We start from the raw sequence: 69,387 nt of genomic DNA, 5'->3' as shown, positions 1-69,387 counted from the left end.
TTAACTTTTGTAATTGATTATTTGGATGGTTTTGTTGATTCAAGCGATATTAATATTATAAATAATTAGTAAACAACTGGACTGGGATTCGAACTTGGGTGGAGCATACTGTTGTAGCCAACTCACGTCTAGGCCTGCGGTTATTTTAATGGTTAGGCTAAATGGGCTTGTTTTTGTTGCAGTTCTGGCACATCCGGAGGGGAAAGAAAACTGATGCCAACAATTGAAGAGGAGCTAGAGAGGAGGTCTTTACTTTACAGTCTGCTGATGCCTGTGATGAGCCAGTATGTCCCCGGACTGGACAAGGGCAAAGGAATGTACTTTTTGTTCATAAAATCCGAGGCCAAAACCCCCGGCGGACTTGTGGCCAGGCCGGTCCTAACAAGCTACTACAAAAGCTCACATTTCAAACAAAGACCCTATGACCCTTACACTAACTACACCAGCCCCAATGAGACCATCCTCTGCCCGGACTCCTACCAAAGCATGTACTCCCAACTCCTCTGCGGTCTCTGCCAGAACAAGGAAGTCCTCCGAGTCGGTGCTGTTTTCGCCTCTGGCTTCATCCGGGCCATCAGGTTTCTTGAGAAGCACTGGACTATATTGTGCAAGGACATAGCCTCCGGGACTCTTAACCCCCAGATTACAGACCCGTCAGTCCGCGAGGCAGTGATGAAGATCCTTAAGCCTGATCCGAAGCTTGCAAGTTTCATTGAGGGTGAGTGCCGGAAGGACTCTTGGCATGGGATTATTACCAGGCTTTGGCCAAACACAAAGTATGTGGATGTGATTGTGACCGGGACTATGTCCCAGTATATTCCGACACTGGACTATTACAGCAACGGACTGCCTCTGGTTTGCACTATGTATGCCTCTTCGGAGTGCTACTTTGGTGTTAATCTAAACCCTCTGTGCAAACCCAGTGAAGTGTCCTACACTCTTATTCCCACCATGGGATACTTTGAGTTCCTCCCAGTCCAGAGGAACAATGGGATTAATACTAATCCCGTCTCTGTCCGCAAATCACTCAATGAGAAGGAGCAGCAAGAACTAGTTGATCTTGCAGATGTGAAGCTTGGACAAGAATATGAGCTTGTTGTCACAACATATGCTGGTAAGTGGTAACTTTATTTTTTTTATTTAAATTTTTTGTGTTTTAAGTGGTTTAATTCATGAAATTACAAATTTTGTTATTTTTGGTGCTGAAGATTGACATGGGACTGTTTAATCCGCAGGACTGTACCGCTACAGAGTGGGGGATGTGCTAAGAGTGGCCTCATTCAAGAACAAGGCACCGCAGTTCAACTTCATATGCAGGAAAAATGTTGTCCTGAGCATTGACTCGGACAAGACTGATGAGGTGGAGCTCCAAAACGCAGTGAAAAATGCCGTGAACCATTTGGTCCCGTTCGATGCCACCGTGACGGAATATACTAGCTATGCGGACACAACAACAATCCCGGGACACTATGTGCTCTTTTGGGAACTTAGCCTCAATGGGACAACTCCAATCCCACCCTCGGTCTTTGAGGACTGTTGCCTCACCGTCGAAGAGTCCCTGAACAGCGTCTACCGGCAAGGCCGGGCCTCCGACAAGTCCATCGGACCACTCGAGATCAAGGTTGTCGAGACGGGGACGTTTGACAAGCTCATGGACTATGCCATTAGCTTGGGAGCTTCCATTAACCAATACAAGACCCCTAGGTGTGTGAAATTTGCACCCATTGTGGAGCTCTTGACCACAAGGGTGGTCTCAAACTACTATAGCCCCAAGTGCCCCAAGTGGGTCCCAGGCCACAAGCAATGGTGCAACATTGATTAGGAAGGGATTAAAAAATGAAATGGAAGGGGAATGGAGTAGCTTTTGGCCCACTGATTTTAGAAGAAGCTGCTTTCACGGAGGTTCACAAGAAGTGCTTTTGTAATCATCTTAGGGAAAGAGTAGTAACTACTACCATTTTAATTAATTAGGTTAACCTTATGTTTTTTATTTTCATCTCTCTCATTTTATTTTTTTTTGGAAGTTTTTAGAGTACTGCTTTTTTTTTTTGGAAGTTTATAGCTCCTTTTTCTACCATGTACAAAAAACTGTTCCAGTTTCAAGGAAACTCTTTTTCTTTATTGTTTAATTAGCTGTATTTATTTATTTATGGAAAAGAGTTATTTTTATTTACTTGAATTAATAAGTTTCATGGCCACTTAGATTGTAGTACTAAGTAGCCATGAAACTTTTTTTTTTCATTAAGAAAAAAAGTTTTTCGGTAACTTAGTACCACGGTCTAATGGTATTCTTCTTTACTTATAAGTGAGAGATCTTAAGTTTGCTTCTCGTCAAAGGTGAATTTGAACCACATTATTGTTAATCTATTATGAGGTTAAGTCCAACCGGATAATATTATTTGTTAAAAAAAAAAAAAAAATTCATGGGAATTTGATTCCTAGATCCTGCCAGGATTCCTGTCCACTGAAGTCTCATGTGCTTTATAACGGCACTCGGTAAGTCTCAGAATTCCAAGTCCTTTCTTTTTCACTCAAGAAAAAGGGTCACAAACTTTTCCCATATTATATGTAGTGATTTTTTTTTTGTTAGTATTATATGTAGTAATTGAGTTACTAATATAAAAACAATGAGAAAGATAACACTTTTCTAAAGATAAAGTATCATATTCCTCCCAGTGACTTGTTCCAGGAGCTAGTCAAAGTGACCAAATAATGCGACTTAAGGAAAAAGGTTATGACCCAGATGGAGTATTGTAATCACATGAAGACAATATTGTTTAACCAAGTTGGCTACAGTATTGTACTTCACCATGTGTACTTAAATGTAATGAAACTATATAATTTTTAAACTTAGATTTAGATGAATTTAGTGTACTATTCAATCATTTGTCTAAAAAAAAATAATGTAGAATTTATCCAAGAAAATTAGGCATATGAAGATATATAGAATTGGATAAAGATAAACTAATTCCTTTCTTTGCTAGACAAGGTGACCAAGCAAATGTCGTGGAATTTAATTCAAGAAATTATGTATATAGAAGGAATTAAATTCAAGAAACTATGAGGGCTGTATATGGTCATATTGCAAAGTTTGGATTTATATATAGATTAGTGAAAACCAAAATTTAATGTATGAGACAAAATTGCATGCAATAGCACCAATACTTTGGCATTATTTATTTTGTATTTGAGTATTTTTTTGGATTGGGGCATTGATAATTATCCAGAAATTTGGCGCAAACCGTCAAAGACTCAAGGGACAAAGAAGTGCTTGGTGCTTTGATTTGGAAGGGAAAGGACAGATAAGGTTGAAGCAGAAGTTGTTCCCTGTTTGGCCATTGTCTTTGATAGGAGAAAACAAAAGCAGTTTTTGATATTTTTGAATTGAAGGAAAAGCCAAAACGCATTTTCAGAGAGTCCATTAGGCAGACAAAATCATAATAACCATAGCAGACAAACCCAGAAAAAGATGGAGACAAATTTAGAGACAGAAATTCAGGTCTCAAATAAAAGGAGAAAGGCCATTTTCAGAAGCAGTAGTTATGGTACGAGTACTGTTTGCTTGTGAGAAGACAAGATAATTCATACAGCACCAGCTACTGTATTCATATGCCCTTGTCTTCACCATGTTGAATCAAAGCAGTAGTCAAGCACTAAAAATAACAAGACTGTCCACTCCTTTGTTCGCCACCCAACTAAATGCTACTACAGCGGAGGAGAAGGATATGACACTGATTAACAAGTGAGTCTGTTGCCACGTACATGGCTGTTATAGAACAAATATTTGATATTTTTTATGACTTTCTTTGGAACAAAAGATAATCGTTCATTGGCTGGAACAAAAGATAATCGAACTCTTAACCTAACAAATTAAGTTCTGACCTAGTTTTCTCTCTCAACGACATACATGCATTCTTCAAATAATATAAACAATTTTATCACTGAGCCTGAGGAATTCGAACCTTTCTATATTGTTGTTGAGAATAAAAGTTCCACTAGAATAAGAGCAAGATCGCAGAATTATGGATTATGACTTAATTAATTATACCATGTGAGAGCTTATTTATATTTTACAAACTATAGTATTGGACATAAGAACATTGATTCCATTTTCTTTTTTTCGATAAACAACAAGAACACAGCATAGTGTCATTCGTAAAATAATTTTTTTTAGTTACTATTATTAAGGGGGAGATGGGAGGGTTCAAAAGTATTACATTAATTTTGAAAAGTGAAAGTTTTGAATCTGGAATGCATACGTAGAAACCTAATACCCTATCCTCATTACACATATATCCATCCTATATTCTAAAAAAACCAGGATGGTCAAGGATGTTTACCTAAGCACCTTGTTAGAGAATAATTCCATATCCAAGTTCTTATCTTATGCATGTGGTTCAATATCCTAATGAATAAGATGTTGGGTTTCTATTCATGCGTTTTGAGTTTGAAACTCTCATGTCTCTTTAAATTATTGTAATAGTTTCCCTCTCATTCCCCTTAATCATAATAATAATCTCTATTAATTAATGAAACCCTCTTTATCAACCAAAAGAGGGTGAAAAAACTACTTAATCTTCTATCACACAAAAAAAATTGATGGGCAATAATGTAATTTCACATGTCCAAATTTTACTGTTTTTTATTTAAACCTTACCTGTGACATCCCACATCAACCAGGGGTGTGATCCTTATATGTATATTCTCATCCCTACCTAGCACGAGGCCTTTTGGGAGCTCACAGGCTTCAGGTTCCATGGGAACTCCGAAGTTAAGCGAAAAGGGGGCTTGAGCAATCCCATGATGGGTGACCCACTGGGAAGTTGCTCGTGAGTTCCTCCGAAGTTAAGCGAGAAGAGGGCTAAAGCAATCCCATGATGGGTGACCCACTGGGAAGTTGCTCGTGAGTTCCCAAAAACAAAACCGTGAGGGAATGGTAAGCCCAAAGCGGACAATATCGTGCTAAGGTGGTGGAGCGGACCCGGGAAGTAATCCGTCCCAGGCCGGGATGTGACATTACCTACAAGTGATATTAAAATACCTCTAATATAAAAAATAAAATAAAAAAATAAAAAAAAATAAAAAAACTAAAAACAAAAACCTCCCACTCCCCCCACGTTCTCTCTCCCTCTCCCTCTCTCCCTCTCTCCTTCTCATTTTCTAAAAAAATGTGTTCATACACACAAAATGTGTAGACAAATGCTAGTAATAATAATAACAACAATAATTTAAAAAAAATTGGAAAACGTAAAATTTATCCCCAATACCAACTTCAACTTACACACATAAGATAAAACAATCTTACACATGCGATAAATTACAAAAATAGGATAACAACAAATCAATATATCCTATCTATCTTAATGAGAACTTCTAATTCGAGTGACAATCTATCCTATCCCACTATGCAATGCTACATTATGTGGGTTTTTTCTATGGTGGTTGATAGTTGGGTTCTTTCTTTAATGATTTAAAGAAAGAGTAAGTTGTAGTCATGATCCCTCAACTAAAAATTCATTATCATTGGTCCTTTAACTCATTAAAATGTATCGCTATTCTTTTGATAGAGCAAAGTTAGGCTGAATGGCTTACTTCCTGGAGCAAATATAGCCTAAAAGATTTGGCGTCTCCAACTATTCTTCTGATAACGGCATGTAAACTATCCTCGCAAAAAGTTCTTCAAATTTTCTTGCCCATCACATATTTCTTTATTTACGACAATTAAATTAAATAAAGTAAACAAAGATAATGCATATAATTCCCAAATAAGTTTCGTCCTCGCGATTATTGCAGTCGTTGAAATATTTTCGCATGCGGCAAATCGGCGAGGAAGGCTGATTTCCAGGTACCGATTATCTTATACAGTTATATTTACCCTAATGTGGGTCCCGCAGTCCATGCAGTCACGACAAGGGAGGAGCATAGAATACTTTGCTCCCCTTCAACACGAAGGGGGACCGTGTTGGAGATCTGGCCACGTGGCTGTGAGCATGGTTGACCTGACTTACTGGTTGCTTCTGTTGCTCTAAAAGAGAAGGGACCCCACCTTGTTGGGCCAATGAGAGTAAAGAGATCCACGTGGGAAAGTCGTTCCGAGTTTTCATCTGGTCGGCCACAACCTAAACTGTGCAAATTCTCGGCGTAAATGGAATCCGGTGGTGGCAGTGCCATTGGAGGAAGGTGGCCTAGCTTTGGTTTGGTGCGGCCACGTGGCAGAACACGGACACTTTGCATTGATTGGTGGTACCATAACTTTTAATTTGGAAATTCATTTTAGGTGGTATTGACTAATCTCCCAACTCTTGTTATCGAATTATTCAAATTAAGTGTAATGATTAAGAAGTTATGGGTTGAATTTTTTTCATTTTGGTTCAACGGTTGAGATCCGTAATGTTTCTTTAGCTCCTCTTATATGCAAAGTAACACATGTGATCGAGTAGACAAATTCATTTTCATGAGTCACGCTAATTCAAATTAGTTTCAATAGAATAGTAATTGAGTTCCGAGATAAAGTAGGAGTAGCCGAAATTGAAGGAAATATGAGAGAAAATCGTTATGGTGATTTGGACAGGTGAAACGAAGGCCTACTGACGCTCCGGTTAGAAGATGCAATTACATGACAAAGGTTCAGGGCCGAAGGAGTAGAGGAAAACCTAGAAGAACTTTGGAAGAAACTATAAGAAAAGACTTAGAGTACTTGGATCTAACGGAAGATGCATCATAGAACCAAGCACAATGATGTTCTATGATTCATATAGCCGACCTTATTTAGTAGGAGAAAGTTTTGTTGTTGTTGTTGTTGTTGTTGTTGTATAGCAATTGAGTAGATCAACCGTAAAATAGGCAGTATTGCCTACCACACCATGCGGAGGCATTTCAGACCGACATTTCTTTTCTAATAAAATATTTCATATGCCAAAAGGTAACAAAACTCAAAAAATAAAACTACAAAATAAACAACTCCATATGAGGACGTGGTATCGCCGTTGCAAGCTGAGTTAATTGCTGCAAGAAGGGCTGTCATGTTTGTAGAGGAGTTGCAAGCTACTGAAGTCGAGCTTGAAGGAGATTTTGCCCTTACAATAGCTACTAAGCAACAACAAGGTGATGATACCTCTAATTTGGAGCCAATAAATGATAATATTCACTTATTCCTTCAAGTTTTCTCTTAATTTAAACTTATTCATGTTAGACGAGAAACAAATTAAGCAGCACATAGGCTTGCAAGAGTAGTAATCGGAGAGCAACATGAGGTGACTTTTCAAGGAATCACCGGATATAATAGCAGACATCTTGATTTAAGATAGTTGTATTAAGTGATTACATCTTTTCTCTTTTATTTTGTAATATTGACCTTTTTTTTCCTTGATTCCGGTTTGAAAGTTTAGGCAAGGGTTTTTTTTTTTTTTTTTTTTTTTTTTTCAAAAAATTCACTTCTTTTTATGTTTTATCCTCTTGTACATATTTTATCAACATATTAATATATATATATATATATAAAAACTATATATTATAGAGGAAAAAATAGTAAAAATATAAATTACCCACTTGATTTGCCTAACCTATTGGGAAAAAAAAAAAAAAAATCATGAGATACAATTGAGTAGACATGTCCCGTCAACTTTTGTAGTACAATTTTGCCTACTTTAATTACCTCTAACAATAGAGATCCTCTTGTGCAGTAAATCATAGGGGATTTCACAACAAAAACTGTTTTGATTATTTAATATTTAGCACATAATATTTGTTAAAAAAATATTTAGCAAAGAATTAAAAAGTTACAACTTGCATCTAATAGACTCTCAAATTCCTCAAAAATAAATAAATAAATAAATAAAGACTCTCCTATCGTCTGAAGAAAAAAAATTCTTGTATTTTCTTCAAAGATATACAAGGAAAAACCAAACTCCAAGATATGTCGATTAGGTTAGCATTCAAGGCAATGTGCCTGCTCTTTACACCCAAGTTCGATTGTTCTTATCCTCTGAGTTATATAGGTGGTTTTATCGCAAACCATCAACCGTGCACTTGAGAAATTTCTAGGCTTTCGAAACAAAAATAATGCAAGCACAAGTACGTACATCATTACTAGCAGAAGGGGAACACCCAGCTATCAATTAGTATTGACGATCAAGGCCACATTACTGGAGCAATTACAGAACAACGACATGTGAGGGTGACTACAAGAGAGATGAATGAGAGAGAGGTGAGAGTCGAATATTGATAGAGAAATTAGACCATGCCTTTTGTTTTGCGACAATTTATCAAACAATGATGGACCAAAGGATGATTGAAGATCAAGAAGAGAGAAATTTAAATTATCGGTTTATTAACTCATAAGTGTTGCAGTCCTATTAGATTAGGAATGTGATTGTGTAAATCCTAGTATATCTAGGGATATCTCTTATATTCCTATTAGGAGTAGATTACCTATTAAGAGTTGTAATCCTAAAGGGTAAGGAGTTAACCTTCCCTACTACTATAAATAAAGGCACAATGGAGTGGAATAGAACACACCCACAATTACACATCTCTCTCCTTCTCTCTCTATGCCGCACCCTCTCTCTCTTTTTGGCATTTATAATTGTTCAGTAAATTATGCCTACAACACGTTATCAGCACGCTCTTGATACTGCGCTAAAGAAAGTTTGATTTTCAATCAAGGGAGTATTACGTTTTAATTATTCTTTTTATGATTAATTTAGTATTTTGAATTGATCTACATGCTATTAATTCAATTTAATTTTTATGTGTTGAACGTGATACAACGCATTGGAGATGCAATTCCGCGCCAACGAGCAAGAGATACGCTAACACGCAACGGCTTTCACGCAGCTCAATCCCTTGCTTTGTTCTAATTTGACCCGGAGTAAGACGAGTGTGTTTGCCCTTCCAGTATGTTTGGTTGCATCTTTGTTGGAGTTCGCTGGTCAGGGCAAGTAGATGGGTCTGAGGCGTTTGAACTTCCTCAAATCCTATTCAATCTGATTAGATATGTCACCAAGGAGGATCTTCTACAAATTCAAAGGCTTTTATTGTTTTTTGTCAATCAAGTACCCTTAAGATAAAGTAAGATATTTGAAATGACCTTGAAGCATAAAAACATTCCCTATGATGCATGAACCCCCCCCCCCCCCATGTTTATATTTTCCTTCCGATATTTATATTGTATATGTTTATATATTTGTTAATCTATATATATATATATATATATATATATATATATATATATATATATATTGTTTCATGCATTACACATATATGCTATGTGGAATTTTGAGTCAAAATATAGAAATAAATTAGAAGTAATTAGGGTTTTTCAAACCCAAGAAATTTCGAAAAAGAAAAAACAAGGTTACGAGAATTTTTTGGCTAAGGCCACAGCCTGGGTTTTTTACTGTTGCTGGATCCGCATACTTGGGTTCCATACGATTGGGCCTACAACTTCAATCCATACCTCGACCCATCTCCGCAGAAGCTAGCCTTGCTAAGCTTCTTGGCCCAAAACTTGAAGCCAACATGCTGGGCTTCATCCATGCCGAGCCGCACCAAGCCAGTAGCTTGTGCCAGTGTCACGGATTGGGTTTGTGAAAGTTGCTAGGCCTACAATCATTCAAGCAACATACCAGCACGTGTTGGGCTCTTCCCATCCCCTTGGCCCAATCTGCAACAAGCTTATAGCTTGCACTGCAGCGAACTGAGCTGCTTTGCAGCCATTTCCCCAAGGCCTAACAGGCCTGCAGCCCTGTCCCATGTACTGCAGCCAACCTAAATATGTTGGGCTGCATCCCTTTTTTGACCCGATGCCATATTTTGGCATCCCCCGCTTCTTAACCATACCCAAATATTTTTGGGACGTTTTTGGTTAATGCTAATTAAATTATAATTCACTTGTCACTTGGCCCGCCGCCATCTAAAGTGAATATGACCCGAAGTCATTATTTTTGCTTCTACGATTGACCCCGAATGGTCCTGATCTATTGAATTAATTAAAAGTGATATGCAGTCCATTAATCTGATAATTAATCTAAAATTATTAGCCTGAAGCCCACTTTTGGACATTAACGATTCAATAATTTATTTTTATAGTTTGAACCGTTGACATACTTTCGTAGTCCCGAAGCACTCACACTTGAGTCCCTGAAGTAACTCAAATCCACTACACTTATTGTATATTGCATTATGTGTTTCTTGCAGGAACCTCTCTTTTATGAACTAAACGTTCATAAACTAAATTGAACCTGTAGTTTTAAATTTAGTGCCTTTGAAACCTGAAGTTTTCACAAAACAATACACCCATGAAAACCCGAATTTTTCATGAAAACCATGTCTTAGAATCCGAATGTTCTAACTTTGATGCTTATGGATGATTCATTCCTATAACACCAATCACAATCTTGTTCCCTCCAATTCAGTGGATTGTCGAACCATCACAAGTTCGATTTTTCTGATTTGGATGTTTTCTAATAGAAACCACTTTATGTGGGGTACAAGACGTGAATCTCCACTTGACTATCAAGAAGCTGAGAAACGATTGAAGCCAACAATGGCATGGAAGAGTTGAATAAGCCTCCGTCATGATCTTCATTCGAAGACTTATGCCCGAAGCATTACCAACGGAAGTACCTCATGAACGACGATTCCATGGCTCTTTGGCTCGCTCCTACAGATTGTCTAATCATGAAAGACATTGCCTAGAGCACACCATGATTATGTCTATGAATGAGTACAATTCTGAAGTTTATAAATCAGATCGAATTTTGATTGCAGAATACTTTTCTCGTTCTTCCATGTTTCTAACTCGCCCCTAAAGCAGTAGTGTAGAAAACGGAAGTTTACCAAATTCTTGGATCTTATAACTACTACAAACATAGGGTAGAATTAGGGCCTGCCAAAGTATGGCATCATGCCCGAAGCATGATCCTTGGTACCTAAGACCTAAAACTTCAAGAATAAAGGATAATATTCTGGAACCTCAACCCTGCAAAATTTACTTCCGTATCGATGGAATAGATCATTGGTTATGCACCTGTTCGTGCCCCTACCAATGTTGTTGAGGAGTACCATTCTAGTAGTCAATATGTGAGACTAATTTTTCTCCACCAAACATTGTTGGAAGAGTAAAATTTTGACATGGATGGCCTTGTTGGCTGAATCCCCTTAGTAAACCATTTACTTTGTGAACATTTTTCCATGTTCTTGGATTCAAGCTTGGTGTATGTTTTATTTATGGATAATCTTATTGATATTATCCTCGAATATGAGTTAATTGAATCATGTTTCTTAATACATGTGACCAATTCAATTAAACACGTGATTAGGTAGGAATGTGGGAAAGTTAGTTGTCTGGATTAATGCGTACTACGCACACTAACTTTACACCTAAATCACATCTCTAACAATGACTTCAAGTCTATCCAACCTGATTAAGAGCATTGACACGCTCCTCGTTGTATGAATGGTACTGAATTACCATTTAAGGGTCCTTAAATTCTCCATGATATTGAATTTTGAAGGATTTTTGAGATGACAATTATCATAAATGAAACCACTGAAGAAAATAGAGTGAAATATCTTTGCACCACCTCCAAAAATGAGCCTGAAGCTTTGATTTAGGGCCAATGGGTTGTCTTCCAATTGGAAATACACCACATGTAGCCGACCTGGAGCCTAGTGATTAAGCAGTTTACTTGTTTTGGCACGACTTTTTGGGACACTTAGGTCGAACAATGATGATACAACACATCTCCTTATCTAAGGTAAGGATATTATGCCTACAAGCACACTTTGCCAAGCATGCTTATTAAGGAAATTGATTTTCTATATCATTCCTCACAAAGATACGACACGACTCTCTTTTCACAATAGATTCAAGGGAATATATGTGAACTAATCCAACCAAAATGCGGACCATATAAATACTTATGGTTTTGGTTGATGAATCGACAAACTCACATGTTTGTCCACACACATTGCTGCTAAACCTCATGGCCGATTAAGGGTTCACCACCCTACCTATCCCTTAAGGTCTGGGAGACTGGATAATGCCGGAGAGTTTATTTCAACGGTTTTCGATAAAGTATTGCATGTATTTTGGGTTTATAATTAAACGTTGAATTCCTACGTTCACGCCAAAGAGCCTCGCCTAGTGATCATAAAGCACAATTTAAATGATCGCCTGAATTTTGGTAAACGTACCAAGTTTTCGGTTTCTGCCTAGGGCTATGCAATCTTTGTACGCAGTTATATTGGTCCGCCTTGAGGCCCATTGCCACCCAACCTATATGACGTTACAGTTGGTTACTGGGTACGAACCTGACGATTTTCGTATTTACGCATTTGGGTGAGCATTCCATGTGCCAAGTTGTGCCACCACAACGTACCACCATGGGTCCTCAAAGAAGGATGTGTATCTTTTGTCGATCATGATTCTCCTTCACACTAGCTATCTTAGAGCCCTTGCATGCGATCTCTTTACCGCTCATTTGCAGGTTGTCACTTTAATAAGACAGTCTTCCCGCTGTTAGGGGGAGATAAGAACGTCAGCGTTCCTATAGAATGGCGCTAATTTGCATGGACATTGTCCACTATGTCTCATCTTGATCCTATACCGCACAAGTGTGATAAGCAAGTGCGATGAATTATAGTTTTCAGAATGTTGCCCCAGACACATTCCTCTGATCTAGTTAAAGTGACAAGATCATATACTAGTTGCAAACATGCCTGCAAGGATAGACATACTCAACGGACGTCGAGTCAACATGGAGGGTGTGCCGCCCCTGTTAAACGATTTGTATGCCCCTGTTGGACGGTCCGGTACATCGACGGATAGCCAATCAATCTGTCTTGGCCTGGAGCACAACAAATCATTTTGTTCATAGGATTCACTTCCCTGGAAGAGGAAGACATGGCACAACAATGAATCTAAACTCAATTGATGTCTCAAATCATTTCCATCTCATGAGATTAATCCGGATTTCTCCCGAGACTTAAAGTTCTTAGTCCAGTATACTTTGGATGAGCTAAATGGAATTGAAATGAGATTATCATCGATGATGTTTTCACTTATATGGTAGCTACCGACATAAATGAAAAGCGACGATATCGAACCGTGTTCCGTTGATTAAGTGGCAACATAGAACTGATTGAACAACTGAAATTACAATCCAGGTCAAATTTCTTACCAAAGTGTGTATTAGACCTGCTGTTCCTACACTGCCCAAGGTAACCTTGTTGTGTTACAAGTGGAAAAAGAAGTGTTATAAGATGAATGAAATAGTGCGATATGATGTACGCCTTACGGCGCAAGGTTTCTCTCAAAAGGTCATGTGATTGATAGCAACATCTAAAATGTGGTTGGTGTTTTCTCCATGGGGATATAGATATGGAGATTTACATGTAAGTTCCTAAAGAATTACATGGATTGGTTCAAATAGTTCTAAAACCATGGAACACCCTCTTAACTCGTTTTGAGGCGTTCACTTACAATTCGACTGATGTGGTATACTCGTCTAAGTGATTATTTGATCAGTCAGGGATATGAATTATGCCTTTGCGTGTTAAACTATGAAGTCTTATTCCAAATTGCTAGAGTTACAATTTATGTCGTTGACACGAATATCACTAAGACTCTGGAAGAGCTTGAGAAAACTACCTCGCACCTGAATATGGAATTTGAGATGAAAGATCTTGGGAAACTCGTTTATACCTTGACCTGAAGTTGAAGCATTGTTCTAACAGTATTTTGGTCTACCAATCGAACTACACCTTGAATGTGTTACTTTTGAGTATACCTTTGATCGTCCATACGTTATATGCAAATGAGACCCTTGAAGAGGTTATGGAATCCGAAATTCCATATCTAAGTTCAACTTTGCGCTTCGTTGTACTTAGCTCATTGTATTTAGACAGGACATCTCCTTCACTGTTGATCTTAGTAAAGATGCAGCACAGCACCTATACGCAACCACTGAATTGATATTAAAGATGTACCCTGAAGGTATTACATGGGCAATCCCAACGCATCTCGAGCGAATCCAACCCCTCTGATCCTTGAAATGATGCTTGTCTTGTTTGTTATGCTAACGCTGGTTACTTATCGAACCCGCACAAGGTAAAATCCCCAAATGGTTATGTCTTTACTGTTAGGGATGTCGCAATATCTTGGATGTCCACGATATAACCTTAGTTGCGAAATCTTCGAAACATTCCAAGACTCACCTCACTTCACTACGCCACAGGTGAGATATGGTTAAGAGTTCTTGTTGAGCATATTCGAAGTACTTGTTGTGTTTTCATCCATTGTTGAGTGCCAACGACGATCCATGAAGACTATATCGCATGTATCAACCCGACGAAGCCATGATACATCAACGAAGTCAACGCTAAGACATATTGCGTCTATATCTACATCAGCAAAGCATCAGGAGATTGAAGTCATGAAAGCCGATCCTAGACAACCTTGTCGACCTCTACATGACGTCACTGCCGAAGTCAACCTCCCAGAAGCTTGTCCGAGGAATTGGTATGCCTAACTATCATATGCAATGCTTGTGTTCTCATTTGGAAGTTATGTCAAACTCAGGGGGTGTATCCAGAAGTATACTCACTTGATCTTAATGTACTCTTTTTCCCTACGATTAGAAGCATTTTTCCCACTGGGTTTTTTGCTACCTAACTAGGTTTTAACGAGTCACCCATCCTAGGCTGATCATACCCTTGTGAACTCTTCTACTTGCGTCCAAAAGATGTATAGCTTTGACTTAATGCAACTTCTCACTTTTCTCCTTAGTCTATGGGTTTTTCTCTCATCTTGGGTTTTACCATAACAAGGTTTTGTGAGTTTTACTTTTTTATGCATTCTTCCGTTTATTTAAGACTCGTATTCGCTCATTGTGCCAACGACTTCATCAACTGTACTTATTTCATCAATGAAGACCTGATGCGCCATTTACTTGAGTATCTATACACTCAAGGGGGAGTGTTGCAATCCTATTAGATTAGGAATGTGATTGTGTAAATCCTAGTATATATAAGGATATCTCTTATATTCCTATTAAGAGTAGATTACCTATTAAAAGTTGTAATCCTAAAGGGTAAGGAATTAACCTTCCCTACTACTATAAATAAATGCACAATGGGGTAGAATAGAACACACTCACAGTTACACATATCTCTTCTTCTCTCTCTATGCCGCACCCTCTCTCTCTTTCCAGCCTCCATAATTATTCAGTAAATTATGTCTACAACAATAAGATTATTTATCGAAAATGCGAGAAGATAAAATTTGTCATGTTTATTATATGTTTAGAATAAACTTTTTTGTTTTTTGTATTTACGCGACTGTATATAAATGTGTAAAATAAAATGAGTAAATACGGCATGAAACATAAACCTAACTATATTAATTGAAAATATAAACCTAAGTGTGTCTGACGTAGACGACCCATTTAAAGACAAATTTAAATGAAAGATTTTTGTTCACATTAACAATATTCAATTTCCAAGTGGCAAAATTTGTTTTTAGGGTAAATGATTTGCGTATGCCTGCAGAACACTCATCCATCCATATCAACCACATGCTGCACTCTGCCATTTTTATAAGAATTAGCTCACTCACCGTCATTGTGGGATTCAGAATACGTACTTCGAAGGGTTCCAATGTTAAAAGTCTAATTTTTTTTTTTTTATATAGAAATAGAGCATGAAGCGCGTGAAAGAAAATTTCAGTTTATTCGCTAAGATATTTTGTCGAATACTTGGTGGTCTTGTTGTTATCAACCAAACCAAGTTGCGCACATATCAAAAGATATTGACATCTGTCGAAGCAATTTGATGGGGGCTATTGGGAGAATTTGTCGAGTATTGTCGAAGTAACATAAGAGAGTCATTTTGTCAGATACTTAGTGTGCACAAACAGGATCATAACAAACATTCGTAGAGCCTCGGAAGATTTTCACATGTATATTTCTCGGAGGATCACCTTGATCCCAATATGCACCCGCTACTATTCACAATGGCATCTTCACATCACACAATCTCTCAAGAACAGAACTAGCAATTATTACAAAATTAAGATTTTATTTTCAACGATTCTAATGTGTGAGTGACAGATTGGTATTATCTAAGAGATACATGAATGGAGTTAACTATTTTTTTCTTAATATTGAGGTTTAATTTCTATTAAGTGGGGTAAGCTTCCTGAAAACTTGCATTAAGCTAGAGTCAAACCCTAACCTAGGGTGCTCTCGTTATCTCCTTCTAGCTTGCTGCCATTGAAGTAGGAAAAGGATCTCGAGATCGTGCAGTTCATCGTATATCGTGTAATTAGTTTTTGTTAGGTACTATTTATATTTAATTTTAAATTTTAAATTTTGAAATGATTTCTGATAGTACAATATACAATGAACGGTCACGATTACGGGATCTCTAAGATCCTCAGGAAAAAGATCCTCGCCAGATCATTTTCTTAAGGATCTTAAGGATCCCATGATTGTGAAAGAAGCATATCTGACTCAAAATTCAGACCTAGAATTTTGAACGAAAATTAAATAATCATATTTAGTACATAAAGCAAAAAATTTCAAATCATAAGGACCCTCCAAATAGCAAAACGAGTGTGTAGCAACAAAACACCACACGAAAAGCATTATTATATTTTAAATGATTGGCCAAATGAGGCAAACGGCCAATTAATTTAACTTGATTTAATTAAAAGATCCGAAGAAATGGCCCAAATTTCACGTGAAATGTCACCGTCGCGTCCGATTGAGGATGGCGACTGCCGAACATTGGCCGTTGTAGTTGTGGCATGTCACCTCACACGTAGGCTGTGGGCCCTTGCGTAAGCCTTCGACTTTCCCCACCCCTCCACCACCCGCACGTGAGACATATCTGATTTATTTTCTTGCCAGGCTCACACCATGGGTCGGGTCGGGCCCAGAACTTTGGTCATCCACAATCTTCTTGTTACTTGTTGCTGTTACTTTTAAAGTTGCAAGGGAAGAAAGAAAGAACATTGTTCTTCTTCTCCTCTTCTCTTCTCTTTTCTTCTCTTCTCTTCTACTAGGGTTTTGAATCTTGATCTTTTGTACTTGCTTTTCGTATATAATTGGTTAGTAATAGTTGGGAATTGTCAATTGTGGGATTTAATTGTTTCGTTTATGTATTTATCGATCTTTCACGTATGCGTGAACGACTGACGCTAGCATTTCTCTCAAATAAACAATGTGACTTGAACCGAACTAAAACAACTGAAACGTTGACAAATGACAGAACATGATGCAACCTCAATGCTACCTACCTCCTACAAACGCGCATTGGTTTTGATTGGTTAATACCCAATTAATTATTTTTAATTAATTTCAACTATTTGGACTTTGGTTATCATTTTTATGAGAGGAACCTGATGGTTATCTTTTTTATATTCAAACTTCAAATACCATGTGTCAAAAATGTAGAGAGAAAAAAGAAAGAAAACATGTCGTATGTTCAAAGATGGCGTCCTCAGACTGTAACAACTTAAATGAATAAACCCTAATTAAACTAGTCCATCAGTAAACCCTAAACCCAGGAAAGTCTGCATTTTGTAAAAACCTTTAAGAGCGTATTGTTCTATTGTCATACGTGTATTGTTTAACAAATGTTTTACGTAAATTTTTTAGATTGTGAATCTGAGCCACAATGAATTATATTTAAATCAACAATTTACTTAACTAATTATAAATAAAGATTATTTCCATCGTAGTTTAGCAACAAAATATTTCCAATCTTTAAGAACAATTGCTACACATATAAAATAAAAAGGAAAACTGAAATTATATGGGAGATTTACTAGTTTGTATCTCTTATTACTAGAAGCAGTTCAACCCATTGATAAACTGAAATTATATGGGAGATTTACTAGTTTGTATCTCTTATTACTAGAAGCAATTCAACCCACCATCGACCATTTTTCTAGAATTAGTTTAATCAGTTCTCATCCATTTTTACATAATCACTTCAATCAATTCTCGTCCATTTTTGCAAAATCAGTTCAACCCATCTTCGACTATTTTTGCAGAACCAGTTCAATCAATTCTCGACTATTTTTGCAGAATCAGTTTAATTAATCCTCGACCATTTTTGCAGAATGAGTTCAACCCATCCTCAACCATCTTTGGAAAATCAGTTCAATCAGTTCTCATCCTTTTTTGCAGAATCAGTTTAACCTGTCTTTGACCATTTTTGCAGAATCAGTTCAACCCGTCCTCGACCATTTTTACAAAATCAGTTCAATCAGTCCTCATCCAGTTCGACCCGTCCTCACTCATTTTTATAGAATCAGTTCGACCCGTCTTCAATTATTTTTGCATAATCAGTTCAAACCGTCCTCGACCATTTTTGCAAAATCAGCTCAATCAGTCCTCCACCATTTTTATAGAATCAGTTCAACTCGTCCTCGATCATTTTTGCAGAATTAGTTCAACCCGTCTTCGACCATTTTTACAAAATCAATTCAACTCGTCTTCCAGATATTCAGAGGGGCAAGGATGATTGTCCATGTCAAATTTGCATCAGGTATATAATTAGACACAATTAATTCAACACATGCAGCTGCATACTGATGATTAATTAATGTTAATTGATTGAGATAATTGATATATATATATATATATATAAGTGTTATTGGCACTCTAAAATTCTCATTCTACACTCATCACAAGTGCATTTTGCTTTCTAAATATATAAAGTTTGGAGTGTAGAATGTAGAATGTGAATTTTGGTGTGCCAATAACAATTCCCTATATATATAGGAATCATTTAATAAGAAGAATTCCCATTTTTCTAAAAAAAATGGGGACACCCTCTTGACTGTTGAATTTAATTTTAATGAAATTGTGTGGTTGAGATTGTGTAGCATGTGATTTAATCTCAACCACACAATTTCATTAAAGCCAATCCAACGGTTAAGATGATGTCTCCATTTTTTTTTTTTTAAATGGGAATCCCTCTCTTTAAAGGGTCTGTGCGTGTGCGTGTGTGTGTATATATATAATTGATTAGATAAAGAAGTGGGGGTGATTGAAGGTGGACTTTTGGATTTTGGACTTGGCTTATACCATGTTCGGTTTGAAATCACATAGAAATTTGGAGTTACTGGGGATTCGGAAAGCTGCTGCTGCTGCATCGTCAAAACCACAGTCGATCATGAAGTCAAGGAAGAGACGACCGAGGCTCCCAACGCTACCTCACTCGTCTCTATTGAGCCATTCGTTACCATTGCACAAGCATCAGGGGTGGGAGGGCTTAAGGTTCCAATGGGGTTTTAGTACAGATGGAAAGGAATACGGCTGGTAGGCTGATTAAAAAGTAGGTAAGAATCTGAACGATTGTAATTTTTCCAAATTATATCTTATTAAGCAAAAAAATCCATAAGAACATCTCTAATGGGAGATGTAAAGTAAAATGTCTTGAATGGGCATTTTGTATTTTTTCTTCGCCGGAAAAACTCTCTAATGGCGAAATATAAACTATTTAACTTCGACAAATGATGTAAATAAAAATTAAATTTATAATATTTTTTACATCTTTTCGTGATGGGTCCCGTTAATCCTAAAGAGAAAGTTAAATGAAATGTCAAATTTACATTCCTCGCATTAGATAGAACTTTCATTCACATCTCCCGAAAATATAACATGGAATGTGAATTATTTTGCATCTCAAATTTGAGGTTGCTTCCTACCATCAAACAATTCTAAAAACTACTTGGTGACGCAAACAGCTGCGTCTTCAAAGTCATAAATTATTAACAACTAATTATGTATTACACAAATTAGTGGATAACCAATCATGCAAGACACAATTGAACGAGTTAGACTTGAATATGATGCATGCAGTTAATTATTCTTCTCAGTTTATATCTTCAGTTTTGACCACTTGGGTGCTGGAACGTGGCTAACTTGGACTGCTTACACTACTCACTGTTATTTTTATTTTTATTTTGTTTTATATAAAAATATTGAGGGAACGAAGATTTGAGTTAAAGTCACACAATAAATAAGACCGTAGTGTTAATATTGAGAATGAATTTCACATCTATGAAAAAACGAACCTTGTATGGAGTATTAGGCGTTTGATTACTCTTCATATTGTTAATTAATTTAATACAATCATTTAAAAAAAAACTCAATTACAGTGTCTTATTGTATGTCGTAATTTCTTCGCTTCCATGGAAATTGGACTGGCAGGAATAAGAAGCATGGAAATGTGCAAAATAAAATAGCAATGGCAAAACCCATCCCATGACCGAAAGAAGGAAAAAACAATCAACCGATCCAGCCCAAAGAAACATCGTCGCCCAATACTGGGCCCAATTACAACTTGGGAAGTCAATTCACACACATTTTTTAGCCTTTGACACACTTATTATTTTTGATATTTGATTCTGCTTGATTTATTCAATTCGATTACCATAAATAAAGAGGTGTGAGAAGTAAAAATCATTTCCCATCCAATTTTAAACTAAATTTGCGCTTAATTTTGGTTAAAGTAGACCTCAAACATTTTTTATTACAATGATATTTGTTTACGCGAAGAAATTTATTTACATTATAGAAAATTTTGGATTGAGTTGCTCAAACTCACCTTCAGAGGGGAATGGTAATAGAATTAGTGACTTTTCGAAGAAACATGGTGTGCAGAGGCATTCTTTGGACGCCCAAAATAATTTTTCTAACCTTTCGACAATACCTCGTCCCATATGTTCAAAACTGGGATGCAATAAGTTAAAGATTAATCTTTTATTTACCAGTGCAATTCACCACTTGACTCTCAAGACAAAAATTGACTGTAAATGAACTTTCCCTTGTTAAAGAATTTTTTCAACCAAAGCTTTCATGAAAACGGTTTGGGCTAAGTTTATTTTAACAAAAAATCATGCTATAACTTTATTTAATAATAAAAAAAATAAATATTAATGAAAACCCCTTAACTTTTAATAAAAAGGATAAACAAACTTCAAATTTAATGAAAAGTACAAAAAAAAAAAAAAAAAACCTAACGTGTGGGACCTTTGCGTCCATCACATTCACATACACAGTTTATAACACTGAAGACTATTTATGAAACTAAACACTATTTATGAAACTGAACACTACTACACTATTTAATGGTCTAGCTTCATAAATGGTGCCAAGTTTTTGGTCATGTTTCATAAATAGTGCCTAGTTATTGGGTCCCGTTTCATAAATAGTGTATAGTAATTGGTACACCATTTTGTTTGAAACTTATGTCATTTATCCCCATTTTGTACTTGACCATCTCCTACGTTATCCCCATTTTGTCACTATTGTCAATTATGTTGTTTACACCATGTGACGGTATTTTTTTATGCGAATACTTTTACAACTAATTCATTGTTTCAATGACACAACCGATGATATAGATAATTGTTTGTTAAATAGTTATCACATAGTGTCACTAATTGCAAGAAGAATCCCTTCTCTAATACAAATATTTGTGATTTTGTGTCAATAGAATAAAGATGTGTGAATAAAAATATACACATATTTATCCTTTTGTCGCAAAACATCAACATGACGACGTATTTGTACTGTGCATACAAATTTCTCCTCTACGCGACTTGGATTTTTTATGTTTTTTTTATTTTTTATTATTTTATCCTTATCATTAAATAAAATTAGTATACAATTTTTTATTTATTAAAATGTAAAGATTTGAAATCATTTTCATTAATTTTCTCAAATATATATTCTTTGCTCTCTTCAAAAATTGTTATGGGCCTTACACAAACAAAAAGCCGAATTTTCATGGCCCAGCCCAAAAATCAAAATTATTCAACGTAAGACGTGGAAAATATCGCCCTTTCTCTCTCCTTATCCACGTTGTCTCTCTTAGTCTCTCTACTATGAACTGTGAAAATGGCAATGGCGCCGAGCCTCTATCTCACATCCAAAGCCCTAATAGCAACCCCAAGACCCTCCCTTTTGCCTCCTTCTCTGCAACCCTCTTTCTCTACGCTCCGATTCAACTCAGAGATTCGGCCTTTGACTCGCTCGGTTCCCTCTAAGCTGCCCGTTCGAGCTGTGAACGACAGTGACTACTCGTCGAGGAGAAGCAGCAGCAATGAGCAGAGGGAGACGATTATGTTGCCGGGCTGTGACTATAACCACTGGCTTATTGTCATGGAGTTCCCTAAAGACCCTGCCCCAACTAGGGAGCAAATGATTGAGACCTACCTCAACACTCTCGCTTCTGTTCTTGGAAGGTACTTCTTTACCCTTTAATCTTCATTCAATTTCTGTGATTTTACAGTTTTTTTTGTTTTAATGGAAAATGTTTCTGGGTTCTGTTTTTTTTGCGGGGAAAGTTATATCTGTGGAGAAATTTTTGGTGAAATATGGTCACGTATAAGGCTTTCTGGGTTGTTTTGTTTTGGTTGGGAGTAGAGTAGTTGCTGGATGTTTCGTGCGGCGGAAATGCGTTCAAATTTTGCGTAAATAGAGTTATTTGTTTTGAAATCCCAAATTGAATGAAGTATGCTTTATATATTGCTGTAGTAGTTGCAAGGAAATGAAGTGTTTATGCAGTTGAGTGGGTGATTAATCTGTTTGTGTTTATGTAGAAATAGTAAATAATTGTTAGATAAGCGCGATGTAAATTTTCTTCGAAAAAGGTCCAACAAAATGACAAGAGTAATGCAGTGTGGCTTGGAAATTGTAGTATTGTTTCATTCCTTATCATTAAGCAAGAGATTTTCTTTATTTTCAAAGCATTTTTTGTAATTTTGTACTCTAGATATTAAGCCATCTTTTAATTTTGAGTGATTGATGTTGCATTTTTATTTATTAAATCAAGTTCATTATCGTATTGCAAACCTCATAATAGTATGCTAAAAACTTGATGGTGTGGGACGATGGAATGGTATCATCTCAAAATAGTTTTGGTTGATGATGGTTAAGGTTCTGCGTGGATTAGTTAACTTAAGATTGTTTAACTTAACGTGAACCTGTGTGGGTATCAGTACTCTGCTAGGTTACGTATTTAGTGAGAGGCGCTTAGTTATTAATCTCACAACCTCCTATGGTTCTTTATGTTACAGCATGGAAGAAGCAAAGAAGAACATGTATGCTTTTAGCACCACCACCTACACTGGATTCCAATGTACTGTATCTGAAGAAACATCTGAAAAATTCAAAGGTATGCATCGTAGTCAGGTGCATCCTTGTGCGATTTTCTCGTATAACCGTGAGTTTGTAAAGCTAACTTGGTTCAACCTGATGCAGGATTGCCTGGTGTTCTCTGGGTGTTGCCAGATTCATATATAGATGTTAAAAACAAGGATTATGGAGGTATGTTAGGTCACAAACAAATGGTTTTGTTTTACCGCTTACGATTCAGTTTAATGATTTCATCTTGGGGGTTACATATAGGTGATAAATATGTTAATGGAGAGATAATTCCTGGAAACTACCCTGTTTATCAACCAAAGAAACGGAGAGAATCAAAATTTGAGAGCAGAAGATATGAAAGACGAAGAGATGGACCTCCTCCTGAACGAAGAAAACCTAAACAAGAAGCAACTCCATCAGACTCAGCATCTGGATGAGGTAATCAGAATGCCATTTATGCAAGCAATTGTATTTTTCTTTTCAAGTTGTTTTTTACTATATTTTTCTACTCCACAGTTAGTGAACGCAGGACTGCAAAAACAAATAGTACTTTATTTAACTAGTAGTGAAGTTTATCCAATGGAGGATCTCATCCAGGGGTGCACATATATGTGCTTAGATTTTTCTGGTGAAGTCTTCTTGTCGTCTGCTTGGATAAGGAATGTTGTCATATGAGCTTGTTGTCAAAGACATAATTATTTGTGAATTATCTGGTTGATCTAGGATAACCTTTGTAATAGTTTTTTCGCATTAACACCGGGAATTTGAGTTCAGTTAGATAGTTGAGTTTAGTTGTACGGATGTTTGATTTAATGTGATTTTATTTTCTGATTTCTTTGATTTAGCCATTCTGGTTACAAAGCTTATCTCCCCTTAACTTTCCTTACCCTCGCCGATGTTATTGTGCATCCAAGCTCTTAGCACCAAACACGCATACTGCTGTGTTGATTTCGTTCTCATCGGTGTGATTTTGTTGAAAGGAGGTTTTCTTGTTTTATGTTTTTCCTCGTACTATCTCGAAATGTTTGTTTAATCTGTGCTGTCTAGAAGTGACTCTGGCTAAGGTTCTTAAACTTGTGTTAATGGTAGTAATGTTTATTGATTCTTCCTTTGTGGTGACTCCACCCCCATCTTCACTTGGTACTTAACGGGAGCAAGATTTCTTGAACAGAGACCGTCTTTTCTACCTTCCGTATAGTTAACGTGCTTATTTCCTATTGGTGACACATCATTTGGTTTAAAATTTTGGTTTCCCTAGCATTATCCTTTTACATTTATTGTGGTTGTGCTTCTTCAAGGTAGCCTCGAGCAACTGCGAAGAAAACCATTGTTCGATTCCGTTGCTAACATGTACATTATATTGAAAACTCAATTTTCATTGCCCGCAATATTTGTGTGTGTATTTATAAGCTAATATTTCACCAAAAGAAAGTCGAGTTATTATCTGCTTGCAGTGGAAAGCGGTCTTAACCTTGAACTTTATGCTTGTGGCTTTTGACTGTAGATTTTCTTTTCCGTGAGATCTCAACACAATTCAACTATGCCGCAAATGGCTCTCTACTACAATGGCGGAAAGAGTGTTGGCTTTGCAGTACGGCATGGGTTTGAACTTTGTCGGCTTTTTAATCTAACAAATCTATTGTACATTTAATTTTAATTAATTTTCGAATGTAGGTCACCATATATTTTGTCACTAATCCGAATTCTCTCGGTTTACTCATATAAAATTATATAATACAGTTTACAAACTGTAATTTTTCTTACATCCTTTTTCTCATCGCTATTTGTACATGTACAAGTTTGGATTCGTTTGAATTTTAACACATATTTGTTTAATAACGAAAATCCTTGGATCACCTTGTGAAATGTTTTCTTAAGCTAGCTGATACAATGAGTATCAAGTTTCTTTGTTTATAAAGATTTAAATCTTTAGCTAGCCTACCTGATAAAAAATTTCTAGCTCTGCCATTGCACTAAAGCAATCCATTATCTTGGTCACCTAGTGAATAAAAATTTATAATCACTCGTTATTTGATTTTGATATCAAGGATTGAGATTAAAACATTAAAAAAACGCATCAAACTATTTTCCAACTTTAATGGCAAATCAAAGAACTGAGTGGCGATACATTCATTTCATTGACCCTGATATTGAAAATTGGGCGCAACAAAATACAAACAGAGAAGGCTCGAGCATTGAAATTCGCCAAACACCAATTATTGCAAATGAAATAAGAAACCAAGAAACCAAGAAAATAAGTTAAAAGGACAACTACGAAACCCAAAAAAATTCTTTGAAATGTTGATCTTCAGATCCATGAAAACTGAAAAGACAATGAAGTGAAAGCATAAGGGAACATGTTTCTGATTCAGAAATTCACAACACAAACGTTCAGATTCAAACCTGTGATCTCTGTGAAGGAGTCTGAGATGGTGGATGTACAAAGCTGACAGAGTCCTTCCCTGCAAGTATGCAAAACTATGACTGGCAATGCTCATACGAGCTGTCTCGTTACCTTTGGTCTTTATATATCTTGAGTTTAAAGGCAAGGCCTGTAGGTCCGACTAACAAAGCTCTTTTGAGTCCACGAGTATGCGGCAGAGCATCCGTCGAGTAGGATGACAAATCTATCCGTTGGGTTGTTACAGTATCTTCAATGAGGGGCTTTATATGGTGTTGAAAAAGTGATAGATATAGTCCATTTTAGAGCTCCAAAAAATCTTGATAGAAGTATCTCTCCCAATGATAGACTATTTCTTTCGGACTCTATATGGGGCTCTCTATCTTTATTTATGTAGTAATTTGATTATGCGATAAATTTTTTTTGTGTTAACTTTTCTTAAGTTGAATTTTGGACTTCCTATCTTTTTTTTATTTTTTTTATTTTTTATGAACCTTTTAACCTAAAAATGTTCAAATTGTGATAAAGTTAGATTTAATCACTTATGAACCGTTCGTTGGATTAGATTCTCTTATCTCAATCTTATCCGTTGAAAGATACAACCACCACTCCGTGCTCTGAAATAATTTGATTTTCACGTACAACACAACAATTTACCTAGCACCAATTGGCAAATTAGTATCATACAATTTTGATAAAAATTATTTGAAAATTTCACCTACTTATGCCCATGAACGTTAAATCAATTTGAAATTTTGATTATGGAATTTAAAACAATCATTAATTAGCCAAATTGCAAGAAAAATATGTAAGAAAAAAGAATTAAAAAAAGAATAAAAAGAGAGTATAAGCGTATTTGCGAGGGGATGGAGAGTTATAAAATTTTGCCCACAGTTGCTACTTTTTTTGTGGGACCCACTGTTTTTTGGGGCTAGATATAGCCCAATTTTATGCTACTCTAGAAAGGAAGTTGCTAGCCCCAGTGGTGAATCTAACTCCATTTTTTGACTCATTGGGGATGAAATTTCTCACTAAGACTTGAAATGTAGTAGTCTCATGAAGGATAAAGCCCCCATTGGGGATGCTCTTAATGAGGACCCATTAAGACCCGTTTAATTTGATATCACCAAAATATAGATGTGAGATTGGTAATGGTACTAATAGTGTAAGGTGAAATCAAACTAAATTGGTCTTAATAAGTACCCATTAACAACCCAACGAATTAATTTGCCAGATTCTACAAAAGTTGATTTTTGCTAAATTTCAAAGTGCTACTTAGGATTTTGTTAAAAAAAAAAAAAAAAAAATGTTACTTAGGATTTTTCTGCTCAAACAAAATTGTCCAATTTAGTCTTCAAGTTTACGACTTGTACTACACTCTCTAAATTGGAAGACTTGCTGTCCCACTAAGCAAACATTTTTTTTTCTAATGATTCAATACTAAAATTTGTAGTCTGTTGGAGTGTAAAATTGTGAAGTAGCAAATTTTAGTCTTTAAATTACCATGTAGGCTAACAAATTTGTATTTGAAGAAGTCACATTTGTGTACTTTCTTAGAGATGCTCTTATTTGAAAGTTTAAGTTCAATGTAAAGAAAACAAGGACAAAGTTGGTCAGAATTCAACGAATACGAATATCGTGTATAGTATACAATGATGTATACTAAAAAAACTCCACCATTTAAACCAACTAAGGGGAGAAATTATTTGATGCGGCTGCTATATCGCTCCCACATCCTTACGAGTGTGCTGCGTATACGTGAGCCGCACAATAAAATTTCGTCACTAGGGCACCATCAAGGCACCCGGGCCTACGAGCTAATTAACAAGCAATTACAGTTGAAAATCACTCAACATGAAATCTCCATTCTATAAAAACAGATGTAAAAGTTATTAGAAGGTGAAACTTCATGATGCTTGTGAATTGACCTCGGTAGGGTTACACAATTGTGATTTTTGTCAAACAAAGACAAGTATCGAAGGGACATCCACATGTTTGTTGAGTCGGCAGAGTGATATATGTTCTTGAGGGAGGAGGAAGTGGTCCTAGTCTGACTAGAGCTTGGCGCTATTCGCTTAATTTCGTCCATGTACATATTTTAGTATAAGCGATATTTTAAACTAATTTAGACTAAGAAAAGGGAAGAGAGTTTAAACTCAGAATGCAGTGAATTGAAGAGGAAGATCTTAACTACTAGATCAATCCAGCACATGCATCCAGGTAAATATTAAGTGAAGTCAATAAAGGTTCCATATCGAAGAATTAAGAACCTTGCATAAGCTTATTATTAAAGATTTGTACTATTCCCTGTAATTGACTAATTAATTATGAGGTGGAACCCCAACTTCCATGTCTTCGTTAATTTTTAAACAAAAATAATAGCTTTGACCTCTTGGTTACACAAAGGACTTTCACGACGAGAGATCAAATTTTTAGCAGCCATTTTGTGTGTGGTCTCTCTGTGGTATTTATCATGATTGATATGTGTTAAGTTTATAACAACGAAATTAAAGAAAGTTAAGTTTATTAACACATGTTAATTAATGATAGATACCACACACAACATAAATGTAGAAGATTTGAACTCTCAAGATGAACACTAATTTAACCTAGGGTTCAAAAAGCTAGCTTTAAATTTCATTCAAGAAAGTGAAGATGATAAATTTTCAACTTTCATGAATATCATGTGGTGGATTTAATAGGGTTCCATAAAAGGAGTCACCAACTATAAAGGATTATCAAAGTAGTACGATATCCTACATTTTTTTTATACAATTAATATGTATTAAATTGATCTAAATTGACTCAAACTTGAATGCGTAAAAAATATACACTACCATTACTAGTTTGGCTAAGTTCAAATATGCTCTTACATATATTGGGGTTCCTTTAAAACAATTACTCATATATTGGGCTTCCTTTAATTTTATTAACACTAAGTTGTACGAAAAATAAATAGTTAAGATTATAAACCGTTTAAAAAATTAACAACTATGTTTTGTTTATAAAAATCTAATAATTCTTTTCAACGATTAAATTTCATATAAAACTCGTTCTACTGAGTCGAACATACTATTGTAGCCGGATCCGATAGACACTTCAAAGGGTGAATAATATGGAATAAGAAGTGGCGCATGGGACCTGCAAAGCAACTACGTGGGGCCTATACTCACACTAGATTAGTAGATTTTATTCATTGTCAACAGTCAATCACTCACAAGATATGTCCATATGTGGGGCCCCAGGGGGCATTTACCAGGTAACTTTTAATCATTGCCTCGTAAAAATTTTATGCTCAACGCAGGTTTCTTCTTTCACTATTCGAGTCTTGACTCTTCAATGGCAAATAGACTCGATACTTGATAGGATTACGAGAGCGTTCATTATGTGGATGGCTTGATCATCCTTATTTTTTGTTGATTTAGTTGCTTTGTTTGGTTAATTTTTTTGGTGGTGGTGGTCTTGCAATGGAGGCACATCAAATTTGTTGGTGGCTGCTAATTTCCTCTTTAATTTTAAGGTTTATGTTGTTTTTCAGTTTGGCCTTTTTAGGCTTTTATGTTGTATTTATTTTGTTTTACTGGGCTTGCATTTAGGTTGTGCGATGCCTTTTGAGCTCTTTTTTTCTTGTACTAGTATGTTTTTTTTTAATAGAATGGATTATAGAAGTAAATTAGTTTGACAAAAAAAAAAAAAAAGACTCAGTAAATGTTAGAAGCCGTGAGTGGTGGCATTATTGAGTGTGAACTTTATATTAGAAAAAAGGAGTTTTGCTAGACTTCGTATTGCAATCAAGATTCTAATAGATACTATGTGCTAGTCGGGCGGTAAGTTAACGCTTATTGCTTAAGCAGCTAGGTGGGGCTTAGGCGAACTAGACGGATTTAGGTAATTTATTATATATCGTATGAATAAGTGCTTATTTATACTTATAACAATACATACTTGTATTGAGATACATAAATTGCAAGATAAAATGAAATATAGATTAAAGGATTAAGTATTCGACAAGTTTCTTACAATTTATTGAACAAAAATAAAATCATAAATGAAAGTTATTGTTTTTCTGTCTAAATGAGAGTCACAAGTCTAGGAGGGCGCTTAAGGAGGTCTAGACACATTTTCTTAATTTTCAAACCTCTAGGGGTTAATAGGGACGGTAACCAGCCGCTTAACACCTAGATGAGGATTTTTCAAACACTGATTGCAATTGGTTTTATAGCGATACATCAACTTTCTTCACGAACACAGAATATGAAGAAAAATTTGAGTGGTAATTTACTCTCGTACATCATGTAGAAACCTTCAGTTACACAACACGTGTTAAATAATTCGAATTATAATTAAAGCTCGTAACACTTTTTATGTTTAGCTAGATAAATGTTTGCCACACGCAATGTTCTAAAAAGCGAACTGGGCGCGCATCTAATGCTTCGCGATTTTTAGAACATTAGCCACATGACATCAAATGAAAAAGTCCCTATACAACCTTTTATTTTTTCTGTAGATCAACATGAACTTAACAGTAAAAGAAAAGAAAAAAAGGGTATGCAGCAAGTCTGCAGTTGTTGCCTATATATTCACCGTCCCTTCCCTTATACAGTTGCAGAATTCATATGAGGGACTTCCTGGATTCTGACTTTTCCACTACATATGCAGCCGTTACTCTGGTTAATTAATGTATACTCCATTGGTTCATATGGGATTGAACAATTTTTTATATACCCTTACGCGCAGTGGCAGAATCAGAATTTAACAACAATAGCGTCACAATTTTATCAAAAAAAAAACTTCATTGAATCATTTGGTTGAGCTTCAAGTGGGTAACTACCAAATTATGCCGCATTCTGTTGATTTATGTGTAGGACTATCGAGTGAGGCTTTTTATCAAACATTTGTTGCACACCATAAGGTCGCGCACAAGAAATAGGAAAAGAACGACGGATGAAAGAAAGAAAAAAATTTACAAATAACTATACGGGGCTCGGGGGGTTGCACAAAAGAAGCAGCAATTTGTAGTTCAGTGTTTTGGCTCTTTTTTCAGTTTGCCACAATTGTGTGTAGTCATACACAAATATGTGGAGTTATGAAGCTATTGAGGTCACGAGCAGCTAATGACTTTATGTTGGCTCCGTCACTTCTTGCATGCTAATGGTAGCACTCTTCAATTATAATTTTTAGATGGAAGTATTTATTCGGTGAGTCTTTTCTACATTTAGCTGCTTGACCTGCAAACGCAAATAGACTCTGATGTTATAGTATGTTACTTTGGGTTGATTATTAATTAATCGAAAACGTTCAAGTATCGTTTCCTGAATTTTGATTTAATTTGATATTTGAATTAAAACTTATCACAATTTGGGTTAATGATATCTTTGTGTAACACCTTTTGTCCAGAATAAAAGGATTTTAAGAGCAAGGAACCAAAGTTATAACAATGTGACAAATCTAAGAGCCAAAAACTCTAATTAGCTCCAATTGAAAGACTAGTATTTTTCTAATTATTAGTTTAGTTAATGAAATAGTATTCATAATATGTAGTCATACTTTCTTTGTTGCCAATTTTTATGATGAAATGGCCAGGAGGAGGTCCTTTGGCTGAGCTGTTTGCACCACCTAGGGACCTTTTGTGGTACATTTTTTGTATTTAAATGAAGATTGTACAAACTACCAAATTTTTTCTTTTATTTTTGGAATATTTTAGTCTTTAGTTGGCTTTTATTAAGAAAAAAAAATAGTTAACTACGAATCATTTGGTACAAAATGATGGTATTCTTAAAATTTTATTATACAATGTGAAATCATGTATTTCGTAAAGCTAACTTTGTTGCGGATATTGTTATGAATCTGGGAATATATCACTCGTGTATAGTCTCTTTAATCTTAGAAGTGTTGTTACTTACCTCTTTTGATTGTTACTTCTTTTTTAGTTCTGTTATTTAGGTTTTTCACAAGAAAAAAACGAAAAGAAAATATTTTGAACAATATAACTATACGGTGATATATCAACCAACATGAGTTAACAAGAGCAGACCTATTCATTTGCAAGGGTGGATAACTCCCCAGCCTTGAATAAAATCTCCTCATAGGTATTGAATTTTGCCCATCCAATAATTGGGCAAGGCAGGGTGCCACAGTGCTACACACATGGCAGATCCATTCATAGACTTGGGTGGTCTCAGGACCATTCGAAAGTCTGAAAAGGTGTCGGTAAGGATCTCCGATGACCACCCAACAATCTTGGCAGATGATGGAAGAGAGAAGACTACTATGGCTATCAAGATGTTGTACAACAGAACCAAGAAGAAATATCTACTTTTAGACGAGGAGGAATACGAAGAAACCATCATGGCTCTGCTATTCTTGGATCTTGTTCTAACGAAGAAGAAAGACTCTCTCCATTCCCTAAGTGACCAACTCTCCAATTTTTTTTTATAATTGTTGTCCAATTAGGTTGTGCCACCTAACATTTTAATTAATAAAAGGATGATGTATTACTCAACCAATATGTTTGATGCTGTTATTTTTCTTTTAAATTCACTATAAATTCATACAACTTTTGAAAAATATTTCGTAAAGTACTACGAACTCATAATCACTAGAACTTTCATCTCATACCATCAAATTCATTAAAATACTAAAGGAAAATTATGATATTTTTTTTATTTTATATGTTAAATAATAAACATAAATTCTCAAACAAGTACAATTTTTTTAAAGTGTAAATAGACATTTATTTATATGATATATAATAAATTTACTTAAATTATCCTAGTACTCAAATGCCCGTCTAGGCGCATAGGCGCTACACTCGAGCCCTCCACCCAATTAGCGTCTAGTATAACTTGATTAGGAATATCTAATGTTAGAATCCTGGATCCGCCACTAGCTATACATCCCCTTTTCTATCTGAAATCAGCAATCATTTTCAACTTTTTTTTTCTATATTTTAAACTCCTTTCACACATATTCACCGACTTCACTCAAATTTCTGCATCCAAATCCTTCGTTCAATCATTCAGATTACACCATTGCTAAGACTCGCCCACCAACAAATAAAACTTAGGCAAGAACGTCTTAAAAACTTTTAAGACGTACCTCAGTTAAGTTGTACCTACAAAAGCTTACAGATAAACATTAATTTAAGTTCAAGTAAAATATTATAACTAAGACTAAAATAAGATACATGATTAGTAGGTAAGAAGAAAATGGAATAGATATTTATGAAGGTTATGGTGTAGAATGTAGAATTGTAGATACACTTGACTAGATACAACTTTAAGAAACAATTTAGCACGTCAGCAAGCAAGACAGCCAATAATAATAAGGTGCTACAGTACAAAATAATTAAGCTCTTGGTCCCCCGGGGAAAGAAATTTCATGTAGATCTCTTCCATCAAATCCATCCCATCAATCAATTTGAATTTTTAAGATTTGATCTAACGGTTAAAATTATTATAACTTTTAAAAACGCTTCCTAAATCAAATTCCAAGAGCTTAGATTGATTGGTGGGATATATTTGATGGAAGAGATCCGAAGAGAACCCTAGGTCCCCCATCACCTCACACAAACAAAGCATTCACCAACTAGGGTAATATAGTAACTTCACCACACAAGCTCTTTAATAAACAGTTTCAACTTTCCAACTCTACCAGTCGGTCCAGTTCTCCTTTAATAAACAGTTTTCCAACTTTCCAACTCTCCCAAATACATTTCATCGCCCCTTAAAACCCTCCAAATCCTCTCCCTCCCTCTCTCTCTCTCTCTCTCTCTCTCTCTCTCTCTCTCTCCCGCTCTTCTCTCTCTAACCATTTTCCATCCAACCACCATCATGTCCCTGTTAAACACCCACTTCTTCTCCTCCTTCCTCAGAGTCTTTCCATGGGCCTTTCTCCTCCTTCTCTCTCTACCCCTCTCTCTCTCCTCCAGCAACATCCACGACCTCCTTATCTCCCAGGGTCTGCCACCTGGCCTCCTCCCAAAGGAGGTCAAGTCCTACACTCTCTCAGACAATGGGGAGCTCCAGGTCTTCCTTGATGCCCCATGCCTCACAAAATATGAGAACAGGGTTTTCTTTGAGAGCGTGGTGAGGGCAAATCTCAGCTATGGCAGCCTCATTGGGGTTCAGGGCTTGTCTCAGGAAGAGCTCTTTCTGTGGCTGCCGGTCAAAGACATCATTGTTGATGATCCAAGATCAGGTCTCATCCTCTTTGACATTGGGGTTGCTCACAAACAGTTTTCCCTCTCACTCTTTGAGGATCCCCCTGACTGTAAACCCTCAGGTAATCAAGTCTCGGAAGATTGACTTTCGCACACCCTTATTATTTCAGTCCGTTGATTTTCTATTAATTTATTCAGTCCGATGACGGATATAGACAGAAGTTTGTAGGTGAAGAATAGGGCGTGCAGAATCACTTCTCTTAATTTAATTATGTTTTATAAGTTTTGTTTCTGCAGTTATTTTGTAACATGTGCTGCAGTTTCTATGGATATTGGTTTCTGTTATTTTTTGGTGTGCGCAACACTTGAACAGTTTCTTTTGGATTTTAACGCATGTCATGTCTCATTTCTGGTCATAAATATTGCAGAGACAAACATGTTAGTGTTTCAGATGATGGAGAGAGATTTGTTTTTTCATTTGTTGTTCTTTATTTGTTTTATAACTTTTATTCATTAAGGAGATATTTTTTCTTTGCCCCTTTTTTCTGTTCCCACATATGATGTATCCAAATTTCCCTATAAACAATACAAAAAATGATTATATTGCTAGAAATTTCCTATATAAAAACAAAAGAAACAAACTTTTGTTGTTGGCTTATCTTTTGAGGGAATTGTTCTACATAGTTCAAAAGTGTAGCTCCTGGGCTTTTATCTAGTAGCATTCTATATTGAGTGATTATATAATTCACACATCCCAAATTACTTTTCTCACACCTTTTTAATTTTTATAATATTTTCTACACACCACTAACACTTGACCGTTCGATAGAGAGAAAGATATTCAAACTGCAAAAGATTTTGGGTTTTTGTGAAGTGGATCAGTGTAATGGGTTAATATGGCCGTATGATTTAAATTGAGTGGTCATGATCTCTCAGTATGCGTGCTCTGGACACAGATTTAAAGTGGATCTCAATCCCCATATTATGAGTATAGTACTAATTAAAATCATATAACTTATACAAGCGAGAGTTTAAAAAACTGTGCGAGTAGGGAGATTTTTATACGGGTGCAAGAGGATAAGTAAAATCATGACCAACTGGACAAACTCACGTTTTCTATGAATACTACATCCCTAAGAGTGCATGTAAGATGATGGAATTGATTCTTGAGCTCCGAACAATAATCATGTGACTGTTTGCAGGTGTGTTGAAGAATCATGTGAGGAAGGAGAAAGGCTTTTGGGGTCTGAGATAGAGAGAGGAGATGCCAACTTGTTTCCCAACTTTGTCCTCTTTTTCTTTAGAATATTAATGCAAGTTTAAATATTTTAATTAGCACTAAGCAGGAGCAGGTTCGCTTGAGATTATCGGACGGTTTTGAGCAGGAAAAAGGGTGGAGTTTGTAAAAAGATGTCAGATGTGAACTCCTGGAATCAGATTAGCAGTTCTAATTAATCTTCTAACTTTTTTGTTAATTCCATATCTAATGTCACCTAATCCTGTTTAAGCAAAGCAAAGGATCAAATTTCTTTATTCCCTTCGGCTAAATATAATATCTTTTCATGTTTAAATTGGCACGGCAAGAATTATTGTTTTATACCAATATTTGATAGCAAGGTTTTGACCTTGTTTTATATATTATCTTCTGAGTTTGTATTTTAGTTGCAAATCAGCAGATGTGACGTAAATGGTATTTTCTATTAAACTAATCTCTATCCCGGAAGCTGCCGACTAGGGATGGTATATGCATACCCATTTAATTAAAATGGAGATGATGGTGATTTACAGAATATTCATGAGCACTCGTTGATCATCTATGTAGCCGACCTTCAGTCAGCTTAGAGAAAATTTTTATTGTGCTTGGAACACGGGTGGTACACCATGTGATGTACTACCCCGTATTCTATTTTTTTAATTATTAATTTTTTTTAATACAAGTATCTCACCATACAATAGTAACGTATGATGTACTACCCTATATTTTGGGCACAATAAAAAATCTCTCATCACCTTGTAAGTAAATGAGCTACTTTGAAACCATCAAACTGCATCCCAATCTGCATCCAGATTCAAAATTATAGAGGCTAATTATTCAATCTTTTGTTTTGTTCTCTTAATGAAGATGGTTTGAAAGAAATAATAATGGTTTTGTTCTCTTAATGAAAATTCAAACTTAGATGAGTACCGGGAAGCATACTGCTTTAGCCAACTTAATTAATTCTATGATAATAGTTTTGGGTACTGGCATTTGTGTTTCATTGGCACTGGACGCTTTGAAATGGGCGTCATTTTCCTAGTTATTTTTCTTGTGTAAGTTTGTTTTGAATTAGGGATTGTATCTCGTTGTTTTGTATTAAACTAAGACAATTATATTTTGATCTTGTTATTACTTAATATTACGATATAGTAGTATTTATTTTCACTTGTAAGTGAGAGATTTTCGGTTCGATTCTTGTTAAAAGACAAATTTGAACCACATTATTGCTAGCACATTGCGAGACTTACCTCACTCCATCACCTCCTTAATGTGGATAATATCGTTCGTTAACCCAAAAAAAAAAAAAATTGTTAGATCACGTTGTTGTTATTGGCATTTGGCATGAACATAGTTGAGATCAGGACCGGGCCTTCATATTTTCAAGGTCCAGTGCGACAACGATTAAGAGACCACGTTTACATATATAATTTTCCATTTCAACTTTGTCGACCTTTTTTTTTTTTTTTTTTTTTTTATATACAAACAATAATTAAGAAGAAGTGATTTGAATTCGGAACTTCGGATGCGAGAAAAAAAAAAAAAAAAAAACCAATTGGGTTATAAGCTCTTTGCACCTTACCAACATTTTACACCATAAAAAAAGTAGATGAGTAAAATTAAAAATATGTCTCATTTCTATGATACTTGGAGATGGAGGAAGAACTTAGGTTTGTCTACTAATCATCTGGTGCAGGAAACATCATTTTAATTAATTAATTTTTTTCTTATATATAAACCAACTTAATAGCATGATCAAGGTATGCATTTCTTCAAGCCATTAGCGTGATTCTTTCATAAACAAAATACAAAACTCAAATCGCATTTGCAAGTAGCGTATCTTCACCAAAGTTTATAAAATATGATGTTCTGAGGTGCTATTTGCGAAGAAAAGCTCGAAGGGGCAATGGGGAATGGGGATAGGCCTCAGTGATGATGGCCTCAAACCGTTGAGTTCGAAATGGATCGGCCCAACTCTTCCAAATTTTAGTTTAAACTTTAAAGAACTTTAAAGTTATGTGTATTAAGTGGTTTTTTATGCCGCTTAATACTACGGTATAGTGATATCATTTGTAAGTGAAAGATTTTATGTTCGATTCTCGCCAAAAGTGAATTTGAACCACAGTATTACTAGATCATTGTGAGGCTGAAACCACCCTCATTTCCCCTTAGTATATATAATGTATCGTTTGTTAAAAAAAAAAATGCGCCCTCTATTGTTTCTTTGATGTCACATGTGTCAAAAAAATTGATTATAAATCTCTATTATGCATTAAAAATATTAAAATTGAGTTTTACAGACTAAAATAAAAAAATTAGCAAAAAATATTATCTCTTCCCTTTGCATTAACATTCAATATAACGTAATTAACAGAATTAGGAGTAAAATGATGACTTTTTAGTTTCAAATAACAAAATAGGATCCAAAATCGAGCTCCAGAAGTGAAGTGGAGAAAATTTTAAGTTTTAGGAGTAAAGTTATAATTTTAGAGTTACATAGACAAAATGAGATTAAAAACGAGTTGTAAGGTGTAGTTAAAAATAAGCTTAAAAACTCGGTTTTCCTTAGCTTACAAGTAAACGCAAAAGTATATTAATTACCACGTGGCAGCCTAGCAGCGATCATCAAGGATAACAGTGCCAGCGTCCAGAGAATAAGGAAATTCCTTAATCCTCTTTCTCTCCTCCACAAATTCTTATAAATTCCGATTATCCTCCGACAAACATCAATCGGAAAAAGAGAGAGAGAGAGAGAGAGAGGTTTCGACTCTCTACTTTCCAGGGTTTTGCCACACTCACAGCCACAGAAAACTATGGGAGGCAGCGGAGTCATGAGGTCTGTGGCAAAGGTGGCCGGGATCGGCGGCGTGGTCCACGGCGGCATGCTCCGTGGCGCGCCGGGGGTTCCTTTGCCGACTGGTCATTCGGTTCGCAAGGCCTCAATTCCTGTGGCAGCGACCCTCACGGCTCAGAACTACGGCGGAGGTGAAGTGGCAGCGATCGAGAAGCCTGCGTCGGACGCGGTCGATGACTTCGTCGACTGGCAGGTGGTCGGCGCCGGAGAAGATGACCTGGTGATGTCGGGCGGCGAGCCGATGCCGAGGGTTGTCTTCGACGCTGCGCCGAGCTTCAAGGAGGCCAAAGAGGCCACCGCTGAATTGAAAGACGCCCTCGATAAGTATAATCTCTCCACCAATTAAAATGATAAACTAATTTAATTGTTTTATTTATTATTTTCCAATGAATTTCCATTCTTTTTTTGTGTTGTTTGTGTTATGCTCTGTTTGGTTAACGAGAAAAGAAAATTGCAAAATTATGAAAATCTACTTTTTTTGCAAGTATTGGAAATTTACATTTCTGCTCTGGTATTGTGGAATTGCTTTGTTTGAACTACAAATTGCCAAATAGAAAGAGAATGTTTGACATTGTGTTTTTCTAGTTTTTGGGAATTTTCATTTGGGATATATTTGTATTTGTAGAAGCCGATTTTGTTGTTGAACATGAATGGTCGAAGAAATTAATTTCCTTTTTTTGGTCGAATGTGGAAGAAATTACTTACTGAAATGGTTTTCGGTGCGAAGAAAATATGTTTGAGTTTATTGGTTTTTGAATGGAATTAACAATTTCTTGTTATCCAACTGTAGATGTGGTTGTAGTCTTGTTTATGTCTTCTTGATTTCGTATTTTGGGATATCAGAAGTTATCCCCCTTCTGTAAGCGTAATCGGTTGCACTGTTACGAGGCGCCAAATTTATAAGATTGAAGGAGTTTTTCTTCATTTTGTTGATGTATATGTATAATTTGTAGACTAATGTTGGCTCTATCATGCGTTCCGTACATGAACTTTCAGGGTGTATCTTTCTTCGCCCAAATCTACTGATTTGGGGGAGCCGTCTGCTGCTGCTGGTGTGGCTAGGCTGCCTCTGATAAAAAACCCTGAACCTGAGGAGATGGGATCCCTACTTCCTACTAGGACTTCAGTGCCGAAACATGCTCTTCAAGCATTTGAAATGCTGAGTAGAAGTTCTGAAGCTCAGGTATTTGAACGGTCACAGTTAAGCCACGGTCACGGTTAAGCCACGTCAAAGCAACTGGATCCTGGAAATATCCCTTGCCCTTTCCGGGATCCAGTTGCTTTGAACATGAAATTTAGTATGTGTCTTTTCTTCTTAAAATGTCAAGTGCTTTAAGCTACCCGAATTTACGATGACTGGCTTTGTACGATTTGTTAGGGGACTTGATTTATTTTCTTGGTTTCATGCCCCCAGAATGTTGTTGCTTCAATTACAAGTGACCCAAATATCTGGAATGCTATGATGGAAAATTCTGCGGTCAAGCAATTTATGGCCAACAAGAACTGTAATCTTAACACGGAAGAGTATGCTGCAGATACTTATCCAGCTTCACCCAAGAAGCTTGAAGATGAATCAGAGAAATCTAACAGCTTGGAAGATATGCTCGGTGGTTTTGTGCAGAAAATCAAGCTTACTGTGGATAAGTGGGTCAATGATTTGTCGTCATTCATCCAGAACATTTTCGAACCCCCTGCAGCTGAGACTGAAGCAGACGGAGCGAATACAGGGGCGGTTGTAGCATCTGCGTTCATGGGACTGGCGGTTATGGTTGTTATGGTGGTCTTGACGAAGCGTGCTTAGTTAATTCTAGCTCAATCTGCCGAAAAAACAATCCCAAACATGCACGTCGCTGCGTAATGAGCGTTTGTGGAATAAATAAAAGCAATTTGATGCCCGAAGCATTGCTAATAGATGAGCAATCTGCGTGCATATTTCTTCAGCGTACGTGATTTTTTTTTTTCCTTTTCAAATACTGTATCAGAAAGTACCGCGTGTGAAACCTTCGTTAAGCAACAGAGAAGGTAGTGACATAATACGTACAGCTTATGCAGTTTCGGTAGTATGGATTTTTGTCATGGTTCACTTTCTGAGAATGTTTTGTGGTCAGATTTTCGTTATGATTTATGCATTTAGAATGCTTGATCTTGACTAGTTTGGCGTCTTAGGTTGGCTTGCAGATGCTTTTAACAATGCTCTAAAAATCGCTCACACGCTAGGCGGTTAGCCACCGTCTGATCAATTCCTAATCGCTTAAAAAATGACGAACTTTGAGAGATGTCCTAATTGAAGTGTATGGTAACTTTTATTCTCCAAATCTCAGGAATAATATAAGTATTTAGTTTTTAAACACTTAGTATTACAGTCTAATAATTTTCCTCTTCACTTGTAAATGAGAGGTCTTAGAATCTCGTGGATGATGAATTCAACAAAATTAGATTGTTCATTGTGTGACTTACCTTTGACTAGTTAAACTATTTCTCATAGCAGATATACTACAAACAGTTATTTCCTCTGCTGCTTTGATGACAATGAAAATTACAAATCTTAGATCATAATTAATCTACAAAACTGAACAATTACATCCACTTGTAATCGTAGCCAGTAGAACGGTGCGGGGAGTCGAGCTCTTCGCTTTCCCATACCGCCAAGCAGGCTTCTCCTGCCGTTCAAATTCATTGCTCGTCTGCTGTAAAAATGGACGTTCAAGACATAATTGGTGTTGCATTAGTCATTACTTATGCACATGACGTCCTCTTTTGATATGTGCATCTTCCCCTTGCCTCTCCTACCGTTTACTTGTGTCCGATCACGATCAGGTTCCCCTCGCTGGAAATAACATAGATTTAACGCACAGCAAATGCTAACGGACTATAATAATGGTAACAGCAACATAAAAATGGAAAATCGCATCGGTACTAGGAGTCCAGGAGTGTGCACTCACCTTCCTCAAGACAAATGCCAAATACAGATGAGCTACTTCCCATTCATCTTTCGATAGTGTACCTGGATATTGCAAAGCAGAAATGAGAAGCATTAAGCTAATTACAAAAAATCATAAATAAGCAACTGAAACTAAATTGTCACAGTTGATGGGAAACAAACTTACTTTGATCTTGGTTACCATCACCCAATGCACCAAGCCTCCGCATTAACTCCACAAATTCTGGTTTTTTCATATACTCATGCACAAATTCGTGGTTGTTCTTCACCAAAACTAGCTCCATATCGTACTGCAACAGGTCAATTCATTTATATGAATACGAGAAGATTTTTAGCGAAAAGTAGATAAACGTTTCAAATAGCTCCTTTCAATTAGCAGGGTGTGCTTCTGAATGCACTTCTGTCACCATCTGTGATGAAAGAAGAAAGTATACCTCTTCGACCAACGATTTGAAAACATGAAATGGGACAATCCATTCCGGGCAATCAACAGCATCCTCCAGGTGAAACTTGTACTTGATACCAAAGGGGCTCGAAGACTTGAATTTCTGCACCATACATGAAGTATTTGTCAAATTAGGAATAATTGAAAAAAATAGTTTATAAATACTTGTCTCAGATTGGAGAATTGCCAAATTGAAAAACAAAGCATCTGAGTAAATTCATACCTTTTCAGAAAAGTCTTCATCAAAGCGTATCCAGTAGACGCTATTACCAAAGACCAATCCTTCAGCTGGACATCACAATGAAAATACCATCTCCGATAAATAACGGTGAAAGTAGTCTGCCATGCCCAAGATCTTAATGCTAAACATACGAGAGTGAAATGGGAAATTCTTTTTTTTTTTTTTAATGAATTTTCACTATCTACTCGGCCAGAGAGAATATATTGCTTATGAGACAAATGACCGCAGTTAACAGTGTCAAATTTGTTTCTTTTTCCTAGGTCACAGTTTAACATGACTCTCAAAGGAAATGAATCATCAGGGCATAAGATAAACCTTCTCTGAGCTTTTTGATAATCACATTTGCATCAGGCATTGTTCCAATAAAAGTACCGCCAGGGCGCAGTAAAGCCGATACATTAGCCAAGGCTCGCCGCGCACGTGCCTCAGTAGACCAGGAATAATGCAAGGCAAACTGCAAAATAAAATGTGTTTTAAGCAGTCAGTTTCAAAGGCTCTCCTCCCCTCAAATCTTTTAATTACATTACAATATAAGGTAGAAAGCTATTAGTGCATGAGAGGCTCACCTGGCAACTGACAACATCAAAGGGGGCATCATCAGCCAGGACTTTATCCAGGCGAACCTGAAACCATGCGCATACATAGCATTAATAATCATACATTACAGACGCACTAAGCAGGGTAAACATATGCTGCTTCCTAACGGCTTCTTCTTTGATTGAGTGAAGCAAAGGCAAGCTCCCAAGGAACAGAGCAATGGCAAGCTCCCAAGGAACAGAGCAATGGCTTAGTTAGCAGCTATCCAATTTGCAATTACCTCATAGCAATCTCCACATATAAGATGTGCAGGAAATGTAAACTTTTTACGACGCTGATGATGGTCAGCATCACCATTGTAACGAGTACGACAATCTTCTATCTGTACAAATATTTGAACACAATAATAAGATTGTTGATGATGGCACACTTTTAAAAATAATCACACTAAGGACAAGAGGCAGACAACAAGACTGACTTCCAACGCTCATGATAATACGACACTTCACCATAGCTCTAATGTCGGCCAACTAAAAATCTATTACTACTAATGCAAATTTATGCATCCTGAAATGTAGGTCAGCAATTGAGTGGGAATACAGCAAAATATGGTCCTAGAATAAGTTTTCTACTCCATTAAACAATAACTAGTTAACTGCGATGAAGAGATTAGACAGACTCAGCGAAGCTATTTATCAAAAAGAAAAATGCGAACTAATAAGCCAAGTATAACCAAATTTAAATACTTACCGAGCCTTCAGCGATATCAATTCCAACATAATACCCAATTTTTGCCTTGTCCCATTTGATGAGATCACCCCCCTAGACAATAAATTACATTTAAAAGAGAATATTTAGTTGCAGGGAGGGGAAAACGAAAAGATACAAATGGACCACCAATACCTTGCCACATGCAAGATCCAGAACAGCATCTCCTTTGCGAGCATATAGCTGGATTAAAACACTCTTAATCTGCTCAACAAGAGAAGGAACTATAACCAACTGAAAAGTATGAAGTGTGATCAAACAATTTTGAAGTACTAATTAAGGAGATCAAAAGACAAACCCAATTGTTAAGCTTCTTTAAATGGATGATTGGACTAGCTTCTCGTTCTTCTAGAGTTTGATTCGTCCTTGCACTGTAATGATCGGCCACTTTACGTGCAAATTTTTTTGTGGTTTCATCCTCCAAGAATTCGGCATCACCTAAGACCACAATGTAATAAACCATGGTTAGAAAACCATGAAGATTTCAAATTTTCAATATTGAATTTTCCTATTGTATGGCTACTAGATACACACACACACACACACATACAGAAAATGCATATATTTATACATATACATATACATATATTTCCTTTGCTTTGTTTCAGCTAAAAAAAATAGAAAGAATTAGAAAATTCAAAATTTAGTCGCATTCCCTTCTTGTCCATTTCCTCTGTTACCAAATAGTGGGGAACTAAAAATCCCAGGTTCGAATTAATCCCCCACACTAATCAGACACAGAAACATTCAATAAATTGGCAATCGAAAACACAAAAACAAATAAGAAAAAAAGTTTTCAACTTATGCAATTCTCTTCCTCTTCCTTCATTTATCAGCAAAACCCCACAAAACCCAGATCCAAAAACTCCCGAAATAACCTAAAAGATTACCAATTTACCAGAAGAAATCACAAATCCGAACCAGAAAACAAAAGGGGTTTACGAATTTCACCTTCTGGGTTGTGTTTGAATCTCGACTGGGGAGGCCCGAGGGAGGTGGACGACGATTCCGAGTACCCTCGTTTCATGGGCAAAAATAGAAATTGCACCGGGACACAATCGGGGTTCTGCGAGGAAGAACCGAACGCCGGCACAAAATTAGAGCTTTGATATCAAGAAGCAAACACAGACAGACAGCAACGTTAATTTTCTTTATATTTTTGCGTGTTTTTATTCTTGAGGCGTATATTTGTGCGTGTTTAATTATTGGTGAGGTGAGAGAGAGGGACAAGGAACGAAGGAGAAAGGCCTGAACAGATTTGAACGGTGGCTCCGAGCAGTGTTTTTCTGTATCCAATTGTTATGTTTGCAGGCCCCGTCGTGCGGTAGGGTGCGTTTCTGATTTTTCTTCTAGTTTTATGAATATCTTTTCACCTTTTTCACTATGAGTCAAAAGATTATTCAAACCCGCCCTTCCTTTTTGTCCCTTTAAAATTTTAAAAGATGATAGGCTCTAGCCAGACGGTTAGTTGAGATCTTTGCGTCTAGGCAGTGTAGGAAGGAGTTTAGATGAACACAATTGTATTGAAATACATCAATTACAACGTAAAATAGCATAAAATTAAAGTATGGAAACTTTAACGAAAAACTTCCGATGAATAGACGAAAAATTATATTTTTACACTAAAAAATCAATTCTTGTAATGTTGACTTTACTATTTATTTTGTCCTTATCGTTAAAACTTTAAATTTTCAAATCTTTTTTTATTAATTTTTCTTTAAAGTATTAGGTCACATTGAAAATATGAAAAACAAGCAAATAATGAGTTTTTATCTAATTATTCAACAAGTCTCTTACAATTTATTGAACAAAAATAAAATGCCTAAGCAAGAGTCATGATGTAGACGGATGCATAGACGGATCTAGAGAAACAAAATGAACAGCTAAAAAGACCTAGCCGTATTTTTTTAATTTTCAAATGTCTAATAATTCGGATTAGGATTCTCTTCCAAGCGAAGGGTGATGATCCTCCTAAGCAAGCCTATCGGATCGTTGAAATTTTATCTAATGATTACAATTATTATAATTTTTAGAGAGATCTCTTATTTATAGCTGTTGAATAAAATTTCAACGGTGCGATAAACTTGTTCACGAGGTTCCGGACCTTTAGCGGGAGAGGATGCTAATCCTAATAAAAATCCTTTGGGAGGGTCCTCCCAGAATACGGCCGATGGCGTCCTGCGACGGTTCCGACCTCATCGTTTCGAGTCCTACTCCACCTCTGCGGGCGAAATGCCGGTATGCATGCCATTCTTGCCGCGCTCTTTAATTCTTTCTCCACAAATTTTTCATTTTTCTTTTTGTTCAGAAACACAATTAAAGTCAGTTAATTGAAAATTTAATCAAAGCAATTTGGGTTGCTGTAAATTGGAATCTACCGTATCTGATGGACATCGATTTTGTGATGCTTGATTGTGAACTCATGTCTTTTGTTTTAGTTAATGTTTTTTTTGTTTTGGTTCAATGTTGTCTGTCTAATTTGTTAGTTGGAATAGACAAATAAGAAGGTTTGGACTTTTGGGATTTCATCATTGAAATTTCATAGATTTTTGCTTTGATATATTCATTGCATCTGTACAAATTGTTCTTTATATGCTTTGTAGCAAAAAAAATGTTGTTAGATGTGGTGTCTCGGGTCATCGTTAACTTGGAGAAGTGTTCTAAACCACTGTACTGAAGTTTTAGGAATCCTTGTCAGGTTCTTCTTGTAATCCACATAGTAGAGACCGAACCGAACAGTGTATCCCATGTTCCATTCCCAGTTGTCGAGCAGTGACCACACAAAATAACCACGCACGTCACAGTTGTCTTGCCTGCATTGATTGAGTTTTCTGTTAAGTTACAATGTTGGAGTTCTAGAAATGTCACGAAATAACCTCACAAAGATATCGAAGTGGGGAGTGGTTATTACCTTATAGCAGCAGATAGGTTCGAGAGATAGTCCCTGTGAAAGGTTATCCTCTTTTCGTCGTTTAAAGCCTTTTCTAAAGGTATGAAACGTTTATTTGGATCATCCATACCTGTGCTCATGCATTTGAACATCTGTTATTTCATGAAACTTTGAATTGTAAGTTGTGAATCTGAATCTAGTCTACTCACCATTTTCTGTTATTATCATCGGGGGGTTCCCATACTTATCTTTCAGGTGTCTTGCCAACTTTCGGATGCCCCATGGGACTATGCGCAACCAGCGGGAAGCTGCCTGGAGGAGGAAGCACCGACGAGCTTTCTTAAATATGAAATCAGTGACTGAATTCAAGGTTTTAGGAAGGGTTTGAGACATACTCTTTCTCCGATTGCCACTCCTCCTTTGTATGCTACAACGAAAGCCAGGTATAATAATAATCAGTTGACATCCTGATTTTGATTCTTTTGTAATTAGGTAGTGATTGGTCTTCTGGAATGGACCTTGGAATGGAATAGACATTCCATACGCAGGAATATGCCGGACGGAATGCCCATACCATTGTTTGGTCGACAGGAAAAAAAAAATTGGAATGGGCAATTTCCCTTCGCCCAAAGTGTTTTATAATTCCAATTGCTTTCCTTACCAATTTTACTTGTCCTACTTTGACCTTAACTCTTTCAGCGTTCATTGCATTCAATTCCATGCCGGTGATCATTCCAGCAACCAAACACTACAAGTGGGTAGAAAGTGTTTTGGCATCTTACGGGTTGAAATGACTGCAGCATCAGATGTAGCATCCTGCATTATGAACTTTCGAATCCGAGTCCTGTCATTTCGAGCATAATATGTGGTGTAGTGGTTTAGGCCAACAAAGTCCAAGGTTCCAACCAGGAAATTTGCGATATCCTGTGAAATCTCTGGTAGTCTCCTATCCACAAGCTTCTTCATTGAAAGTGGATATTCGCCAAAAAATAGTGGATCAAGGAACCTGATTCACTTTTCTGTGTTATTTGTGTTTATACAATTTTTGGTCTCTGTGACTCATAGATCATTTACAAAGAAATTACCATCCCAATGAAAAATCGATTGCTCTGTGTGCTGCATCTCTGTCCTCATCATTATCAGATGCAGGCTCGTACCATTTGGCATCCAATGAAATTCCTACTTGGCCTCCTTGTATCTCCTAGATGGTTCAGTAAAAAAAACATAAGTTCCATGTGTCATTTTCTTTAACATATGGCATAAAGTTTACTATTTGAGTTAGGAAGTATAATTTTACAGAAATGAGGGTACCTTGAAAAATTGCCGGTAACTATGATAAGCGGCAGCATGAGACAGGAGGATGTTGTGAGCAACAATGTACGGTTCAGCAGATGAATTTCCCTTTTTACAAAACAAATGGCCAAGAATAGAACATCTCCCCGGAGCTTGTATGCCCAAGTCATAACCTTGGAGTGCGTTACCATGTGGCTCGTTGAAGGTGATCCAGTTCTTAACTCTGTTGCCAAAAGTTTTGTAGCAGGTGAAGGCATAATGTTCGAAGTCTTTTCTGTAAGCAAGTGAGGTAAATGTTAAGTCTTTTTCAGCATTTTCAAATCCTTTCCTGCAGCTGTTGGATACTTACATTATGTTTGCACTCAACCACCCTTCGTATCTGTCTTCAAGCGCTTGTGGAAGATCCCAGTGATATAGAGTTACAAAAGGTTTGATCCCTAATCGAAAAGAATAGTTTGACCTTCAATAACATTGTCATTGAGAAAGAATTATTTTCTTAAAATCAGTTATGGATTTCAATGGCATTGTTAAAGCAATCGAATTGTATTCTTGAAAAAGAATTCTCTATCTAAGAATTATATTCTTGTTGAGGTCTCATTGCGTACCTTTTTCGAGTAAAGCATCTATAAGGCTGTTGTAGTAGTTTATTCCTTCTGAGTTGGGTTCTCCTGTTCCATCTGTTTCAGGTTATTTTCGAAAGCAGTAAGTAATCAGAAGACAGTGAGATAGAGAAAACGAAAATCTGGACAGAATCAGATCTTACTTGGAAAAATTCTCGGCCACGATATTGAGAATCTGTATGCATCCACTCCCATATCCTTCATCAACTCTATATCACTCTGCAAATATCAAGTTTAGTTTAGTAATTTACAATATACTTGAACTCTGCCATTTGTTTACTCTGGATATGTTTTGTGTTATGCTATTACAGTAACTCCATTATAACTTCTATCAAAAATAAAGAATTTTAACGGGGTAAATAAGGGATGAAAGTTCTAACAGGTTACTCAAAATGACCATTGCACCACTGCGACAAGTTCAGGGGGGGCCAATAGTCACTGATTTTTTATTAGGGACCGAAGCTCCAATTAGCCTAAAGTTAAGGGACCGTTGCTCTAATTTTCTCTTAATTTATTATGAAAGACTTGTCTGAACTAAAAAAAGACTTGGAAGAAAAGAAAACTTTGAGACAATCTGCTATCGCTTGTAAGGTTAAAACTCCAGAAAGTCAACTTAGGTCACTGTTATGTTCACCTGAAATCTGTGATATTGATCAACTGCTGTGTCTGCATTGCTGAAGTCCAGAATCCTCCCTGTTAAACAAACAAAACAATCTCAAAGCCGCTTCTTCCGTAAGTTTCTCTTTGTTTTTTGCATATCATTTAAAATGCCTCATTGAATTTGAATTCATACCCGGTTCTTTCGCGAAAGTGTCCCATACGCTAACTCCCTTGTTTCCTTCATTTGCAGCGCCCTCAAACTACACCACATACAAGACCCCATGAATGGTTAAACTGCTATTTGACATGCAAGCTCTGTCGAGATGTTGAAACAGAAACAAAGGAATACCTGGTATGCTGAAGAAGCTGTTCCGAAATCAAACCCGTCGGGGAAATCAGCTCTGCTAAGAGACTCCGCGTTTGCGAAGAGCCTGGCTATCAAAACCAGGACGAGGCATAGTCTCATGGCGTAGTCTTGAGGTTCGCTTCCAGCTTCATGGAGGATTCTGAATTTATAGAGGAAGTAGAATAATAAGCTAGCTTAATTTTAAAGTGAAGGATATGATCCCATTACTCACCAAATTAAAATAAAAAATAAAAATAAAAATAAAAATAAAAAGATTCAAAAATATGTTGGAGGCAGAATTTGGGCAAAAGGGTTTGATATGAAGCAATTCTCTTGTGCTGGAAGGTGACGTGGGGAGGTTGGCTGTTCTTTGTGTGCACGTCACAAACGATAAATTTGGAAATTCAGGCGCTCCTCAGAGGAAGCAACTTTCATGTTTGGTAGGTACTTTAAAGGTTTTTGTTTTAAATATTATTGTCACTTCGCGGTCTACCAGTAGTTTTTCTACTTGAAATTATGAGATCTTAGATTCGAGTTATTTGCTGGACGACTTTGCTATCAAATTATTATGACTATTTATTATGTGACTTAGACCAGATTCTACGTCTCTAAGCACAAATATCTCGTTGAAGGAAAAACAATTTTGGAATTATTATAAAATAATTTCTTTGTCGAAATGATAAGATTTAAGCAAGAATCTAAATTTCGAAATTCAGGCGCTCCTCAGGGGAAGCAATTTTCATGTTTGATAGGTACTTTAAGGGTTTTTATTTTAAATATTATTGTCACTTAGTAGTTATAGTCTACCGTTATTTTTTCTACTTGAAATTATGAGGTCTTAGATTCAGTTATTTGCTGAACGACTTTGGTATCAAATTATTATGACTAATTTATTATGTGACTTACACCAGATCCTCCATCTCTAAGCACAAATATCTCGTTGAAGGAAAAACAATTTTGGAATTATTATAAATAAAATAAAATCCTCATCTTATTTATTTGTCCAAATGATAAGATTTAAGCAAGAATCTAAACGAAGGACAATCTTAAACCTTGAGCAATGGTACCGTCCACGTCAACCATATAAGTTCTAGTTGGTAGGGAAGATGACTAATATTATATTTTCACCTCCATTGCCTTCTTTCAATTTTTTAATTTTTTTTAAATTTTAAATTTTTTTTTAATTTTGTCACCGTGATAGGATAGATACAAGATATTGATGGTCATCTCATCTTACACATAACCTCATAAAGAATGAGAAGGATATAGGGCCTTGGCGTTCATGAATTGCGTGGAAAATACAAACTTATCACCTTTCAACCGCCAAATCTTGGGAACAAGACGAATATAAGAACAAAGAATATGTGATTTGGGTCGAATAATTTATTTTATTCATTATTTTTATACTTTTTCTCGTTACAAAATTCTATCCATTCCATGGCTAATAAATAAAAAAGTAGTTTTGACTAGGACACACAGAGATATGGAAAATTAACATTTTAGTGGTGGAGCATCCAGCATTTTGCTTTTGTGACTCGTGAGTGAGTATATTCACATCCGTTTGTGTTTGTGTATTTTTTATTTTTCAATTTATCTTTCCAAATTGGCTATTTAATTCCACACCCTAATTTTAATTTCTAACCCCAGAATTAAAAAAAAAAAAATTGTTTTTAACTTGGGGCTATTGGGTAGCTTGCTTTCCAAGAAAGCTAACATAAATTTCGGAGACAAAGCCCTGGCTCCCCTTGTAAGGCCTCCGGTTAATCCCTGCCAAGTTGCGTGCCCTCGACTCAGTGTGCCCTGTAGTAGTAGGAGTGAGTTCGGTTTCATTCGATTTTTGGTTCCATTTTGGTTTGGTTTGGTTCATTTTTATTTATTTTTAATAACATGTAAATAAAATTTAACACAAAAGGCCCATTAATAAGTAGCCCAACAGCACATGGCCCAACAGCTTCTTCCTCTCCACGGGTTGAAGGAGGCCCCGAGAGGGCCGTTGCAGATTCTGGCGACTACGACAAGGTCGGTGCAGGAAATCAGGAAGGATAAGACACCCCGGGAAGGAGAAAAACCGTTTGGCCGCGGAGCGTAAATCTCCACGGCCCGGTGAGGATACCCAAATCCAAGTCTTCACCTTCCCACATCCTGAAGACGCCACCCAAGTCCCCAACATCTCCGTCTTCCTCTCTGTCGTGGAAGCTCTAAGGCTTGACTTCCAGCTTTCCCTGGGTTCGCAACGCCACCGTCGAGCAGGGCAGGTCGAAATCGACGACAGCGGGGAGGACGGTAGTGAGCCCTGATTGGACGCTGACGTTATCAGGTTTTCGATCTCGTCGATGTCGGATTGGGAGGATGTATTATAAGAAAATTTTCATCTAAAATGCATTTTGCACGACATGAAGATAATAGTTTGGTATCGTGCTATGGGTAAAATAAAAATTAAAAAAAAATTAAAAGTAAAACATAAAATAAATAAAATTAAGAAGTAGAGAGACGCAGCTCGAACTCATGCCCTCAAGAAGGTCCAAAGTGCAATTGAAGCAATGGAGGCCCGTGAGGTTTAGAGTTTAGGGGTATGTGAATGGTAACGCAAGAATAGCAGCAGGCTGTAAAGATAACACTTCGAGTTTAGAATGTTTCAGCACCTGACGCATCGAAATTCTTTTCTCTCACCACAGCTTAGCGGATAAATGTTTATTTTTTTTTGTCTTTTCGAAAGAAGGAGATACTATGTTAAAAGTTGCAAATTTAGTGTGAATTTTATAATGAATAATGTTAGGAAGACTAAATTTATATACTAAATTTGTAAACTAAAAGATGTGTAACCAATAAGAAATGAGCACGTTTATCAACGTTTAAATAATAATCTAATCATCAACTTCCATATTATTTAATTTACAAAATTTAGTCTACAATTTTTTTTAGTACATTAATTATTTTACACTAAGGGAAGAGGAAGTTCAGTTAAACCACAAAATGGACAGTCTAATTTGGTATCGAATCCGTCATCCATGAGATTCGAATATAAGACCTCTCACTTTCAAGTGAAGATGAATACCACTTGTCCATAGTATTAAGGGCTGATTTGGTATTGTTGTGCTTTGAAAAAAAGTTGCTTATGCTATGCTGTGAGAATAAGTAGATGTGAAATAAAGCAACAGAATGTTTGGTAAAGCAGTATTATAGTGTTTGGTAAAATTTTATGTAAAACAGATGTGAAAAAAAGTCAGTTTTTCAAAGTTAGGTTTTGCAGATTCTTGTTTTTGGCTCTTTTTCACCAAAAACTGTGAAAAAAAGTTGAAGCTGAATGTTTACCAAACACAAAAACAGCTCCCAGATTTTTTTGACATCAATTTTTTTCATAATCACCTCAGTACCAAACCAGGCCTAAGTAGCAATTTAGTCTACAAATTTAGTTTCTCTAATATTACTCTTTTATAATGGATGATAGTTGCTTATAAGGGGACCCTACCCCACAACAATATTTCATCCAACGAACCATTGATTGACCCATTAGACCATATCTAAAGGAGATGTCAAATTTTGAACATAAAATTTGAATTTGATAGCCTATATGATATTTTGACATCTTTTAAGTTTTACTTTCCACCTGATATGTCAAATTAAAATTTTATTTTATTTTTTATAACATAAATGGTTAAATGAATAAAAAAATTAATAAATGACATTTAATTAATTATTAAATTGCCACCAACAGGAGAGATAGAATCTAAAGGACAACATTCAATATTAATTATAAGAAAACTAATGAAAATGACTTAAAAACTTTGAGTTTTAATGATAAAGACAAAATAAAGAGTAAAATGAATAGTATCAGGATTGACATTTTAGTGTAAAAATGTGATTTTTCGTTAAAGTGAACTGTACCGTGAGTTTTTCGTTAAAACTCTCTTAATTATAATAATGATTAAATTAATAAAAAAACATTTAATAATTAAGATAAAATATTTGAAGCTACTGTCAAATTTGACAACCTCTTTGCTGCCAATTCATGTCAGCGCCACATAGGAATTGACATTTCGTTTGGAGAATATTAGTGTGGTATTTTATTACTGTTATAATTTATGTGAACTTTTTGACATCTCATTTGAAGATGCTCTTAGATTGAAACGAAACCCTACCCTTTTAGGCATTACATACTAGAAACGGAGGCCAATTTCGTAACTTCAGCAATTAGCTTTCCAATCTCTCTCATATAGCTGACCTTTCTCTGTCTCTCTCGCTCTCTCTAGAAAATCTACATCGGGGTTTATCGAATAGGGTTTTAGCTTTTAGGCCGTTGCAGCATAGACTCTCAAGCGCAAAGACAATGGCTTTGACACTGCGAGCAGCGGCGGCGGTGGCCGCCGGTTCCACTCGTGGCTTGGGGCGGCTCTTCTCAACAAGTTTCATTCCCTCAATGAACTCTGCAACGCCTTCGGCTCGAGAGCAGGCTGAGCCGAGCACCAACCTCTTCGTCTCCGGTATGTCAATCTCTTCCTCTTTTCCCGCTTTTCCCCTCATTTCCTTCATGTTTACCGATTTATCTCTTATGGGTCATCGGCGTTTTGGTCTATTTTGAATTAATTTGTAAAAAGCTCGCATCTTTGTGTGACTTGTTCAATGATTTTTGAGTTAGCTGCTGAGAAAATGATTACAGGAAATCATAATTTTGTTTAGACTTATTTTATATGTTAATCACTTTTGGGCAACCTAGAAACTCAACCCCCACCAAATTGATTGGTTTGCTTACTTCGATAATTTAACATTTTGTTTTTAATTACAGAAATCCTAATTAGGTACCAACTGTTGCTTTTCAATTTTCTATGCTTTTTTTTTTTTTTTCCTGACAAGCCAAACAGAGTGTTACAGAGTTAAAAGTTTGTAACTTCTTAATTATAGACTGATATTAAATGTTGGATATCTACGGTCCATTTGATAACTACTTCGTTTTTAGTTTTCAATATTTATGCTTGAAGAATGGTCGTGGAGGTGGGGAGGGAGGGGAAGTAATATAGAAGAATGAATGAAAACAAAATCTTGAAAGTGAACAAACTTTACTTTTTTTGTTTTAGTTTTCATCTTCTGTACCCATACATTTCTTCTACGTCTGTCCGACCATGCTTCCTTCACTTATGTATATCCCTGTATATCTCTCATTTCTTCCATGCATTTCCCTCCATCCCTAACAAAAAAAATTAAAAACTAAAGGCTAAAACCAAAAATGAAATTGTTATTAAACGGACCATAAATTTCGAGTTTTTGTTTTCTCTTTCTTTGACATTTGTCTTTAGCAGTTGTTTTTTTTTTCTTCGTATAGGTTTACTGTCAGGTATAATAGAATAAATAGTATCTTTTGGAAATGATTGTTTACTCCTCAGTCAATGTTATTATTGAATGTGCAAATGACTGATGTATTTAGTGAGTATGAAAGTTGATTCTGAAAATCCATGAACCACTTGATGCTAACAATGGATAGGCGACTCTTCATTAACGAGCTAATGTTTTGTTTCCCATGGCCCGTCAGTCAGATGTAGTTTTGAATTTTTTTTTTTTTTTTTTATTAGTAAGGGTTGGAAGTGCAAATTTATTTTTTAAGGCAACAATTTATTTTTGTTAAGTACAGGAAGAGTTTCGGAGCTTATCCATGTACATTGATGATCTTGAAGGCAATTTCTTTGTCTTCCATGTATTTTTAGATTAAATCTTTCATCTTTTGTTTAGTTGATAAGTGCCTTGCAGACTTTAGTAGTCTAGATTCATTTACACTTGAGTTTCCTTTTGGTTTACTATGATTTTTATTAGGTCGCTTATCTGTTTGTTTTCAGGGCTCAGCAAACGTACTACTACAGAAAAATTACACGAAGCCTTTTCTCAGTTTGGTGAAGTAGTTCATGGTGTGTAGTTATCCTTCACAATTGTTATTTTTATTAGTGATTTCTATAGTAAATATTTACTAATGATTCTCTGCTGTTTACAGCTAGGGTGGTAACTGATCGAGTGTCAGGATATTCCAAGGGGTTTGGTTTTGTAAAGTATGCTACCCTAGAAGATGCTGCCAAAGGCATAGAAGGGATGGATGGAAAGGTCAGTTGACAGTATTCCTTGCACCGTTAAAGTTTGTTAGACACTACACGATAAGTCAGTGAAAACACAATATTTTGGCGATGCAATATGGCTTCTCCCAACCCAACAAAAGTGTTCTCTATATTTGTTGGGGTAGCCTTGTTCCATTGGATGTACTGACACTCAAACTCCAGAACTATAAAAAAGAAAGATGTTTAACAAATTGAAAATCTTCCTTCTAAAAAATATTTCATCAATTCTTCAGGAAAATGTTTTCAGTTACTTCCCACTGGCTCAAGGCAAACAGAATGCACATACTTTGCTTCCATTCAGAAGGAAGCTCTAAGACTGATATGAGCACAATATAAGAAATTTCCAGTCGGGGCCCTCATGATTACATTACCTTAACATTTCAAGCACTGAAGCAGTTTTAGCATACTTAGTTTTCTTTCAAAGACGTATCTGGAACTCTCCTTGAACCAAAAAAATATGTTTACTTTTTCTGACTAACAAAAAGCCACTTTCACTCTATGGAGTTCCATGGCATGGAAGTTCCAATAAGCTAACGCAATTATCTCATGACCAAACTTTGCTGCATGTTCATCCCATAACCTGCGGACCACATGGTCTGGTGTCCAAAGATCATTAGCCACCAGATTGTCACGTTGTTCAAACTCACAATTGCGGGAAGCTTTTACAAATTTGAAAATAAGATTTCATAATTTTGACATTATATATATTTAGTTATCTTGTTATTTGTTATTGCTGCAATGTTTTCTTTCTTGCATTCATTGAACAAAACAAACACTATTGATGCCTGTTTGGGAATTTACTTAACTTGTAAGGCCCTTTAAAATACGAAAGTGTTCAGATATTACTTATCACCCTTTCTCTGGCACTGCTACTTTTTAGGGGTTTTGTTTATTAATGTCGATTCAGCCTTCCTCCTCCATTGATAGTGGGAATGGTTGTCCATTTATTTGTTATCAATATTTAGTATACACACTTTTCTATCCTGGAACTGAAGTTTTTGTTTTGTTTGTGTGTAGTTTCTTGATGGTTGGGTCATATTTGCTGAATACGCAAGACCCAGACAGCCAACTCCACCACCTCAGAACAATATGGCTTCACCATATAGCCGTTATTAAATCCTGGGTCCAAGGCGAGAAAGCTTGTCAGGTTAATAATATTTATCACCAGCTAGAATTCAGTGATCATACTTCATCATTTTTCGGTGTAAGGTTGGGTGGTCTTCATTGCCTGGAATTTCATAAATGAGGTGGGGATTGTCCTAATCTGACAACCAATCAAGATTGGGAAGTCAAATGTAGCTTCATTCATATGTTTTAATGTAGTCTGCAAGACTGTTTGCTTTTGTCAACATGTAGCGGAACTTCTACTGATATATCATATATTCTAGACCTCTTTTTGAACTTGAACGGTAGATGACTTTGCTTGTTGGCTGTCTGGTATTGTATTATTCTTCGGGAAAAAAACTGGAAATTAAAGTTCACCAATTCCTTTGTATCTTCAATTTGTGTGAAGGGTATTCAGTTTCTCTGAGCTTGAGGCTGATGCCTCGTAAGCGTTTCAGGCATGAGGCATCTAGAATTTGTTGAGTAGTTGAAATCCGAGTTTGAGTTCATTTATGAGGTAGGAGTCCATGCTGCGATGTGAGCCGATCATTATTATTGGCCTTTTTATGTAAGGTATGTGGCTTCCTTCGTCATCTTTGTGCGATATGTGATTAGTGCTACTGATTGGCATTAAGCCTAAGCTATTACTCAATTAAGTAGTGATGGTCCCGATTGTCTTCCCCAGTAGTGCCAAGTCCTAATCCTCGTGATAATTATCCTTGGGGCTATTGATTAATTGTTGCCATTAGGCCTAAGTCGGTACTGGTCCCTCTTGTGTTTCTCATCGATGCCATGTTTCTTAATAAGGTCATACTAACCATGTTAGCTCCCATCAAGTCAGCTTTCGTGGTGTGTGTCCTGCCTTGTCTCGTTGAGATCGTTTGGTATGTAGCGATTGGTCGACCTGATTATCAGAAAGAAATCCTCATTTTCCATGGTTTTCCAGTTGCAAGTTTGTAGTTCAGTGTCGTATATGTATGATCTGGCACTTCAAGTTTAGTGTGTTTTGGACTTTTGGTAGACACATACATATGGTGGCTAGATGCAGATGAATTTCGCTAGAACATTACAAACTCAGTCTTTGATGGCTTCTCCTGCCCTTAACTACACGAGTGCAGGTGTGGCCTTAGTCGGCCAATTGCATTCACACAATTTCGTGACATGCCCCAATGGCCGTCGAGCACCGCCTTGTGATCGAAGCAACCGGAGAAAATTTCTGGCCGTGAAAGTGACCAGACATTGGATATTTTGAAGTTAAGGCCTCGTCATCGAATTAGGACAAACAAATCGTTTTTTGGTTGGATGGAAATTAGAGGGGGAATGAGAAACAATATTAGATGAGTCCTCGTTTCTCAGCAGCTATGCAGCAAGCATTTTTGGGGACAACTGGTCCTGTCAGATTTAGTGAGTCACAGATGCTTGAATTGTGGCTTTCTTTCAAGAATGATATTTAGCAGAAAGAAAGAATTTTATGGTAGAAGTTGGGATTAAATGAATGAAGTCTGAGACGAGTAGGATTCTCTTCCTGTTTTTTTTTTTTTTTTTTTCCTTTCCTTTTCTCCTCTCCTATTTGAACGGTCACGATTAAATCACGTTAACATCTTATATTAAGTTTTTTTTATAGAGAGAGAAGGACAAAATGGGAAGTGTGAGAGGAGGGAAGGAAATGGAAGGAGAATAGAAGGAAAGAGAATCATGATTGGTCTAAGAGCCATCGATAAACTACTGTTTCGTTTGCTAGAATCAAAATTGTGGTGGAAATGAATTTGGATTGTTGAGAAGGGTGCATATTGTACTCCCTTCACTCTTTTACGTGGTTCAAAATGAGGAATGCTTTCGTTAGTCATTCGCATTGTGTCGTGCTGTCTCTGACTGATACGAATCTCATGGATGCAACTTATAATACTATTGGATAACTGTAAATAATAATGTAAGAGGAGGGGTTTTACAGTCAAAACAAACTCGAAACCTCTTCCAAAATTAAGAAGAAAAATATTGCAGAACTAAAATCATAGAATTAGGTGTAAGAAATAAATGAAAATAACTCATTGCCAGGCTGCCAGGCATTTCTATAAATAACAGGTTCAAATGTGGCACGTTTTTGTTGATTGATCCAATTCGCCTTGTTATTAATATACACAAAACGTGTAGTGTATTTGTTAGATTGTAGTGGATGGAGCAAAAGTTGGCCAACATATTGTTTATCCCCGTAGGCAAAGCACTGCGAGTAACCTTTTGTCATGTGGTAATCCGACGTCAAAGATTATGACCCATCAATTGAATTTATTTATTTGATAAGGATTCAGTACCTAAAACTCTTCAACGATTTAATGTCATTCTAAATTGGTCTCAATTTTTTGAAACATTCGAAACAAGTACCCAACCTATTGAAAATGTCATATCCGTTAAGTTCAGATAATTTTTTTGTTAAATGTACATGTGGCAACAATGAGTCTCACTTTTTAACTTACCGTGACACAAATAATAATAAAAATAACTTAAAAAGCGACACGAAGATGAAAAAAAAAAAAACAAACAAACAAATTCACAAATAAAATGAAAGACAAAATGAAGATCGGGAAATATTGAGCCCCTGTCACCTCCAAGCTCAATCTACCACCGAAACCCCATCCCAACCTTTGTGCTAATCTTGAAAGCTGTGATTGGCCTAGTTAATTTAACAAAAATTAAATTAGGGTCTAACGAATGTGATATTTTAATAGGTTAGATGTTTTGTTCGGAATGTTTAAAAAGGTTAAGATCAATTTGAAATGATACTAAAAGGTTGGGGGGTTTTAAGTACTCAGTCCATTATATAATTTAGAGGAGTTTAAGAATTTGTTGAAAATATTAATACGTGACAATAATCAGATGGGGCTTGTAGGATAATTGGGTTTTGTGGGTGAGGTTCTTGAATAAAAATGCCCTCTATTGACATAAATTTGATTAATTTGTCGCCCTTTATTTGGGGCATGTTTATGCTTTTTTAATTTAGGTTTTGGTAAGTTATGCACACCAAGTAATATTATTGGTAGAATTTTAAAAAGTTATAAGTGGTGTGTTATCTTGGGGGATGGTGTCTTCTTGTTTAAACTTATTACGTTTTATGTTTAGACTTTAATTATTATTTTTTATTTGTGTAGCATAAAATAATAATATCGGTGGTATTTAAGAATAAATCCAAATTCCATACCTTTGTCATAACTTGATTACCCACCACAAGTCCAGGACAGCAAACCACATCAAAGCAATTTGTAATTACGTATCAACCGTATACAAAGTGACACTTTTATTTTTTTTTTACTTTTTATTTTTTGTTTTTATTTTATTTTATTTTTTTTGAGAAAAAAAGTGACACATATTTTGAATAAGAAAAGTGGCATTTACAAGTCACTTTACGAAGGAATTAGATTCCATCTAGATTGATTATGTGAGATCTTAAGAATTCTTACATTTTAATCATTTATCATGTATTATGCGGTAAAAAATCATTTAACTTTTTTTTATTTAAAATTAAATAAAAATAATATCTAACGAAAAATAATCACACGATATACGATTAAGATTAAAATATGAAAATTCCTAAAATTTCAACAAAATGAATCAAAAGAGAATCCGCTTCCTTTTCTTTCTGACGTTCACATTCTAAATATACAAAATTTAATAAATTTAAAAGCTGACGTGATGTAACCTTTCTACAATCACAGTTGGCGATCATTAATTTTTTTTTTTTAATTTTTATTTATTTATGTTTTACGGTGTTGTTTTCAAGTGATTACATGAAGTATTTAAAGAGTTAATTGCCTTGTGTCATTTAAGAATAAGCATGCCTTTCAACATGAAAAATAAAATGTCCCACATATTATTATGTTAATGGTACGACGTGGTTAGGGCGGCTATAGGGAGAATCCACTGAGGCAGCCAACTTAAGTGAGAGACATTCATTTTTATTTGTAGGTGAAAGATCTTAAGTTCGATTTTCGTTAAAAACGAATTTGAACCACATTATTACTAGTCATTGTAAGGCTAAGCTCATCCCCACTCCTTTAGTGTAGATGACATCGTCTGTTCAAAGAAAAAAAAAGTTGTTCGTAAATGCATAAATAAGAATGACACTCATTTCTTACAATTTCATTCATCAAAACACATGCCATTAGTCCTAACAAATCCAACCCCTTACCACAGTGATGGAAAGGTGATGAGCTATTGTATGACAGCGAAAGTTCAAACTCTGTCGGTAACTAATTTAACATCTAATCTAACAAAAATCTAGCGTTTAACAAAAAAAAAAAAAAAAGCATGTAAACTCTCTTTTATGCCATTTTTTTTGTCCGTTGTACGCCCCTACCACTTGCGCTATAAAATACATTTTTACTTGCATATCTTACCCATTAAAAATTTATTTGATAATTAAGAAGAAGATTTGAATTGATAAGGATCAAAATCATGGGGCTCCTTATATGTATTTTCTATACTTCCTCTTTCCGCAATATTTTATCATTACAAATCATGTGGCCCCCGAATATTGAATCAGATTGGACATTGAATATTGATTCAATTTACCAAAAAAGCATATTGAATCAAATTGAAAATGTCAAATTTTCTTTGTAGACAGAGCCACAGAGATGCACTACTCTACACACCATGTCATTCCATAAATTCATTATGATTGGAAATAAGGAAAAGATGTATATGAAATAGATTCACTTTTAGCATAACGTTTTTATTTAATAATATAATATATGTAAGTTTTTGTTCAAATGATTTTACTATTGGATCATAATGCCACCTGCAAACATGATAGTGAACTAGTTCCATGCAAATTACACGGTCGAAAACAGGGGCACAATTGTAATAATCCCACAAAACCATGCCCAGTCTGATCGCATGCTTCAGATAAATCCCAACAACATATCCACCCAAACCAAACGCATATTATAAAATCCTCGCTCTCCCACAAAAACCAGAGGAGAGCCAGGGACAAAGTCCACTCCCCAAAACCTTCTATCTCTTCAGCCTGAAACTAAATAGCCTGAACCCTAGACGAAAATGAGATCCCGCCAATGGCACAAACCGTAAATCTCAACAATTTCGAGCCCCTCTTTCACACAATTCTCAGGTAACGCACATCGTAACAGCAAAATCACGCCATGAAGTTCTTTTTAGAGTTCGTCTCGTGCTGCAGGGCCACACGCCCCGCAACATCCACCAGCGAGCCGGCTCCGCTTTCTGAGGAGACGAGGTCGCTGGTGATGGCGCCGAGCGGAATGATACGCTGCAGCAGAAAGCGCAGGAGCTCAGTAAATTCGTGCGATTGGAGGCCGTCGCTAAGCTCAATTTCCGAGGATAACGTTGCTGCGATGGTAGTGGATCGAACGGCTGGGATCGAGAGATCCGTGAAGAGGAAGAGCGGTCATGATCGAACAAAAGTTCAGGTCCGCAGCCACGACGAAGATTACTGGTACGTGAATAGTAAAATATAGTACATAGCAAAATAGTAAAAGCATCGGATGTTTTGCTTTCTTTAGACCACGACGTTGTTTCATTTGTGTTTGGTTTTGTTATTAGAAAATTGTTAACCACACTCCCATTTTTTCCCTAACATACTTCACTCTTTGTTTCAAATAATGGGAATTAATAAATCAAACGAAACCAGGAAACATAATTAAATTAAATTGATTAGTTATCATTTCTCTTATTATTGGTTGTAAATTGATTACACATTGTATGGAATTTTTTTCAGGCGAGCTTCATTTGCGATTCCGGCGTTCTCTCCGATGCCTTTTATGTTTTGATATCATGGGATGAACTTGCAATAGCAGCCGGTTATTCATGCTCGAAACTGGGTGGGATAATGAAATGAGAGTGTGTGTATATGAACTTTAGGAAAATAACAACTAAAAAGCCTTCTTGTATTGTACCATTGTACTCGAATAGTACATTTGTATATTTTCCATTTATTTGTTTAGGTTTCCAATTGTTCATCCAATCCACTTACATTTGGCTTTTGTTTCATAACTCAAGTTGAGTCTAATTAAATGCTAAACTGGAAATTAAGTTTAACTGGAAATTGTTTTGTTTATAATTTTAATAAGGTAGAATATTAAACTTAAAAAACAAAACAATTTAAGGCAGAATATTGCTCTTAAAAAAACAATTTCCAATTAAAATTCTCTTCAAGAGTAAGAGATTTCAAATTCAATCCGACCACGACAAAAGAAAAGAAAATTTTCAAATTTCATGACAAAAGAAGAGATCCCAAAAATTAATACAGAACCTTTCAACAGTCTTGAAACAAGGTATCCTATATCGCATCACTACCTTAGTCTGTCCAAGGTGTATAGTATTAGGGAGTTGATGCAAATGTTCATACATGGTAAACCGTTGGATATCATATCATCATGGACTGGCAATATTTGTTTATATTAACGTAGAAAGTGACGAGCGGGATATAAATATGTCGTTTTAATTTTCATTGAGCCTGCAAGATTAGAGATAGATAAGCTGAGCAGCCATAGATCGTCAAATGAATCACCCTTTCAACTCAACAGAGTGACTCATAGTCTAGTGCGTAATCTGTTGGAAATGGAGCATAATCTAGTTCATTAAGTTTTTTGTTGACTAAATTTGGAGGGATTCATATTTTTGCCCCAAGGGTTGGGAGAGTCTAATAGACGGATCCATGGGGCTTTGTTGTTGTTGTGATCGTCAACTACTAGCTAAAAAGGCACTTCACTAAAAAAAATGCACATGCATGGCAATTGGCAAAAGTAGTGTCTGATCCAATTCAGCCTTGTTTGGTTTGTCAAAGTTATGAAAACTGAGGTCACTCTAGTTTATGTTTTATTAGAATATCCTAAAATTAATTGGCAATAACGTAGAGAGGCTCAAAATTAATTAAACTATGTACTTAGCAAAGCTTCATTTTTCAATGCATGTACTCTCAACAGGGGAGCTGGATTGTAGTCGCTTCGCTTATATACGTCGTCAAAATTAAGAAAATATGAATTTAAGTAATTGGCAGCTGGATGGTAGGAGGCTAAGCTGTTGACAATGGGAGGTTTTTGCCTTCGGAAGAGAAGCAGATTGAAATTATAAGTGAAAAGCATGCGGTGTGGTTTCTGTAACCTCTTGCAGGGATAATTATTTTGTAGTGTGGTTTTTGGTCATATATATGCATTCGTACATTACCTGTACTATTTGCTACGGATTAACAATTTATGCTACGTACTGATAACGTTAATTAAAAAGATACAATGTCAATCTTACAGACTTATTATAATCAGGAAGTGACAAATTCACACACTTCTGAAAGCACCCTCCCCATCCTCCATCCCAGTCAATGTATCATACAAAGGCTTATTCAACGTCTCCGGCAAATAAAATGCAAACATCCCACCCACAATCCCACACATGGCAAACACTGCAAACGGCAAACCCCCGCCCAAAACCACCACAAACGGGGCCAAAATCGCCCCCATTTGTGCGGCTTGTGTGGCACATCCAAGCGCTGCATTCCTCACCACAGTCGGAAACAACTCCGTGGTGTAAATAAAAAGCAAATTGTAAGTCCCCGCCATCCCAAAAATCCCCAAAATCCCGCACACCATCCTAACAACTTTCCACACCCCAACATTCCCCACCAAGATCCCAAGAAAACAAAAAACCCCACTAAACCATAGTGTCCCAATTGCCAGTGGCTTCCTTCCATACTTGTCCAGTAATATTGCTGTGATTGTGAAAGCTGGCATTTCCGCCACGGCATTGAGTAGCACGTTGATGTAGAGGTTGGTTTCGAGGTTGACAACGTTCAAACTCAAACCATAGTACACGACCGAGCACAAGAAATTTATGGTCACAGCTAGGAATAACCGAATTCGAGTAACTGGAGACTTCATCACATCAATTAGAGAACCACTTATTGCTTCTTTTCTCTCCAATAGTTCCTTGAACGTTTGGTCATCCTCGTTTGTAATAGTAGTACTATTATCATTGCTTGCTTCTTCGTCTAGGGTTAGGACAACTCCCTCAGGAAGGTAGTTCTTGTTGGACTTTGCAATTACGCGCATTAGTTTCATGGCTTCAGATATTCTTCCTCGTATGAGGTACCACCTTGGGGACTCAGAGACAAATGGTAGGACAACGAGCAAGAAGAGCAATGATGGGATTGAGGAGACAATGTAGAGCTCGCGCCATTGTGGGAAAATGTACGCAACACAAGAGAGGATTGCAATTCCTGTTGAGAAGAAGTAGAATGTGGACATTCCTGCTGCACCACGCTTTGTAGGACCGACAGGTTCTGTGGCAAGGACGAAGGCACATAGACCAACCCCACCTGTGCTGAAGCCGGTGAGGAGGCGGAAGAGGACGTAGGTCCAGTAGTTTGGGGAGAATGCTGTTAGGCAGCCGAAGATCGTATTCACAATGCAAACAACGGTTAGGGAGCCCTTTCTTCCTAAAAACGAGTCTGACAAATGCCCAAAGATTCCCGCACCTAAAATGAAAATACGTAAATATTAATCTTAGTAGCCAGTTAAAATATAATAGAAAAAAGAGAGTTCATTATCCAACATTAATTTACAATATTTGGTACATTGACTGAATTACACTAATAGTTTGTAATATCGACAATGTACCAAATGATATTTACTGGCACCTGTTACAGCCATTCACCATTTACATACACAGGTAACAAGTAGTACAACACAATGAAACCTGAAGAAAGAACTAAAAGAGAAATTTGGGCCCTATTACTTGACATGGACCATGAAAACGATAAAGAGCACTAACCAAATTTCCTCTATCAATTTGGTTGCTCTTCTCTTCTTTTTATTTTCACTTTTTTAATACAATGATATATTTATACTAGAGGATTAAAGATTGTGCTAAATCATAATTTGGTACTAAATTTATCATCTACGAATTTTGAACTTAAAATCTTTTACTTACAAATAGAATAAAAATATTACTAAAATGTAGTAGAAGGTGTCTTATGATGCTCCAATTGTACATGATTCATGTGCATATAACTAGAATTAGCATGACTTACTAAAGCTATGATTTTATGATAGGATCAACGCATTACTACTGACCAAGGAATAATAGTGGCATGTGATGTCGACCTATATACTATTCTATATCGCCAGTTATTTGGGAAGGCTTTGCACACATGCATGTAAAGGAACACAGATACATGCTACCTCTAGAATTATTGGCATGCGGCTACGCTATTTGCAGGCTTCACCCGTATGAAAGCATCTTTAACTCAATCATGTAACCCCATTGTCGCCAGTTATTTTTTGTTGCATGTGAAGTAACCCGTTAATGGGATAGTGTGCTCTCGTCTTTATGTCTACGTTCCAATCTTTTCTTCGTAAATTAAAATATATTGTTTTGTTAGAGAACAAAAAGGAAATTAAAGTCAAATGATTAATATTTGTTTTCTTCTTTGGGTAGGTACTTACGCGAGATATAATCATTCGAAACTAGGGTTTTGTTTTTCTTTTTTAGTCCAATGATATATTTTTACACTACAGAGAGGGAGAGTTTGGCTAAATTACACAATGAGTAACCGAATATGGTATTACATTTACCATTCACAAGATTCGAATCTAAAATTGGTCAATTATAAAAGTTACAGAGGAATAATCCATTAAAACTATAGTTCAGAGAGAAAATTGGTAGTTTCTTAAAAGTTCAAATGAGAAATCGGCCAATACCTCATATTAGATATGAACCCTTGGTTTTGTCTAATCTTTTCACATTTTCCCGTTTAATTCCATTATTTAAGCTAATTCCAAGAGTTCAGTTTACATATGTGTTTTTGTTTTATATTCTATGTTTGAGAATAAATTTTCATATTGGACATATGATAAAATAATATGCATTTAAATGATAGAATAAATTTTATATTCTATGTTTGAGAATAAATTTTCATATCGGACATATGATAGTAAAACTTCACACCTAATAATAATATGTAGTTAAGTTGGAGTTAATATCCATGATGTTAGTGGTATACATGCTAAACCTAAAAAGTGTATAATTTTACCCAAATTCATCCAAAATATACTAAAAGAGAAAAGAGATCAAACTTGAGTGCGTGTTCTAAGCAACATGGGATATGTTTTGTTATAAGTATAAAGAATGAGAGAAAATATGAGCTTAACCTTATCTGTTATACAACCCAAAATGATGTATAGCAAGATAAATGAGAAGAACACGTGAGACCTCAGACCTGTTCCATATGTACTTAAGAAATGGACAAAATGACACCTATATCCTCACGCCAATGAAACCCAACCAACAAACTGAAAGCTACCTAGATTTCTCTGAGCTGCATGCAGACACAGAACATTCGTCGTCTTTCTCCAAAAGCATCCGCATATTTTGACTTCACTCACGGTATCACGTAAGTACCCTAGCTTGTTCTTCTCTCCACAGTCCAAATATTAATTAGTTTGTTTTACAATATGTATATGTGTGTATATATATATACACATATATATATATATATATATATATATATATATATTTACAACTAGATATATTTTTCTGTTCTATCGCGGTCATATTCTGCTAGCTGCTAGTGATAGTGATGCTGATGACAAGACAAGCCTTCTAAAGTCCTGATTAAAAAGTGTAATTTGGACATAATAATAAGGATAATGCTAGCCGGACTCGCCGATCTCGTGAAACTGTTTCAATTTAGTGCTCCTAAGGTTCCACTGTTACAAGAACTTAAGAAATTGTAATTTAAAATTTTCAGTTCTCTTCTCCCTTGCACTATGAATTGGTAACCATGGTTGTCGATTTGCATATATCCATCGAAATATACTGGGGAAACCTAGGATTTGAATCTGTAAACCAAAGAAACAACCCAAGATCTAAATTTTGGAACTGAAAAAAGTCGGGGGTCAGTCTGCAATTTGAATTTGTCTCTCTCTTTTCCAAATTATTAATTTTTATATGGGTTTCTCACCACATTTTTTTTTTTTTCTCTAAATTTTTCCATCGGAAATTTGTGGATATTAGATACATGTTCTTGAACCATGAATAATTTGTATATTTTGTGGACTATAAGTTAGTGGGTTTGCTTGATAAGCTTTTAATGGAGTTTTTATAAGTTAGGAGCCATGATCCTTTCATCGTTTGAGAGATGCAACGGGAAATTTTTTACAGATATCTGGGTTTCATCCGCATGGAGATAAATTGGGGAGGAGAGGGTGAGGAAGAGGGGACAAGAGAGAGAAATATCATTATTACAATTTTTTAAAAATTATATTGAGGAACACATGGTTGGCGAGTCGGACTGGACCAAAAACATGCTGTAGACGTAACTTTGTACAAACTACTCTTTTGCAATATAACCAATTTTCCTATATATATTTTTGACCGTTTAGGCAAAGTACTAGTTACGTAATGCTCTTTGGTTTATTTTCATACAAAAATATTTATACTTTAGGCTAAGTCATATAGGTTAGTCGTAATAATTTGACTACACAAATCCACAAATGGAAAAACATGAACTATCTTCCACAACTAGTCAAAGACAGATTACTACTATATAATGGAATGGCTTAATCATTTAAAAATGTCCACATGCATATATTCAAAATAAAACTATTTGTACCATATTTACTGTGCGAAATATTCTTAATGTTCATTATATCTTCCTAATTCATGAATTGTGACATCCCACATCGCCCAGGGGAGTGATTCTTAAATGTATATTCCCATCCCTACCTAGCACGAGGCCTTTTGGGAGCTCACTGGCTTCGGGTTCCGTAGGAACTCCGAAGTTAAGCGAGAAGGGGGCTAGAGCAATCCCATGATGGGTGATCCACTGGGAAGTTGCTCGTGAGTTCCCAAAAACAAAACCGTGAGGGAATGGTAAGCCCAAAGCGGACAATATCGTGCTATGGTGGAGTCGGGCCCGGGAAGTGGTCCACCCCGGGCCGGGATGTGACATGAATTTTTGTCGTTACAACATTACTGATTATTTTATGTGAGTTGATAGTCTTTTCTAAAATCTATATTAAAAAAAATATGTATATTCCATTTGTGTGCTCGTTATATTCTTTGCACCTGTAAACATCTATCATCGACAAATTCGCTATCAAACAAGTTGGACCAAAAACGTATTTATATTTTCACAGTTGTAGAAGTTTATCTCGTATGTTATATTATCCCGTGATTTTTTTTAAAATTATAAACTAACAACAACAGATTAATTTGAGGGGGAGAGGAAGAGTAGGAAAACTGACCAATCATACAGCCGCCGAAGAACAAGGCCTGAGCCAGCCCAACCTTATACTTCTCCTCACAAACCAACCCCCATTCAGCAACGGTCGAGCTTCCAAGACCGCCGATCCACTCCCATGAACCCGATTCGAGCCCGCAAACGGTCCTCGCCCCGGCATCGCAACCCGAACCAGCTGCTCCATCCAAACACCGCCAAGCCGGTTCACGGTCCGCAAATATCATGACCATGGTGTGGAAGGCCTCCAGAGCCCAAGCCAAGCTGGTCAGCACGAAGTGCTTCATTTGGTACGGACCAAACTCCCCGCAATACTTTTGTAACATGTCGTCGATGCATAGTTTCTCTGATTCAGGCTCTCCGGCGGGTTTATTTGCATTGGAGAGCAGAGGTGACCGGAGTTCGGGGCTCTGATCGCCTCCCGAGTCAGATGACGATGATGATGAACGGGTGGGCATGTTATGAATTGACCTAATTAACTTCTTGTATAAGAGGTGGTCGTGGTGGCGTTTCTCATGTTGAAGGTTTAAGAGGTGGTGGCTATATATATACTTGTGTTTTTCCTTGTCACCAGGAGCGTGATGCTTTTGGCTTGACACGTGGAGGGAACTCTAGCCGTCGATTTGTTTCCTAGCTTTTCTGACTCAAATGGGTTTTGCGGGAGAAGTATTTACCTGACATAGGTAAACGGTCACCCAGACGTTTTGCACCAATTATATAATATAACGTGAAGATAAATTTACACTTCTCGTTATATTATTGTCACGAAATATTGTTGTGATGGTGTAAGTTTCTCTCTTACGTAGGGCTTAGGGGTGGCCTGGCAAGATTAGGGAATGCTGTTAGGATCTCTTTCCTTGGCATTACCCCATTTATCATGAAAGTAATAACTATTCTTTTGTTCGTGATAAATCACTATCTCAAGGACAGTGGTCGGTGTGAGTCACAAAGGGTTCATTAGGTTCATAGCCCAAATGCTGAAAATGTGAAGCTGTAGCTAAAACGCCTGAAGTCGTGTGAAAGAAAGAAAAGAAGAAGAAAGGGATTTTGCACCTTGGGTTTTTGCTTTAAGCTTTCCCATTGGGATTCCTCTACAATTTGTTCCCCAGTACTCTTAATATGTTGATTCGATATTTCATAACTCATTTGTTTATTTTATACGAAAGATCTTGATGGAGCAGAATATGGATATGTTAAACGCTTTTAAGCACTTGAACCGGAAATTTTTTACAAAATTTCTTAAACTTGCAACAAGAAATACAGAGTATTTAAATAAAAGAACAATGAAGAATGAGAAAGATGAAGAACTAGAAAGAAAGTTTATACAGAAATGAAGCTTCAGTATTATTGAGAAAAATGACTAACTAATTACATTTGTGAGTTATAGTTCTAATTAACCTCAATAA

General features: G+C 36.3%; 9 protein-coding genes across 11 annotated transcripts in view; 6 read left to right on the top strand and 3 right to left on the bottom strand.

Moving 5' to 3' along the window:
- The window catches only part of LOC137716203 (indole-3-acetic acid-amido synthetase GH3.6-like), a 2,503-nt gene extending 470 nt beyond the window's left edge, over positions 1–2,033 (top strand). The window contains exons 2-3 of the mRNA XM_068455617.1: positions 183–1,114; positions 1,236–2,033. Coding sequence (XP_068311718.1) covers positions 183–1,114; positions 1,236–1,822 — 1,519 coding nt within the window. The 3' untranslated portion in view covers positions 1,823–2,033. The remainder of the gene's footprint in view (positions 1–182; positions 1,115–1,235) is intronic.
- Positions 2,034–21,889: 19,856 nt separating this feature from the next.
- LOC137716177 (multiple organellar RNA editing factor 9, chloroplastic-like) lies at positions 21,890–24,808 on the top strand. Of its 3 annotated transcripts, none has more exons than XM_068455586.1 (5): positions 21,890–22,267; positions 23,102–23,199; positions 23,286–23,351; positions 23,433–23,609; positions 24,676–24,808. In XM_068455586.1, the coding sequence occupies exons 1-4, from the start codon at positions 21,921–21,923 to the stop codon at positions 23,606–23,608; spliced, it is 687 nt and encodes a 228-aa protein (XP_068311687.1). In that variant the 5' UTR covers positions 21,890–21,920; the 3' UTR covers position 23,609; positions 24,676–24,808. The 3 variants fall into 3 exon arrangements, with proteins under 3 accessions (XP_068311687.1, XP_068311686.1, XP_068311685.1); XM_068455585.1 differs by lacking the exon at positions 24,676–24,808 and adding an exon at positions 23,688–24,009; XM_068455584.1 differs by lacking the exon at positions 24,676–24,808 and having other exon boundaries at positions 23,433–24,009.
- An 8,518-nt stretch (positions 24,809–33,326) lies between these two features.
- LOC137716303 (uncharacterized) lies at positions 33,327–35,188 on the top strand. The gene is made up of 2 exons (XM_068455740.1): positions 33,327–33,855; positions 34,936–35,188. Exons 1-2 carry the CDS (start codon positions 33,405–33,407, stop codon positions 34,986–34,988), a joined length of 504 nt encoding a protein of 167 aa, XP_068311841.1. The 5' UTR covers positions 33,327–33,404; the 3' UTR covers positions 34,989–35,188.
- A 2,470-nt stretch (positions 35,189–37,658) lies between these two features.
- On the top strand, positions 37,659–39,925 carry LOC137715171 (uncharacterized). The gene is made up of 3 exons (XM_068454410.1): positions 37,659–38,166; positions 38,839–39,025; positions 39,257–39,925. Exons 1-3 carry the CDS (start codon positions 37,802–37,804, stop codon positions 39,641–39,643), a joined length of 939 nt encoding a protein of 312 aa, XP_068310511.1. The 5' UTR covers positions 37,659–37,801; the 3' UTR covers positions 39,644–39,925.
- A 198-nt stretch (positions 39,926–40,123) lies between these two features.
- LOC137715170 (mRNA cap guanine-N7 methyltransferase 1-like) lies at positions 40,124–44,126 on the bottom strand. Its single transcript, XM_068454409.1, has 12 exons — positions 43,726–44,126; positions 43,073–43,212; positions 42,910–42,978; positions 42,757–42,828; positions 42,287–42,388; positions 42,036–42,092; positions 41,785–41,923; positions 41,452–41,516; positions 41,218–41,331; positions 40,950–41,073; positions 40,785–40,846; positions 40,124–40,669 (listed from the first exon to the last, which is right to left on the bottom strand). The coding sequence occupies exons 1-12, from the start codon at positions 43,799–43,801 to the stop codon at positions 40,568–40,570; spliced, it is 1,122 nt and encodes a 373-aa protein (XP_068310510.1). The 5' UTR covers positions 43,802–44,126; the 3' UTR covers positions 40,124–40,567.
- Positions 44,127–45,156: 1,030 nt separating this feature from the next.
- LOC137715243 (putative beta-glucosidase 41) lies at positions 45,157–48,661 on the bottom strand. Its single transcript, XM_068454496.1, has 13 exons — positions 48,527–48,661; positions 48,371–48,437; positions 48,212–48,270; positions 47,721–47,796; positions 47,563–47,634; positions 47,307–47,394; positions 46,976–47,231; positions 46,750–46,865; positions 46,447–46,670; positions 46,060–46,091; positions 45,874–45,976; positions 45,686–45,794; positions 45,157–45,587 (listed from the first exon to the last, which is right to left on the bottom strand). Exons 1-13 carry the CDS (start codon positions 48,641–48,643, stop codon positions 45,392–45,394), a joined length of 1,515 nt encoding a protein of 504 aa, XP_068310597.1. The 5' UTR covers positions 48,644–48,661; the 3' UTR covers positions 45,157–45,391.
- Positions 48,662–52,753: 4,092 nt separating this feature from the next.
- On the top strand, positions 52,754–56,025 carry LOC137715917 (organelle RRM domain-containing protein 2, mitochondrial). The gene is made up of 4 exons (XM_068455280.1): positions 52,754–53,004; positions 54,349–54,417; positions 54,501–54,607; positions 55,636–56,025. The coding sequence occupies exons 1-4, from the start codon at positions 52,851–52,853 to the stop codon at positions 55,732–55,734; spliced, it is 429 nt and encodes a 142-aa protein (XP_068311381.1). The 5' UTR covers positions 52,754–52,850; the 3' UTR covers positions 55,735–56,025.
- Positions 56,026–60,725: 4,700 nt separating this feature from the next.
- On the top strand, positions 60,726–61,704 carry LOC137714698 (uncharacterized). The gene is made up of 2 exons (XM_068453841.1): positions 60,726–61,183; positions 61,466–61,704. The coding sequence occupies exons 1-2, from the start codon at positions 60,873–60,875 to the stop codon at positions 61,515–61,517; spliced, it is 363 nt and encodes a 120-aa protein (XP_068309942.1). The 5' UTR covers positions 60,726–60,872; the 3' UTR covers positions 61,518–61,704.
- A 1,179-nt stretch (positions 61,705–62,883) lies between these two features.
- On the bottom strand, positions 62,884–68,529 carry LOC137716454 (organic cation/carnitine transporter 4-like). The gene is made up of 2 exons (XM_068455916.1): positions 67,989–68,529; positions 62,884–64,216 (listed from the first exon to the last, which is right to left on the bottom strand). Exons 1-2 carry the CDS (start codon positions 68,437–68,439, stop codon positions 63,021–63,023), a joined length of 1,647 nt encoding a protein of 548 aa, XP_068312017.1. The 5' UTR covers positions 68,440–68,529; the 3' UTR covers positions 62,884–63,020.
- Positions 68,530–69,387: the final 858 nt, after the last annotated feature.

The sequence above is a fragment of the Pyrus communis genome, chromosome 14, assembly GCF_963583255.1.
Source record: "Pyrus communis chromosome 14, drPyrComm1.1, whole genome shotgun sequence".
Lineage (NCBI taxonomy): Eukaryota > Viridiplantae > Streptophyta > Magnoliopsida > Rosales > Rosaceae > Pyrus > Pyrus communis.
The sequence above is the reverse complement of the archived record's forward strand: the minus strand, read 5'-3'. Positions and strand labels throughout refer to the sequence as shown.

Excerpts from the sequence above, each read along its gene's own strand:
- LOC137715243 (XM_068454496.1), bottom strand. The coding sequence starts at position 48,643 with ATGAGACTATGCCTCGTCCTGGTTTTGATAGCCAGGCTCTTCGCAAAC. Across the intron at positions 46,092-46,446 it reads TGCTGCAGTCATTTCAACCC|CATACAAAGGAGGAGTGGCA; the intron begins GTAAGATGCCAA and ends CTTTCGTTGTAG. Across the intron at positions 45,588-45,685 it reads AACCTATCTGCTGCTATAAG|GCAAGACAACTGTGACGTGC; the intron begins GTAATAACCACT and ends CAATCAATGCAG.
- LOC137715170 (XM_068454409.1), bottom strand. The coding sequence starts at position 43,801 with ATGAAACGAGGGTACTCGGAATCGTCGTCCACCTCCCTCGGGCCTCCC. Across the intron at positions 42,093-42,286 it reads TATGTGGAGATTGCTATGAG|GTTCGCCTGGATAAAGTCCT; the intron begins GTAATTGCAAAT and ends GCATGGTTTCAG. Across the intron at positions 40,670-40,784 it reads TGGCATTTGTCTTGAGGAAG|CGAGGGGAACCTGATCGTGA; the intron begins GTGAGTGCACAC and ends TGTTATTTCCAG.
- LOC137716303 (XM_068455740.1), top strand. The coding sequence starts at position 33,405 with ATGTCCCTGTTAAACACCCACTTCTTCTCCTCCTTCCTCAGAGTCTTT. Across the intron at positions 33,856-34,935 it reads CCCTGACTGTAAACCCTCAG|GTGTGTTGAAGAATCATGTG; the intron begins GTAATCAAGTCT and ends GACTGTTTGCAG.
- LOC137716177 (XM_068455586.1), top strand. The coding sequence starts at position 21,921 with ATGGCAATGGCGCCGAGCCTCTATCTCACATCCAAAGCCCTAATAGCA. Across the intron at positions 23,200-23,285 it reads AACATCTGAAAAATTCAAAG|GATTGCCTGGTGTTCTCTGG; the intron begins GTATGCATCGTA and ends AACCTGATGCAG. Across the intron at positions 23,352-23,432 it reads TAAAAACAAGGATTATGGAG|GTGATAAATATGTTAATGGA; the intron begins GTATGTTAGGTC and ends GGTTACATATAG.
- LOC137716454 (XM_068455916.1), bottom strand. The coding sequence starts at position 68,439 with ATGCCCACCCGTTCATCATCATCGTCATCTGACTCGGGAGGCGATCAG. Across the intron at positions 64,217-67,988 it reads CTTCGGCGGCTGTATGATTG|GTGCGGGAATCTTTGGGCAT; the intron begins GTCAGTTTTCCT and ends TTTTCATTTTAG.
- LOC137715917 (XM_068455280.1), top strand. The coding sequence starts at position 52,851 with ATGGCTTTGACACTGCGAGCAGCGGCGGCGGTGGCCGCCGGTTCCACT. Across the intron at positions 53,005-54,348 it reads CACCAACCTCTTCGTCTCCG|GGCTCAGCAAACGTACTACT; the intron begins GTATGTCAATCT and ends GTTTGTTTTCAG. Across the intron at positions 54,418-54,500 it reads GTTTGGTGAAGTAGTTCATG|CTAGGGTGGTAACTGATCGA; the intron begins GTGTGTAGTTAT and ends TGCTGTTTACAG.
- LOC137714698 (XM_068453841.1), top strand. The coding sequence starts at position 60,873 with ATGAAGTTCTTTTTAGAGTTCGTCTCGTGCTGCAGGGCCACACGCCCC. Across the intron at positions 61,184-61,465 it reads AGCCACGACGAAGATTACTG|GCGAGCTTCATTTGCGATTC; the intron begins GTACGTGAATAG and ends AATTTTTTTCAG.
- LOC137715171 (XM_068454410.1), top strand. The coding sequence starts at position 37,802 with ATGGGAGGCAGCGGAGTCATGAGGTCTGTGGCAAAGGTGGCCGGGATC. Across the intron at positions 38,167-38,838 it reads TTGAAAGACGCCCTCGATAA|GGTGTATCTTTCTTCGCCCA; the intron begins GTATAATCTCTC and ends ATGAACTTTCAG. Across the intron at positions 39,026-39,256 it reads GTAGAAGTTCTGAAGCTCAG|AATGTTGTTGCTTCAATTAC; the intron begins GTATTTGAACGG and ends TCATGCCCCCAG.